At 44.8% G+C, this 60,948-nt stretch overlaps 1 protein-coding gene across 1 annotated transcript; it reads right to left on the bottom strand.

The window, feature by feature from the left end:
* Positions 1 to 276: 276 nt before the first annotated feature.
* On the bottom strand, positions 277 to 33,183 carry GCC2 (GRIP and coiled-coil domain containing 2). The gene is made up of 21 exons (XM_079721446.1): positions 33,154 to 33,183; positions 31,966 to 32,033; positions 27,428 to 27,532; positions 24,199 to 26,655; positions 23,389 to 23,458; positions 20,781 to 20,881; positions 20,589 to 20,687; positions 16,847 to 16,966; positions 16,235 to 16,399; positions 15,834 to 15,938; positions 15,025 to 15,187; positions 11,886 to 11,986; positions 11,712 to 11,789; positions 10,859 to 10,996; positions 9,942 to 10,063; positions 8,171 to 8,347; positions 6,409 to 6,626; positions 4,780 to 4,974; positions 3,646 to 3,785; positions 1,469 to 1,670; positions 277 to 406 (listed from the first exon to the last, which is right to left on the bottom strand). The coding sequence occupies exons 3-21, from the start codon at positions 27,443 to 27,445 to the stop codon at positions 336 to 338; spliced, it is 4,740 nt and encodes a 1,579-aa protein (XP_079577572.1). The 5' UTR covers positions 27,446 to 27,532; positions 31,966 to 32,033; positions 33,154 to 33,183; the 3' UTR covers positions 277 to 335.
* Positions 33,184 to 60,948: the final 27,765 nt, after the last annotated feature.

The following is a 60,948-nucleotide window of genomic DNA, read 5'->3' as shown; positions in this document are numbered from 1 at the left end:
AGGACCGAAATCTAGTTTAACTTCAGAATTCACAGTGCGGCCCCGACACAGGTGGCCTGAGGGTCCGGAGGAGGGAGTGGGGTGGCCTCGTGGCCCCTGGGTCTGGTGGCAGCGGGAGGGGCAGGGTCCCTGGGCCGCGGCACCTCCCACACTCCACCTGCTGGAGTTCACCGTGGGCCGAGCCTTTTAAACCCATCAGACACACGTACGGACACACACATGGAGACGTGACTTATGTACACACGCTTCTGGACAAAAGAACGACAGACATATATGTGAACCTTTTTTGCCGAATGGATTCTATTTGGTTAATAAATAATGCTTTTCCCATCGGTCTATCGAAGTCCAGACCAGCTGTGCAGATAGGACGCCCAGCCGGAGGAACGGGAAGCATTTTCCTCCTCACCTGTGGGGAGCAAAACAAAAGCGTTAATCTTCACACACCACATTTTCATGCTACAAACCTGTCTCTCCTTACACTTGTAGCATTTCCTGTCTGTCTCAGACAATCCCCGAATGCATATTGAGCAACAACATACAGCCCTGGGAGCTGTGGCCAGATGGGAGCACACATGTACAGAAGCAAGGCTCCGTCTTGTCAGGCGGGGGGCTGAGATCCTGATTCTGCACAGAAAGATGCTGTGTGACTCACTTCCTTCGGGAGCAAAGCTGACTTATCACACGTCATACGTCAAGCAGGAAAGACACACGCAGTCTGTGAACCTGCTGGGACCTGACACGCAGGGAGCAGGCGTGTTAACACGTGCACGGCTGGCAGAGCACCAACCTTCCCCGCCCAGCAGTGCCCCCTGCACGCTGCTCATGTAGGGACCAGGGTGGTGCTTTCTGTTGTCTTTCCTCACACAGAGGCTGGAAGTTCTCCCCTGTTTACATAAAAGTGAAACTGCCCCAGAGAAGACTCTTAATAGCAACCAGAGAAAGGAGACACGCTGCCTCATTGCCTTCGAAGGAGTAAACAGTTAGGCCCACGACGGCCTTCTCAGCAACGAATTCGCCCCGCTGGAAATTCTCCGCAATGCACTTCGTGTGTAAGGAGAGCTTTCTAGCGGAAGGTCTGAGATGCAGGTAGGAATGTACTCTCCACGCACGGTCCTGGGCCTCGGCAACCCCACTGGGGAAACTTCTCTCCCACGACCCTGTGGGGAACAGCTCCCGGGGGGTGGGTAGGGTGAGGACATCGACCACATGATAAAAGGTACGACACAAAAGGGAACTGTGTTCGTGGGCAGGATTCAACTTTAGGATCACAAATCCAATTTCAAAGAACTGGAAGATCAAACTGGACACTGCACTGTTGCCTGCTGTGTGAAAATGACGCAAACACACCATAGCTGCCCTAAAACGCTAAAGAGCCAGCTTTTCAACCCTACTCACGGGGACACACATGGCAGAGCGCGTCCAATGGACAAAGTTTCAAAGCTCTGGTCTGCGTCCCAGGCACGCGCACCTTGGGCGGCGGCGGCCAGCCTGGCCTTCTCCTCAGGGCTGAGCTGCAGCATCGTGTCCACGACAGGCAGCAGCCGTGCCCGCTCGCTTCCCGGCTTCAGGAGGATGAACTGCAGCAGCACGTTCTTCAGGTATTCCAGGTTGGCGGCCGACTGCTCTCGTGCCTGGTTCCTCTCCAGCCGCCTTATTTCACTCTTCAGAAGCTGGTGTCAGAGAAAGGAGTGCAGACGGGTTAACACGGCAGACTGGAGGCACGCGGTCTTCTTTCTCTTCCCCGAAATGCCCCCAAAATGGCAACAAAGGAGCGACCAGGCCGGCAGAAAAGAGTAGATGAGAAACATCAAGAGGCTCCTAGAAGTCGGGAAGCAGGCGCCGTGGGAGACGGAGCCAAGGGGCCCGGCCGCAGAGGCAGCACCGCGCACGGTGGGAAGCGGGGCCGAGACCGGGGACCGGGGTTGGGGGATAACGCGGGTCGGCGCCCCCTCCGCACTCGGCAGAAGGGGGCCAGGGCTCAGGGCTCCGGGATGACAGACTGTGGGCCACACCCACCGCCATCCCCACTCCCGCCCCCGCCCGGCAGGCAGGCAGGGTGTCCACAGCCAGAGCTGCTACAAGACGAACAGCACTTGACCAAACAAAAGTTGAGTCCAGGACAGACAGACAATTCACAATGAATATCAATCAGAAACTAACAGAAAAGAGGGCACAAGACGATGTGAAAAAGATGCAGGATGGTGAATATTTGAGGAAGATTTCTGGGTTGAAACAAATAAAAATACATAGTTACAACTTATCATTTCAGGTTAGTCCATGAAAGTTGGCCAACTCTGTCCTCAAACATAGGGTCATTTAAAAAAGTGACACTAAGGTCTAAGAAATCATGGGACAATGTCAGTCTCTGGAAGCATAACATCTGAATAGTCACTCAGGTTCTGCGCTACTTAGTGATTTTTTTAGCTGTGATAAAGCTTTGACAATGTGGGAAAATGTTATTTTATATATTTTATAGAGACGCATACTAAAATAGTTAAGAGGTGGAATGTCATGATATATACAATTTACTGCAAATAACCGGATTAACTCAGCATTAAAAACAAAATTTGAGGGGCTTCCCTGGTGGTGCAGTGGTTGAGAGTCCGCCTGCCGATGCAGGGGACACAGGTTCGTGCCCCGGTCTGGGAGGATCCCACATGCCGCGGAGCGGCTGGGCCCGTGAGCCATGGCCGCTGAGCCTGCGCTTCCGGAGCCTGTGCTCCGCAAGGGGAGAGGCCACAACAGTGAGAGGCCCGCCTACTGCAAAAAAAAAAAAAAAAAAAAAAAACCCAAAAAAACAAAATTTGACAATGACAGCCTCTGGCCCTACATTGAGGTAGGACCATCTATTTGGAGAAGCAGGTCCAGGGCAGAAGCAGGCACTTTTCAGACAGACACAAGTTTGAACTTTCTCCACCCTGATCAACTTGTTCTCATCCAGAGATGATGAGGATTAAATATGATAACATAAAGTACAGGGCCTGGCTTGTGAGAAGTGGTCAACAAACAACATGACTGTATTACAGAGAGTTCAGGTGCAGATAGCTGCATAATCCTCAACGGCCTGGTTCCTACATGCTTACAGAGTCGACTTTAAACAGGAAAACCTGCCATGCCACTTTTTTTTTTTTTTTTTTTTTTTTTGCGGTACGTGGGCCTCTCACTGCTGTGGCCTCTCCCGCTGCAGAGCACAGGCTCCAGACATGCAGGCCCAGCGGCCACGGCTCACGGGCCCAGCCGCTCCGCGGCACGTGGGATCCCCCCGGACCGGGGTACAAACCCACGCTCCCTGCATCGGCAGGCGGACTCTCAACCACTGCGCCACCAGGGAAGCCCCTCTTCCATGCCACTTTGCCACTAATTGGAAGTGCTCTATGGTCCATGTCTGGAATTTAGGGACACACATCCTTTCAGGTTTTACTCAAGCAAACGTGGAACAAGGACTTGTGAACGGCTGTCTAATCTCTAAATCTATTCTGGCGTCTTAGAAAAAGTAGGAATTAAAATAGTCTTTATATAAAAGATATTAAAGCCAAGAATATTTCTCCATTTCAGAAACGTAACATTGTAAGGGATCAAGGTGTGATGGACACATGAGTGTGTGTATGTGTGGAGGGCTTCCTGGAGGTGGCGTCCCGCCCTCACCTTAATCTGCTCCATGAGGATGGCGTTGGTGGCTTCTGTTTCCCGAAGCAGCCCGTTTAAGTGGTCGGCACTTTTTGTGGTGGAACTGAGCTTTTGAACCAATTCTTCTTTGGTGAATTCAGCGTGCCAGGAAGGAGGCTCTGCAAGGAATTGCCCCAACAATTATTTCCAAAATGAGGGGTCACAGGCAAAGATTCTAAATAAGAAAATACCCAAGTATTGACACTTCGCTCTGCTCTCCATCCCCCATGGCCCAGTTAAAAGGCTGCATGTGACACAGGTAAGATGGACTCTGCTGTGGAGTGGGCCGCCTGCCTGGACACAGGCTCGACGAGCTCGTTCTGGAAGCTGTCAGGCCAGTGTGTAGGCACCAACTTACTGATTTCATCCTCCTACATCTGTTAATGACTCGAGAGCTGGTGTCTCTTTACTTATAAAGGAGGAAGTACCAGCAGTTACTGATCACTTAAATCATGGTCTCTCACAAGGATTTTCTACCAGGGAAGGAGCAGTATTATTGCTCATATCTAATACATGAGGGAAGAGGCTCAAAGTCAACAAGTAATTTTGGCAAAAATGGCAAAGCCAAGTCTGATTGTGGACCTGTGGCCACAGCGTATCAGGACTAACTCTTCCTGGGGGACAAGGACCAATCACAGTCTAGGACCGAGGACACAACTGGTCCTCGCTCCAGATCCTGGAGACTCTGAGATGACGAACAGAGTCATCTGAACTAGGAACATTAATGTGCATTATAGGTAAGAAGAAAATAGTCCAAAACTTTACTACAGTTAATAAGGCAAGTTTAGCGTGACCACTTCATCAAGAGGAACAAACGGAAACTGTCAGTTTCTTAGAAGGGTGAGAGAAATTTATCCTATTTCTGACACCACTACAGAACTTCCAACCACCTATTTCTGGCTCAAGCTTTGGGCGGAAATTTTTATTTCGTTTAAAAAAAAATTTTTTTTTTTTTTTGTTTCATTCTGCAGGAAAGTTTTCCATTTGAAAAAGGGTGGAATACTGAAAAAAAATTTTATTAGAGTAGCTCAAAAAAGCATTTATAAATCAGAGTAATATTAGCTGAATAGGACAGCAGAATTAACTAAAGGCACAATGAAGCAGGAAGTGTACCGAGTCTGGCTTCGGGAGAACGGAGCAGCTGCTCTAAGGACTGCGGGTGGATGCCGGCGGAAGATACGGATTCGGTGTCCGTGGTCTCCATCCCCTCCCCCTCCTCCCGGGTCGTGGCCGGCACATCCAGAAGCGGGAGGTCTGTGCTTCTCCTTTCTCGAAGGCTCCTCAAAGGTTGCTGGGAAGAAGCTGGGCCTGTTACATGTTTTTTTTTTTTAAAGAGTAAGAGTTTGTCCAAAATTATGGATTCAGCATCAACAGGGATACACAGTAAAGTTAAAATGATTCTAGGGATGGCAAATGATATGGTAGGGAATCTGAAAAACCAGAAGACAGGCAAATGGTGTAGAAAGAAAGAACTTCTGAAACAGCCCTAACAATTTAGTTATTGAACTTTTAACCACTTAAGTCAATTCAGCAAAAGTGGTACTTGCTACCAGAGTTAAGATAAACCATTAGATGACACAATGCAGAGGTCTGGCCAGCTGCTAAACAAGGGCAAAACCCCTTCCACCAGATTCTGAGGATTGGTGTTTACGGCACTGCAAACTCTGGGACACCACACTGCTGCTGAGATCAGCTCTGAGGAGGCTCTTGCTGACCACTGGCCTCACACTCCGGCCCTGCTGGTTCCTGCCACTGCCCGCTCCTTTCGTGGCGTCCAGCAAAGAAGAGCCCCGAACCCAGGGCAGGCTGACTCATCACAGAGTCCAGGCCGGGCTCCCCTGCTTGCTGATAAGCAGCACTGACTAAACTGGGAGATTGATAAGATGCTTCCGAGCACGTTACTTTATTAATCCCAAGAAACCGCGAGGTCAGAGAAATTAAATGGCTTCGCCCAAGATCTCAGAGGTGCGTTAGGGACCAGAATTCTGACCAGATCTTTTCACTTCAAGTTTCCTTTATTCTCCTTTCCATGAAGTTCCCTCTCCCGCCCCTCTTTTCAAACATTAGCCCTTTGGCTGCCTTTGCTGAAGCACCTTCCTGAAAGTCTGCTAACTGCTTATGCTACTGCTAATTCTTGATTCCAGTGTCTCCCTGGCTGGTTACTTTCCTCTGATGACTCCTGGCATAGGTTTCAATCCTGAGGAGTGACCACAGCTGCCAACGCCCTGGTGACAAGGAATCAGTATCAAGTATAAAGCTGACGGGTTCCCATCTCTTCCAGGAAGCAGAACAGAAGTCGTGTGTGTGGTTAAACTCCAACTCCACTAATTAGAAACTTGAAAGGGAAGAAGCTGTGTTTGGCCAAATGATCCTACAAGTTCAGCTCTTTCTAGAATTTCTGATTAAAGGACAGACGTATTTGAAGACTAGCAGTGAAGAACACTAAACGAATGCAGTGGACACTGGAATTTGGACACAGGTCTTGAGACCAACAGAGCGTCCTGAGTCGGAGGAAAACCCAATTACGTGAAGGTCGGTATCCTGAGGGGTGCAGAGGCTGCTGTAAGTACTACAGGAGGGTTCAATGTCCAAGTCTCCTCTCAGTAAGCGGATCCAATATTCACTGACCACAGCACTGACGCTGGTGGTCACCCCGTAAGTCACCTACTTCCTCAGGACTATGGGAAGCGCAGACACACAGGGCAGGACAGGGAAGGCAGTGTCCCGAGCATACATACATACTTCTTGTGGACGGCTCGCTCCGGAGCTGGAAGTGCTGGGCCTGCAGCCTGCTCAGCTGCTGCTGCAGCGTCTCCACCGTCCGCCGGTGCTCCTCCTGCAGCTGCAGCACCTGGTCTCGGAAGCTGCCACGCAGGGCCTCGTGCTGGGCCGAGAGCTGACTCACGGTCTGTGCATGCTCAGACTTCATCGCGGAGTTCTCCGACTGCATGGCGCACAGCCTGCGGAGAGGGCCGCGCCGTGTGAGCTTCCACCCCAGACACTGCCTTGCCCTGAGACGTGGACCCCACGTGCACCTGGGGAACTGAGGCAGGACACAGACGGGCCCCTGGTCCGAGCAAACTGGAGCTTGTGTCCCTCTGACACTTCAACGAAAAGGTTAATGGCAGAGCAGAGAGAAACTAAGCTGCTGGGGTAAAAAGATACGACAACCGCATCTACCATTCTTAAGGTGAAGGAGACCTCCCCGACTGCACGTGCAGAAGAGTTTCTCGGGAGGGTCAAAAAGGCAGGGGGCACTATCCCATAATACGTGCTGTCCATCTCCCAGAGACCCTCACACTGAAATCCATCTTGGCTAAAAGATGCACACGCATATTGGGCAGGGCCCTGGGTCAGATCAGGTGTGGGAAATGAAGCAAGATGCTTGGCCAGAGGACAAGACAGACCTGGAAGATGGCCCCTAAATGAGCAATTTAAATCTCCCCTTTAGCGCACTCCTCATCAGCAAGGACACCCACACGCTTCTCGGGGTGTGTAGCTCTGCTTTGCTTCTGTTGTAAATAAACTGCTTCTCCGTGTGCTCCCCCCACACGTGCTGTGCTTCTAATACTCTGTGCCTGGATTACAGCCTTGATCTTGAGCTCAGAACCACCCCGGCCATCACCCAGTTCTGACGAGGGGCCTGGGCTGAGGAAGTACACCGGGTGTTCAGATGAGGAGCCTCCTTCAGTTTATCAGAGCACAGGGCTACATGTGGAGCATGAAATAACTGCACTTCAGTCGTGTTTGCACCATAGTCGCAACCAGCCTTCTAGAGTAAAGAATAAGTGCTGGAAACTTCTGATGTGAATAGCAAGTGACCATCCCTGTGTAAGCTAATCTTATGGAAAACCTGGTGCCAGGTAGTCAGAAGACTGGTGGGTCTTCCTGGAACTGTGAGTTACATGATTAACACAGATAAGTCACACTGTGGAAAGGTCAAAAGCCAAGCAAACCAAGTGCTTTCAACTCGTAAGACGAGCACACCTGAGCTCTGCAGAGCATCCCCACACCCCGGACAGAAGATGCTCTGTGAACCCAAGTGCTGTATCCCAGGAGCTCAAAGCTTCTTGTTCACAATAATCCGTCTATTCTGCCGACACCCCAGCGACTCCTGGGAGCACTGATTAACACAAGTGTGGCAATGTGACAGGCCAAGGATGCAGCTGCACAGGGAGCTCAGTCAGCAGCTTTCGGAATGTTTTCCTCTAGAGAGAAAGAAAAGTGCTTGTCCTCTGACACCTGGCTGGAAAGAAGCATCTGGCCATGAAGGCCACGGGAGACAGAACACTGGGTGAGCAGATAAAATTACTCTTAGAAAAGCTAAGTAGAGAAACAATCAAAAGGGGGAGCTCTAAGGTAGAAGCAGCAAGTCACCAAGCCTGTGGAAACACCTATTTCCAGCTATCAGCCTGCATCCTCCCCAGGAGCACCACACCGGGAGCTCCAGCAAACACATGCTGTTGCCCGGCACCCACAGGCCTGCTGGCGCCACCAGCCTTACTTCTCTCGGAGCCCGGTCTCCTTGGACACGGTCTCCTGCAGCATCCTGTTGTGTCTTTCTAGTAGGGCGTCGTGTTCAGACTGCAAGGTCTGCAGTTCAGAGACGTTGATCTGTAAGTTATTTTGGGTGTCTTGTAATTTGATCTTTAGTTGGTCAATCAGCATTTCCAGATGATCTCTGAAACAGAAATAGTTAAAAAAATTTTTTGAAAGATGTAAAACTGATTTTGTGATTTCAAATAAATTTTACTTTAATCATATAACCTTTCAATGTCATACTCTGCAATTATGGATGATTCTAAAGGAAATATAATAATCACAAATATTCAGAGAATAGGATTAAATGTGAAATAAAAGACGCTATAATCAGACTTCAGATCGCAGACACTACATGTTTACAAAAGTCTCTGAATTTACAAATTTCATGTTCAAATGGAGTAGACCATTAAATGGCATCAAAATAGCCTATTTTATATTACAGGACTATGTCATTAGTTGAAAAAAAAAAGAAGTGCAGTTCTAAGGTAACCATTCTGGGAACAGCATGTTACACCAAGTTACAGTGAAAGAAAGTCTTTGGAGAAAAACAGCTAAAACCTATAACTCTGTCACAAGTGGTATAATACACTATTAATTTCTTTTTAAAAAAACGAATATATAAGAAAGAAGAAGGAACTTAAAACATTTACATTAAAATAATTTTAACACAAAATTCTGGCATGATCAAAATCGACTCCTGTAAGTGGTGATATTTTTATAGTAAGTGTGTCAATATTCAACTTTGGCTTTAAGATGAGCTATCGAAAGAAAAAAATATCCCATCATTTTTTAGCCTACAGTTCCCTTTGTTTATTAAATACTTAAAAAGTAACACAAGCATAAACATAAAAATACTGCAGGATATTTAGTCCCACTGAGAACAGTAAGAGCCAGATATAAAATTGCTCTGAACAGCAGGTCTCTACGTACAAAAACAAAACATACATGCTGTAGAATGCCCTACCTATCTCTCATTCCTAGTGTATTTTTGAATAACTCACATAAGTGACCTGTATGCTAGTTTTTTTTTTTTTTTTTTTTTTTTTTTTTTTTTTTTTTGTGGTATGCGGGCCTCTCACCGCTGTGGCCTCTCCCGTTGCAGAGCACAGGCTCCGGACGCGCAGGCCCAGCGGCCATGGCTCACGGGCCCAGCCGCTCCGCGGCATGTGGGATCCTCCCAGACCGGGGCACGAACCCGTGTCCCCTGCATCGGCAGGCGGACTCTCAACCACTGCGCCACCAGGGAAGCCCCTGTATGCTAGTTTTTAAGGAGCATTAATATACTATTGAAACAGTATGTAATTGAGATTGTCATAAATTTAAGAAGAAAAATTTAATTCTAGATGAAAATTTAGTTCTTAACTTAAAACTTTTTGAAATAAGTAAAATGTTTTTAATCAACTTATGTTTAGCCTAACTAATGGTGAATAAGTACATCAAGGAAGCATTTTTATTCTCCTATTATATTTTCAAAAGTGGAAAAACTGGTCCTGACGTAACGGTGACGTCTGTCCTTACACTGTGACCGGAACTGACGGACAGGGTTGGACTGTGTGGCCCGGGTGTCCGGACGCCGCCTGTCTCCACGGCTCCTACACACGTCTCTCCGCGTGAACAGTGTGGTGAAGCCGGCTCTGTCCTCACTGGTGACTACATGTAAACCTCCACGGTCAAAAGCGATCAGAGCAGGATCTCCCACACCCGTGGGGGGTTCCCTGTAGCTCAGACTTTACCTTTCTTGTTTGGCTCCGTTGGTCTCAGTCTGAGACACAGACTTATTTTTCTGTTGTTTTAGAACGTTGTGAACTCGGACTTTGTAGCTCTCAAATTCAGAGGTGACAGCAGCTTGTTCTGCCTGTAACAGTTCAGAGAGAGAGAAATTTACTGCATTTTCTAGGTTGTGTGATCCTCCTATTTTCTCTCAGAGACTAATGAATTAAGATGAAAACCTTTCTTTAAAAATAAGCAAAATGGCTGATACTTTTTAGCCCCCAGTTATCTTTCCCTAAAAAGTGTACTTCTGTTGGCCTTACACTTTTTTAAAGCCTTTGAATGACATAATTTTGTCTGACAAGAGGTACATTTCTACCTGTTTTCGTCCCATGTAGATTAATTTACTGCCCATAAATTTTATAATAGCACTATTTGCCTTTGGAACTTCAGAACAATTTTCACTTATGATAAATATAAGAAAAATTAATTCAAAGAAATTAAGCTACTTGAACTTCACTTTTCAAAAGAGAGTGGGAAAAGTTAAATTCTAGGTCTTGGACTTTCTTGAAGTGACCTGTGACCTTCCAAGGCCCCTTTGCCAAGGTGGCTTAGAGCTGCACCTGTAACAAAACCACTGCAGGGGTCTGTTCTGTACGTTGAAGAAAGAAAGTGGCTGTTCTAACAGAATATGATTTTATAATCACTTAGCCCTCAGAGAGAACTGTATGTAACCTTCCTAATGAAAAAACTAAAAAAAAGAAAAAAATACCTTTCTTCCACACAGAAACTGTAAAACAAGGTTAAAATGGAAAGAGTATGTACCCATGTCTTTCCTTTCAGCAAAAAGAAGTTATGCAAGTGAGAGTCAGGGATGGGCTGGGGTTGGGGCTGATGGGGCCAAGCCGGGTGGGAGCTGCCCGCCCTGGGGAGGACGCACCCTGGCTGCGCGGCACTCCTCCTGCAGGGCCGCCACCCTCTGCTGGTAGGCGCCCAGCGTGCGCTGCTGCTGGTCCGCGGACGCCTTCAGGTGCTGGTGAGCTTTGTGCTTCTCCGACGTCATTTCCGCCAGCTGAATCTGGGGGCAGAGGCTTTCGGTCAGGCTCTGGTGAATCAGATCTTCGCTGGTTAAACCAACTTTCGTTAAACACCAACTTGGGTTTTGAGAGAGGACTATATTTAAGGGACGTAATTAAATAGTAAGATTTTTAACTTATGATTATTGAAAGACTGGAGCCAATATGAGTAGAACATTTTCACAATAAATTAACTTGGTTTTCCTTGAATCAAAATCAATCAAATAATCAATCATGAAAAAAATTCCAGACCACACGTTACAGTTCAATGTTTAAATACCTAAAGATATTATATATAAACATAATGGATATAAAAAAATATAAACAAAAAATAAACGTAATAGATGTAACATGAATATATAAAACCTTTTTATAAACAGATTCCTGTGACTGTACTATCATTTAGAAAGTTCAGATGTAGGTTTGGGGCCCTGTTTATTTTCTGCTGCCATATTCTAAATGTATTATGGGTTTTCGAATACATGAAAAGAACCAAGCTTATGCTCAATGGTAAACCCAGTTATAAGCCAAACTTGGCTCACTGCTTCTCCTTCCTCAAAATGTTGATGAAGAATATTTAGGGGGAAAAATGTGTGTGTGTGTGTGTGTGTGCACACATGTGTTTAATATATACATATATATTTAGAAAAACCCCCAAGTGGTACCTTACTTCCACATGCAAATTTTTAAAATCTTAAAGAGTAAAAAGAATCTTACTTTATACACTTCTACTTGCTGCTGGCTTGCCTCCAGCTCGCCCTTTAAAGACGCTTGAAGTATTAAGTGATCAGTTTCCTACAGAACAAGAAACTCGGTTAAATTAAATAGTGAAGTTATTCATAAATACTCTGTGAACAAGGACTGAAATATGAAACTGAGAAATCCACATACCGCTTGCTTTGAATCTGCCAGTTCTTTTTTGGTTTTCACAAGCAACTGCTTGATTTGGGTGTTTTTTTCCTCATACTGTTGTACTGAAGCCTGCAGCGAAGCTAGTGGGAGAGATCGTTTCAGGAGCAACAGTTTTATGAGTGAATTTAAGTGAACAAATGACAAGTCTTTTCTTTGTATTAGCCTATCTCTGAAAGGAACTTGCCTTAGATTTTTATTACGGACCATTGCAAACATATATGACACTAGTGATAATAACACACTAAACCCCACTGGACCCATCACCGCCTTTAACGATCACCAACACATGGCCAATCTCATTCCACCCAGATCAGGCGTCAGGCCCACAGGCCACTGCTGCTGCCTGTTTCTGTGAACAGTTTGTTTACATACTGTTTATGGCTGCTTTAGTGCAGCAAGAGACCACAGGGCCCGCAAAGCTGAAAATGCCTGTTTTCTGGCCCTTTACAGCAAACGTCTGCAACCCCAGACCCACACTCTCACTTACTCCTGTGCCCCCTGGGCCCCCAACGCTTGAAATCCATTTGTCTGTATGTATTTTAGCACGTATCTCTAAAATAAAGGCATATACTTACTATGTATCTAAAACATAAAGACTTTACTCGTAAGAAATACCTCAAAAGAGGTGCTGTGTGTTTCCAATCACCTTAGAGGCACAAACCTGATCTGTGTTTGTGATACTAATTGTTTTGTAGGACAAAGATAGTTCATTAAGGAACAGACTGAAACATGATTAAAACAAAAAACGTTTATGCTAACAGAGGTAAAGAAGAAACAAGCATCAAATGGGAATAAGTGGATTCACTGTCCAGATCACAGTACCAACCACACCAGCAGGCCAACCTGGCCACAGCCATTGTGAAGCAAATAAAGAACGTCCGACAGAGACCTTGGGGCCGAGATTTACGACCTGGTCCTTTACAGAACAAGTGTGCCTGATGTTGAGTCTAGGCCCCGAACGTGGCCATGTGACCGCTGCTAGAAGACCCCACCAGCAATGACTAACTCCATGAAGTTAAATCCACATGCAATGACTGTATCACTCAGTAAACAAGAGCAGGTGTCCTGTAAGAAAATACCTTAACTTGCCTTTGTGATATGTTATCATCAGTTATTTCCTGGCAACTATTTACCCAGTCCTGAAAAGATTGTACAAGGCACAAATTACATACAAAGCCTTTAAGTGCTCCAGGAATTATGAGCTCCGAGAACACAGAAGGAAATTAGGGGATACCGCCTGGGATAGTGTGATAATGTAACGCAAAATATAACTATTAAAACAGAAATGCAAAAGGCCATGCGGACCCACGTTGGCTCAAGGTTATATCCAGGTTATATCTGCTTGGGACAAGGAAGACTTCCTGGAACAGCAAACATTTAAGATTAGTAAGGATTCCAGAAGGTGAGCACAAGGGGTGGGAGGGTGAGGGCACAGCAGCAGACACAGTCGTGGAAAAACATGAGTCATGCTTCAGGATGAAGGAAGGGCCTCTGCATCGAGGGAGTAACGAAGGTTAGGCTGCGAAGGTACACGGGGACCCGATGCTGGAGGGCCTGGGATTAAGGAGATGTGTGTTCCTCACGCCCCAGGCAGAGTAAGCTGGCTGAGGGTTTTGCATGGACACTGTCCTGATGTGTCCTCACCCTCCTCCCCGAGGGGTCCCCGGCTCCCCAGCTCAGCCTTCCGGAGACTGTGCTACCCGAGGCTTTGGCAGCATTTCCAAGACTCCACACTGTGCTCACTCATCTGTCCCGCTGTCCTTCAAAAGGGCCCAAGTACATTCTGGTATTCAGGGCTTTTCCGAACTGGATAAAGAAGAGCTTCCTAATTACATTTCACTTCTCCCTAACAGGGCAAGCCTTTTCCTCCAACTAGTTAAGACTTCCAAAATTATGTTATTTCTTTTCACTTCTGCTCATAACTATGCTGCAGAAAGGACCACTCTTTCCCAACCTGCTTCTTCTCTTCAAATCTCAAGGCCCAGCACAAGCCCCAACTTTCAATCGCTTGTCTGAAGAAGTTCCTCCCTCTGAGCTCTTGGCACCTGCTGCCTGAACCTCTCATTCCTGTACTTATTCACCAGTGACAGTGGGTGGCTTCTTGAATAAGCAGCTCTTTTTAGTTTTTCCCAGGTTCAAGACTCTTTTTCAGCTAGTTGACTAACTCGCAAAACCAAATGTTTGCAACGTGTGTGACCTGGAGCCCTGCTACCCAGTTTGCACAAGAACGCAGCTGGAAGACATGGTTATGTGCATAGTGAGGATTTACAGAAACCATTCACAGAAAGATATCTGAAAATTCCTTTAACTACTTAGGAATTAAAAAACCCATGGGCCAGGACTTCCCTGGTGGCGCAGTGGTTAAGAATCCGCCTGCTGATGCAGGAGACACGTGTTCGAGCCCTGGTGCGGGAAGATCCCACATGCCGTGGAGCAACTAAGCCTGCGAGCCACAACTACTGAGCCTGCGTGCCACAACTACTGAGCCCACGCACCTAGAGCCCATGCTCAACAAAAGAAGCCACCGCAATGAGAAGCCCACGCATCACGACGAAGAGTAGCCCCCGCTCGCAGCAACTAGAGGAAGCCTGCATGCAGCAACAAAGACCCAATGCAGCCAAAAACAAAACAAAAAACCCATGGGCCAAGAAAAAGATTCAAAGGAAATTAAAAAGTATTTTCAGCTGAATTAAAATAAAAATACAACGTACCAATTTGTTAGCTGTAGCTGAAGGAGTGCCTAAAGGGATACTTAGAGCTCTAGATGCTTACATTAGAAATTATTTAACAGATAAAATGGAATATAATCACCTGAAAAAGAAAGATTTCGCCGCTACTGCATTATCCCACTCTGCTGACAATCAGCAAATGGTGGCCCAGGACCACCTGAGAAACGTTTACGGGAATGAATACATTAAGCACCCACCTGGACTGCACACAAGGGTACAGGAAGTGGTTTCACAGCCCCCTCTCTGGTCCTCAGGCAGGGTCCTTGCTGTGTGGATGACCTGGCCGCCAAGGGCTAGTGAAACCAACAACTAGCATCCCCCACCACCACCGACCCCTACTTCTGCTGGGGGCAGTGACCATGAGCTAAAGTGGGTTCTATTTTACTCACTCATTTCTTCCTGCAGGGTTTCTTGTTTCTGTTTTTGGATTTTTATTTCTTGTTCCAAATCTTCTATCTTGCTGTTCTTATTAGCTAACTTTTGATTTAATTCTTTCATCAAACGTTCGTAATCAGCAATTTCCATGTTCATCAATGTGGTTTGTTGGGCATCCTGCACATATTATAATAAAAGATCCACATAACAGTAGATGAGTTAATTTTGTTCCAGAATTTCTAAAAGGATGCCACAGGAACACACTGGTTCTATAGAGAAAGTTTATACATTAATGCAGAAACTTCAAGTTGGATACATTCTAGTTTGTAATTTCATAAAGTATTTTTGTAATAATTTGACTTTTCAGTGTCATTGTATTTCATTATAGTTTTCATTAACTACAATCGGTCTATCTGCTCTTGTGGGGCTCTTATTTATATATATTCATACTTAAGCAACTCTTATAGTACCTTTATTTTTGCCCTCATCTTTGAAAAAGTAGAGAAAAATTAGCCAAAGCTCTAAGCATAATACAAACTTCAGCTTTTGACATTAATTAAATCTTCATTTGTCATACAACAATCAGGTATGAAAAATAAAATAGCAAACTGAAGTCTAATAATTTGTGAGCCTGGATTCTTCTGGAGAGACAGGCGCTCAGAGAACTAAGTTAAATTTTCAGTATTTGGAGGCAAATAATCTATAAAGCAGTATTTCAGCACCACAAGTAACCTTGTTTTTCAAATATTTCTTTTCTATGTTTACAGAATAGTTTAAGAATGTGAATACTGGTATCGGTTTTGAGTCTGGTGTTTCATTTTACCTTTCTAACCAGCTCTAATTCTTGCATGGTTTTCTGAAGCTGTTTCTTTTCCTTTTGCAGTTGTAGCTGAAGCTCTTCAAGTTCTTTTACAGAACTGGCATGCTCCTAAAATTAAAAATAAAAACATCGCCACCTCTAAGCCAACCAGCATTAAAAAAAAGTATTTGTAAGGAGCTATAAAATAAATCTGACATATAAAGTACAGAAAGTTCCATACTTAAAAAAAAATACACCCAAAAATTGTAACTTGGATTCTCAAATTTATAGTTGGCATACATTAAGGATTTAATAAACTTTGCTATATTAACAAATGCTACTCATTAGCAAGTCTTTCATTCACTTAAATACTTTGATAAAAATATCACTGTATAAATGAATTAATCCCACAGAACTGTTTTTACCTTTATTTTCTGCTCTTTCTGAAGTTTTTCAGCTTCCAACTCTTTGTCTGCCATGGCCTTGGCTTTGTGGACTTCCAAAATCTGCACTTCTAATAACCGGGTGTTAGACTGCAGTGTCTCAATACGGGCCAGGAGGTCTTCATTATCTGAGTTTAATTTTTCACACTAGAATGACAAATGATTCATTACTGTAAACATGCAGAAAATACACACAGGAGAGGAAGAATAAAATGCAACATTAATGAGAATATCGGCATAGCATAAAAAAGATTTCAAAATCGATTCCACAGAATGAAAACGTAAAATCAAGAGTAAGTTTAAAACACTATCACTGTTGATATTAATTTGGCAAACATTACAAGAGACCAGGAGCACTAACAGAGGAAAAGGCGAAAATGAAAACAAAAACAAAAAACCCAGAAGAACTGAGATTACAGCAATAAGTAAGATGGGATGGTGGCTAGTTTTCTGTCATATTCTTCTCCCAAAAGTGGGAAGAAGAAAATAAAGTTTCTGACTATGTATTAATTTTAATTCTTTGTGCAAAAAAGATTAGAATTGAAATATACTCATTACAATTTCCATGTATGCATTTGCTCAATTTAAAGTTACCTGAAAAGCCAGATTCCTTAATTGTCTTGTAAGGTCTTCTACTTGGTGCTCAAAATTATTAGCCCGTTCTTTCTCCAGGTCCAACTGCTCTGACTGCTTATCATATTCCAATACAAGATTCTTCAACAAAAGACAAAAGGATTTAACTTTAGGGTATTATCATACATTCAACCAGCCAGACTGTATTACTGAGCCATCTTAATACAAGATTTATGAGTTCATTCCGGAAGCCTGAAATATTTACCTAGGTTCAACATTTGATAGAATACCCAATGGCGTTATATAATACAATTAGCATAATCCAGACGACTTTTAGTATGGGTGGGGAAATCTATTAAAGGGAAGAGGATTTAAAATGTATACAATATAGCATCTCCCAGTTATGTATCCTAGTCATCCAAAATAAACTTCTGAAATGTACACATTTAAGGAGGGAGGAGAAAAAGTTTAACCTGATCCCGTTAACTCCACCTAAAGAATTCTGCTGAGGGAATTGTTTCAGGCCTGGCCTGAGGTGAGGCAGAGGTGCTAATCGAAGAACACAAGAAGACATTTTATACAGTCTCACCCTTTGATGCAAAACGTTCATCAATTTCTGAAGACTCTAAAACCAACTGAATATTTTTCTTTGATATTCCTAGTTGGCCCCTACTCAAGGACAGAATCCTGGGACTGACCTTTGTGCTACACACCAGCCTGTGGGGTTATCCTCCAAAATATACGAGAGTCACTGCTTCCAGATTGCCTGTAGTTTGTGTTTCCTCTCCCCGCTTCTTATAAATCCTGTTTTTGCCTTGTTCCTGGACTACTGACTGCTCTCCAGCATAAAATGAATCCCTGTACAAAATAACTAACAAAATGGTTCTGAATTTTCCTTGAAAGTGGCCTTCAAAGAAGTACCGCTTATCAGTTCCTTCATGGATTGTGCCTTTGGAGTCTTCCCCAAGGTCATCGAGGGTGTCGATGACCTATGTTTTTCCTATGTTATCTTCTAGGAGTTTTATAGTTTGGTGTTTTACACTTATGTCTGTGATCCACTTTGAGTTAATTTTTGTGAAGGTGTAATGTCTGTGGACAGATTCATTTTTTTTGCATGTGGATGTCCAGTTGTTCCAGCACCATTTGTTGAAGATTATCTTTGCTCCATTGTCAAAAATGAGTTGCCTATATTTGTGGTCTGCTTCTAGGCTTTATTCTGTTCCACTGTTCTGTTTCTTTATTCTTTTACCAATATCATCCTACACGGTCTTGACTGCCGTAGCTTTATAGAAGTCTTGAAGTCAGGTAGGTTAATCCTCCTGCTTTGTTCTTCTGTTCTTCTTCAATATTGTGTTGGGGACTTCCTTAGCGGTCCAGTGGTTAAGACTCCACGTTTCCACCGCAGGGTGCCTGGGTTTGATCCCTGGTCGGGAACTAAGATGCCACATGCGAGGCATGGCCAAAAACAAAAAACAAAAAATATTGTGTTGTCTCTTCTGGGTCTGACCTATATTATTTTCCTTCTCTCTGAAGAACCTTTAACATTTCTTGAAAGGCATGTTTACTAGCAACAAAGTCCCTCAATTTTTATCTGAGAAACTCTATTGCTCCTTCACTTTTGAAGGATAATTTTACAGGGCACAGAATTCTAGGTTGGTGGGTTTTTTCTCTCAACACTTTAACTCATTCCACATGCTTCTTTTTTGTATGGTTTCTGAGAAGTTGGATGTAATTTGTATATTTGCTCTTCTATAAATCAGATATTTTTTCCCCTATGGCTTCTTTCAGGACTTTATCTTTGATTTTCTGTAGTTTAAAATGACTTGCCTTGGTGTAACTGTTTTGGTATGTACCATGTGGTGTCCTCTGAGCTTACTGCATCTGTAACTTGGTGTCTGACCTTAGTTTGGGTAAATTCTCAGTCATTATTGTGTCAAATACTTCTGTTGCTCTTTCTCTTCTCCTATGGCATTCATTATGCATATGCTATATTTTGTGCAGCTGTTCCACAGTTCTTGGATGTTCTATTCCTTTTTTCCCAGTCCTTTGAAATACATATTTTAAACAAATAAATTGGTATACCTGGTCTACCTTTGCAGGAGATAATAAATCATATGGGTTCTGAAAACGTAAAGAAGCGAGCTCCTAATGGCTCATAAAAGACAACCCCATATCTGAATTTCAAAGAAGTGTTTTTTAAAAAATGGACTTATATCTTTATATATTAAGGATACTAACCCCTTGTCATATTTTCATGTCAATTTTGTATTTTATCTAGTTCAATTTTCTTTTCCCTTGTAACTTCTTTAACTGCTTTTAAGTTGAGAAAAGTATTTTGTATCCAGAGCTCGAATGATCAAGTATTTTATTCTAGGTTTTAAAAAAATCACTTTCATTTTTGACAAAACTGCAGAATTTATTTTGGTGTGTGGCATGAAGTAAAAATCTCACCAAATTTTCCTGAAGTAGTTTTCTGATTCCTTCTGCATTGGCTTCTCTGTTTTCAAATCTTACTGGGGTTGCATAGTTTAGTTGGTAAAAGAACAGATCTGGAACGACTGCTTGAATCCAACCCCAGCTCTACTAGTTACTTGCTCCGTGACCTCCGTGCCTCTGATTCCTTACTGGTGAATCAGCAACGTTAATAACATACTTATCACATACATATCAGGTGTGATAAGACATGTAAAGCACTTAGAAGAGTGCCTGGGGCCTGTAAGTGCTTATTTTTATAAAGAAGTCTCTCTCTTTTTTTTTTTTTTTAAAGATATTTTGATGTGAACCATTTTTAAAGTCTTTACTGAATCTGTTACAATATTGCTTCTGTTTTGGTTTTTTGGCCCCAAGGCATGTGGGATCTTCGCTCCCCGACCAGGGATCGAACCCACACCCCCTGCACTGGAAGGCGAAGTCTTAACCACTGGACTGCCAGGGAAGTCCCCAGAAGTCTCTGTCTTCTGTTCAATTAATCTGCCTTATTTTTGCATCAGAACTGTATCATATTATGCAGTTTTATAATAAATTTTAGTGTCTGGTAGAGCAAGATGTCAATTTTCTCTTTTCACTTAGTCTCATTAAAGTTCTTCCTGAAATTTCATTTTTTTGGACTACTTTGGTATTTTCTTCTTTCCATCAAATCCCACTTGACTACTGGCCACTCTCCTCCCCCACCCGCCTTTACTTTTCCACACAGTATTTTCTTGGATTTTTGTCTGCCACTGGAATTTAAGTCCCAAGCAGACAGGAACTCCATCTACTTGGTTGACCACTGTCTCCCCAGTAATCAGTACTTAGCCTGGCTGTATAAATATTTGAATGCATAAAGAAATATAATGGTACTCTCTTACTTTTAATTATTATATTTTTTTATAATAGATTCTCATGTTATTTAGGTAGACAAGCAATACTGCCTTCAAATAATGTTTTCACTTTCGTGTTAGACATGTCTAACTTTCACATTTATTCACCTGGCCAGAAGACTATTAAATAATAACAGTAAAAATAGCCATCTTTTTTGTTACTGATTTTATTAGGAAATCCCAAAACAGAAATTTAGTTTTAAAAAACAATAGCTTAAAGGCATATTTAAAGCTTAGCCACTTAAAATCTGATACTAGGATGATACATTATATAAAAAAATAGAAAAAAAGATTTACTAAAAAATACAAGGTGATTATGTTATGGACAAGAGTTTTACATTTCTAGTGCATTCCTTAACTTAGAAGTTACAAATATAACTTGTTATTAAAATAACTATTTTTACCTTATAGCCTTCTGCTCCTTGAATGAGATCTCTCATGGAAGTAGACACCTGATCCCTTTCTGAACGAACAGATTCAAGTTCTTCCCGTAGTGTCTGGGCCTATTTTAAATATACAATAGTTTTTTATGTAGAGATAAACTTGATTTTCTAACATGTAAGTTCCTTAAACGTCGCCTTCTTAAGTCACCTTACCTCTTTTCTGCTAGAACCTAGTTCTTTCTTTGCCTTCAAAGCAACTAGCTTTAACTTCTCTATTTTCTCCTCTTTGTCTTTGCATTCTTCTTCCAGATATGCTAAAAACATACAATGAAACAATTATCTATAGACTCAAAGGAAAAGAGCAAAAATACACCCATTATTTACTTACTTTAGCCCTAGAAATGGATCTTTAATCTGGAACACAAAATCGACAATTCGAGATTAAAAGTAATAAAGTAAAAGCAAAATATTAATATCTATTTTTTAAAGTAAAAGCTTAATTACTTATTTCCTAAATGAGGCAAACAATGTAAAGAATTTTCATTTTCTTCAATCTTCCAAAACAGCCTGTTTTTTTTTTGGCCATGCCACGTGGCATATGGGATCTTAGCTCCCTGGCCAGGGACAGACCTGTGCCACCTGCAGTGGAAGTGCAGAGTCTTAACCACTGGACCGCCAGGGAAGTCCCAGCCTACTGTTTTTAGCCATTTCATAAGTGTCTATAAACTGGAGAGGCTGTCAGGACTCCTTTAACAGTAGAAAATTTCCTGGAAACACCAAGTATGCTAGGCTTTTAGGTGGTGATGTGCAGATCAGGATCAAGTAGAGGAGATATCAGACGCACTTAAACATTTATGATCCATAGGCACATGCCTCTTGGCTGGTGGGTCTGATTTTCACAACTGAACTTGCAATCTGCTTACATGTCCAACCTGGATCTCTCCCGTAGCCTCTCTAGCCATCTCCCTGACTTAAACGCCAGTGTTCCAGATCTTACTTCTTGGTATCTCTGCTTAACTTCAGCTATGATCTGAATTTCTGTCCCTGCTTCTTCATCCAGTGTTCACAGCACCTGTGTTCACTTATGCTGCCCTCCTCTGGCTGCGACAGGTGCACTGTGTGTTCACGCAGCACAGGCCAAGTGTTCCACTTCTGCATGTCATCCCGCACATTCTCACCTACTCAGGCATCAGTGTAGCAATTCTCCCCTCTTGTGCAGCAAATCCCCCTCTCTAACAGATTTTTTCCGAACAGTTTACAAACATGCAATAAGAAAAATATCACCAAGAGATTAAGGTCAGGAACAAAGAGTGGAAGCGGCTAGAGGGGAGGGTCATGGGGTCATGACAGGACAGGTGAAACTTCACACAAAGAAAGGAAAAGGAGCACACCTCCCCTCTGGACACAGTCCCATGTCTTCTTTTATAGCAAAACTCCTTCTAGGCGTGGTCTATACATGCCCTCACATTTCTCTTCCCCCATTTTCCCCTTGAACCTACTTCAACCAGGCTCTGGCTTCAGTACATCAAGGCAAGTGTTATCAAGTCGCCAGTGAGCTGGATGCTGCTTAGCTCAGGTTAGCTCTGAGTGCTAGTGTGACCCTTCTTCCCTCCTCAAGCACTTCCGCCACCTGTACTTCACCTGTCTTAGCTTCAAAGACATCTTATGCTCTGGGCTCTACCTCACCGGCTATTCCTTCTCATTCTCCTCGGTTGTTTCTATCTTTCTGACTTTTGACAGAGAACTGTCTCTGGTGCTCGTCTTTTTTCCTACGCTCACTTCCTTGGGATCTCAACCTCATGGCTTTTAATGCCCAGTGTGTTAAGCATGGAGTTTTATCTGGTCTAACCCTCTGCCCATAACTCCGGATTCGCTCAGTTAGTAGTCTACTCGACATCTCCAGTTGGGGTGGTGATTAAGTTTCATTTGTCTAAAACTGAACTCATGCTCTCCCCTAATCCGACCTTCCCCAGTCATCCATTACAGAAAACTGTGGGTCATTCCAAATTCTTTCAACCACCCGTCCCCTCTCCCCAACCAATCCCACTGGGCATTAAACTGAGGAGTTATGGGTACATCACACAACACTTTTTTGTTTCTCCATCTTAAAATGGGAGTAAAAGAGCTACCTCCTAATGCTACTCTGAGGAATAAATGGGTATGGGGAAGTCCCAGCCCTTCTGCACAACACACCAGCCCTTTCAAGCTCAGACTCCTGCCTCTCCAGAATTTCCTAGGAGGCTCCTGAACGTCATGGATGTTAATGTACAAGCACCTGCTGCTCCCTCCTGCTGCAGTACCTTTCTTCTCGTGTCAAATTTCTCATTCTTCAACACACAAGTACAGCCGATTCTGTGATGTTTTTCCTAACTCAAAACGAGCAGTTCATCATGTCTTCCTGTACTGTCACCAGTGTACCTCGTCCACACCCCGAAGTACTGCAGTAACAGCCCCTTCTTGCAGTGAGTTCTTTGAAGACACGATCTGCGTGGTGTGTATCTTAACCCCCTTCCTATTACCAGTGCCTAGGTAATTGGGCATTCAAATAAGGTTGCTAAATGCATGAAAAATCCAAAACCAATCATGGAACCATTTATAAATGGAATCACATCACTCCTTTGGATTAAACAATAGAAAGTGAGAGTTTTGAAAGGGAAGGCAAACAGATGGCAGCGGGGCAAGAGTGGCGGCATCAGCAAGAGAGAGCTACTCATCGTGTTTTCAACAACTCATTAATTGGTGACAATACTTCCCAATCTATTCTAACACTAAGAAGAATCTGTGTAATTAACTGTGACAACATATGCAAAACCATAGTTACCTATTTTTTCTTCAAACTCTTTTACTGAAGGTTGATCACTTTCTACAGAAGGTGATTTCTCTAAGGAATCCTAGATTTTATAGGAAAAACAAAGACAATCACTGCATTCCCCATGATGTACTGGCCGTCATGTTAAGCATGAAAAAAATCATTATCAAAGAGAATTCATACAAAAAGCAATTTGGTGAACAGTCTTTTTCTTCCCTTGATAGACCAGGTAATTCTGACCTTATCATGCATGTAGACTGATGCTTTTTACTATAAACATAGTATAGGTCATGTTTTTTACTATAAAAAACAGCAATATCCAAGGCCAAGACAAACCACCCAACAGATGTCAAATATATAATGCAATAAGGAAAAGATTAAATGAGGATTATAGTTTATCCTGTCATGACTTGGGGAAAAACCCTAAATTTTTGGCTAAAATTAAATACCACTTTAGCCTACATTTTTGCTCAACAGTACTCTTTAAGTTAATATGCATATCACACAAGGATGAAATTCAAATTTTTCCATGTTTACTTGTAGCTTTGCTGGTAACTAATTATACAATTTTAACATTTAACCCCCTAATCATCTAATCTTATATAAAAACAAAATTCTAAAATGATCTAAAACCAAAAAGTGATCAATGTGATAAAGTGTGATGTGAAAATGTTTAATGTACTTTCAGAAATATGCATGTGATCTTAAATGCTAAAAATTTACTTCTGACTTCAAAGTGCAATAATATATATATTTTCTAGAGTCTATGACTAGAACTAAGTATTTTAAAATCAAGTATTTTAAAATGCAAATTAATAGTACCTTTAATGATATCAACTCTGCTCTCACATCTTGCAATTCTGATTCTTTTTGTTCTAGTAATGGCCTTAGGTTTTCAAGTTCCTTTATAAAATATTTTTCTTTTTCATTATGGTTTTCGTTTTTGCTACATAATTTTTGAGATAATTCTTCAACTTGAATTAGGAGATTCTGATTTTCAAGCCTTGTTTGTTCATTAACATTCTTCATTTCTAGAAGATCAGACTGCAGGGCCTCTTTTTCCAAGAGGGTTTCTTCTAACTCTTTCCTTAAGAGAGCTTTCTCTACCTCATGGTCTCTTAGTAAAGACCTAAGTTTCTCACATTCAATCACATTCTCTTCTTGGAGGAACTTAATCTCTTTTTCTAACTCTGCTACCCTTTTACCATACTGGAAGACCAAGTTGTGCTTTTCTTCATTTATTTTAGCTAAGGATTCACCTACAGCTTGTAGGACACTTACAACATCTTGTTCTTCACTTTCTTCTGAAACTTTTGACTCCATTTGTTCAAGAAAACCACACAACTGAGCTCTGACAAATAATTTCTGAACTTGCTCATTTCCCAACAGTTTATTTAAATTATCTTTTTCTTCAACTGTTAACTGAAGTTTCTTTTCTAATTCAGAAATCTGCTCCTTCAGCATAAAATCTCCTTCTTTTTGAGACAGGAGAGCTTCCAAATCCCTGCTCAACTGGTTCTTTTCTGAACTCAGTCTACTATTTTCCTCATGAAGAGACTTCACTTCAGATGACACTGCTTCCTGGTCTTCAGAGAGAGTTTTCAACTGAGCCATAAGCTTTTCCAGTTTTTTGTCATTTTGATCCTTTTCTTTTAAGGTTTCTTCTAGTTGTGCTGTTAATTCATTTACCTTTTGTTCTAGCTCACTGTTGTACTGGGTAGTCTGCTCCACTTTCTCCCTGGGTCCTACAATAATCCCTTCTCCCCGTTCACGTCTGTGATAGACAGTCTCCACCTCTTCATGAGAACTTTTAATTTTACTTATGAGATCATCTTTTTCCTCAGTAAGAGAACTTATCTTTGCTTCAAATTCTTGTAACATGGTATCTCTCTGACTGAGACTAACTAAATATACTTCATTCTTTTCTTGAAGGTTCTTTATGGTATTTTCAAGTTCTGGTACAATTTGTTGCTGTGTTAATAACTTTTCATTTTCTCTCTGGAGACGATTCACAGTTTCAAGAAGAGCATCTTTTTCATTAAATGCAGTTCTGAGCTTCTGCTGAAGTTCATTAACATCAGATGCTTGCTGTTGCTTCATTGATTCAAACTCTTGACTTATTTTTCCAGCAGATTCCCCCAACTCTGTTTGTAAAATTTCCATAATCTCTCGTAAACTCTCATAATTTAAAATTGCTTCTTGCTTTTCTTGTTGTAGGTTTTCACATTGTTCCTTAAGACCCTGTATTTCAAACATCAATGTTAATTTTTCTTTTTCTGAACCTGACAATAATGCCTCATTTAGTTCTGATATTTCTTTTTGATGTTGTTCCTTAAGACTCTGTACTTCTTTGTTATGTTGTTCTATGGTACAGCAAAATTGTTTATTTGAATCTTCTAGCTCAGATTTTAGTTTTTCAATTACACACCCCTGTTCTTCTTTAGCTAGTAATAATTCATTAATTTTAAACTCTAAATCTTCCCGTTCGTGAAAAAACTCATCCTTTGTATGCTGGGCATCAATTTCAAGTTTTAATTTAAGATTATTCATGTAAGTTAACTCGTCTTTTAAGATGCTATGTTGAGACTTCAGTTCTTTTAGGGTATCTTCTAAGTGTTTGACTTTTTCATTTACTGCTTGTTCTACAAGAGTATCTTCCTGTAAGAGCAAAGAACACATTTGATTTTCCTGGTTTGCGTTTTCTAATTCACATTCATATTTCTCCTGAAGGTTCTTCTCACTTGGCTCACACTGGCTGACTAAGTTCTCCTTTAGCTGGTTTAAATGATTTACTTCTGCTTCGTGTTCTTTAGCAGATGCTTCAATTTGGCACTTCAATTCTTTCACCTCTTCTTGGTGTGTAGATTTCAACTGTAAAAGTTCTTCTCGCAAACTATTAATTTCTTTTTGGTACTGCTGAGAATTAGCCTCAATGACTCCTTGGAGATGAGTAATTTCTCGCTCCTTTTCATTTGTGGCAACTTCTAACTGCTTTTGCAGACATAAAATCTGCTCCTCAAAGGCTGGCTTAATTTTTTGAATCTCTTCCTGTAGTTTTTTAACATCATCTTCAGAATCACTCTGAAATTTGATTTGTTCTGAAAGCTCTAATTGTTTTTTTGCTGCTTCTTCCAGTTCCTTTTGCCAACCAGCTTTATCATTACTGTATTTGGAATGTACTGCCATTAATTCATTTTTCAAATTTTCCATTTCTTTCACATAGTTTCTTTGTGATTGTTCAAACTCCTCGTGCACATCTTCCAACTTAGTTGCAGAATCCTATAAAAGTAAGCACACAAAAATTATTTAAGACAAAACAAACCCCTGCCCTCAGGAAAAATATTAGACATAGGCTCATAAAAGAAGAAATGAGCAGAAATGTACATAAAGAAATATGATACTGAGATTCCAAGAATTCTGCTTAGAAGCTCTGACTACCTTAAGCAGTACTAAATAGGTTACTCAAAGCAATAACTAAAAGCTAGGAAATCTCTGAATTTAATTTTCCTTTAAATGGTAATAAATTATGTAAGTTGTATTAAGTCATAGGCTTTAATGAATATCTCCTGAATAGAGTAATACAGCTTTTGGGAGAAAATTAGCACAGACCCAAAAGACAGTTGAATATCTCAGAACTGAACACACAACTTTCTTTTCTTTCTTTTTTCTTTTCCTTCCTTCCTTCCTTTCTTTCTTTTTCTTTCTCTCTCTCTCTCTCCCTCCCTCTCTCTTTCTTTTAGATAACATTGAGTATGTGTGACAATCAACTTATTTAAATAGGTAATTTTTCATAAAATAGGTATTTTTCCCATTTTTATTAAAGAATGATATTACAACTAAAATGAAGATTAAACAATGGAACAAGTAAATGTTAGCTCTATCTCTATGTAGTTGGGTGATTTCAGTTATTTTTCTTTTTAAATATCAATCTGTTTCCTTGTCTGTAAATATTACAGTTAAAATCAGATCAGATGCTTTTTAAGGTCGTGGCTCTAAAATGCATAACTATACTATATAATAAAAAGCAAAAAAAATTAAAATGTTGCTTTACCTCAACCTCTTGCTTCATTTTAATATTTTCCTTCTTCAAAGAAACACACCGTTCCTCAGTCTCTGCTTTTTCCAAAAGAATAGCATCCAGACGTATAGTCAATGCCTGTTTTGGAACAGGATGATTTGTTTGCCTGAGGTTAAAAATGGTGGATTGACTTCATGCATAATTACCTCCTCACCTTTTCCAAACCATGCTAAAGTAAGAATATTTAAAAAGCTATATACATAAGAGCAAAGTAAAAAGGAGAAAAGACGTAAGGGTATGAGAAATTTCAATATATCTTTGGAAAACTGAAAGTGGAGGACATGGAAGACGTGAATTAGAAAGAAGAAAGCTATAACCTAAGGGCTTGTGCAGGGAAACACATGACAAGCTGGCAAACACTAATTAGAAAACTAAATGCTCAGGAACTGGAGAGGCAGGTTCAAAAATTGGACTGACTGACAATCTCAATCAGGAGTGCTTAGAATAATGGGCAAGAAATCACCAGTGTCCCCCCTCCCCCAGAGAAAGTTTACCTCCTGCAAAAATGAAGCCAGAAAGGAAGTTAATGAAGTGGAAAATAGAACAGCCAAGAGTCAGTTCTTTGAAAAAAAAAAACAGCTAACAAAATAGACTGATCAAGAGAAGACAGAAGTCACAAACAATATTATGAATAAAAGGGGAACCTATCTATATATAAATTACAGATTATACAGTTAAGAAGAATATTATGATTAATTATTAATCTGCCAATCATACTGAAAAGTAAAATGGTATGGATAAAAATTCCTAGAAAAATGTAACTCAAGAAAAAAAATTTAAAAGCATCATCAATACTATTACTACTTAAAAATCAAACTAGTGGTTTAAAATTGTCCACCAAAGAAAACAGGAGGAATAGATAGTTTTATAGGTGAGTTCTATTAGGCTTTCAAAGAACAGATTATCCCAATTACATATGAATTTTTTCAGAGAAAACAAAAAAGCAAGAAGAATTCTCAAGTTATTCTACACAACTGGCATAACTTGATAACATTATGCAAGGACCCTACAGACAGGAAAATCACAGACCCATTTCACTGTGAATTTAGATAAAGTTAATCTTTTTTTTTTTTTTTTTTCTTTTTTTTTGCGGTACGTGGGCCTCTCACTGCCGTGGCCTCTCCCGTTGCGGAGCACAGGCTCCGGACACACAGGCCCAGCGGCCATGGCTCACGGGCCCAGCCGCTCCGCAGCACGTGGGATCTTCCCAGACTGGGGCACGAACCCGTGTCCCCTGCATCAGCAGGCGGACTCTCAACCACTGCGCCACCAGGGAAGCCCCAGATAAAGTTAATCTTAAACATTAAAACTGAGATAAAATCCTAAACAAACCTTAGTCAACTATCACTCCAGAACTGCCTCTGAACTTCTTTTGTGAAATAATAAAGAAAAACTCTTTTGTTCAAAAATACAAAAACAAAGCAGATGTAGAAAATATTTAGAGTTCTATACCAAGTTATAGCTATTATTCAAACATGAGAGTAGAATAAAGCCACTTTTAAATACAAGATGACACAAAAATTTTCCTCCTATGCATCTGTTCTTAGGAAGCTGGAGAAGGACATGCTCTACCAAAATGAGGTTAACCAAGAAAGTGAATGACCTGTGACCCAGCAAACGGGGTGGGGGCCAACATATGAAAGCAGTATAATTCACTGAATCATGGCAAAAGACCAACTCCAGGAAAACCACAGCAAACCTGGAGAACAACCAGACCAAATTAGCACAGGACAGAAGGCTTTAGGAGGCAGGTGTCCAGAAAAAAATGTAAACGATTGTTTGATCTGTTTGACCAGTTGGAAAGTAGGAGTCATTGTGAAAGACAGCTAAATTTTCATCTGTTGTAACAGGAAGTTAATAGCTAAGTGTCTCACCAAGCGATAAATCAAGGAAAAGCAGTATAAGCATATTATTCAGAAATACAGAGATAATTTCCATAAGCTATTTAGAATTATAAGTTATTTAGTTGTTAGTACTATTTCTAAATCATGAGCATATATTACTTTTGTTAAAACAATTTTAGCTTTAAAATTAGTTTTTTCACATTACATAATATTGCAATGTAAACTTCTGTTTGGTAAATTATCAGGGGAAGCCTGAAAACATTAATAATTTTAGGAGATATACAGAGGACATTATCTGAAAACAGCTATAAATATCCTTAAAGACTAGAGGCACAAATGGACAGTTATTTCCTAGGAAATACAAATTTGATTCCAGCAAAGGGAAAACAATAAGTGATACGTACTAGAAATTCCATATCTTGACATGCAATTTTTACCTTCCTCTTGCATTTGGAAGCAGCATATAAGTTCACTGTAATACCATACACCTCAAATTTTGACATGGAAAATATGGGTTTTTATTCCTCTTTTTTAAAGGTCAAATATACCAGGTTTGCAATAAAACTTTAGATGTATTTCAATGCACTAGAAGATGACTATCAGAAATTTTAACAACTACAACTTGTAAAAAGCCATACATTTTTATGAAGGACAGAAAATTCTGTATTCAAAGCCATGTTTTTCCAGTGTACTTTTCCCAGTGAAGAGATAAAACATAGCAAGAAAGTCTTTTCCCTTTTCCAGAGGTGCAGAGGACATATCACATTGCAGTATATGATTTTCCTAAAACAGAAAACTTACTTCCAGCAACTGAATAACTGATACACAGCTCCGCCAATCACTCCCCAATGTAATTTTCTCATTAACACTAGAAACCAAAGATTTCATTCTCATTTAATTTTACCAACCTTTACTTTCTGAGACTTGAGTGGTCAGGATAACATGCTTTAATATTAAATTAATAACCTGAAAGGTAAAGTTAGCTGAGAGAAATTTTCTACCCTTCAATTTTTTTTTTTTTTTTTTTCCTGTACGCGGGCCTCTCACTGTTGTGGCCTCTCCCGTTGCGGCGCACAGGCTCCAGACGCGCAGGCTCAGTGGCCATGGCTCACGGGCCTAGCAGCTCCACGGAATGTGGGATCTTCCCGGACCGGGGCATGAACCCGTGTCCCCTGCATCGGCAGGTGGACTCTCAACCACTGCGCCACCAGGGAAGCCCATCTACCCTTAAATTTTTACGAGTAGTTTTGACAGAAGGGGAGAATACATTGATAAGGAGGAAATAAGGGACAGATATTTGAATATTTTGAAATGCAACAGCATGAAAAGTATTTTAAGGGCTAAGAGTTAACTGATGCAAAATTAGAACAGAATCTCTGCCGTGCTCTTTTCAAATACAAAAACCTCCTTTTTAGTGTGGGTGTGCATGGATGTATGTATGTAGACATGTGTGTAGAAAATATCCCCCAAATAATATATGGTAATAATAAAACCACTGAGTACTTATGTGAGAGATCCAGCTCTACGTACTGTATGTACTAACTCATAATACAACTCTATAAAAGTAGGCCTTATTATTATCCCTAGTCTAGAGATGAAGGAAGAGAAGTAAGTTAAGAAACTTAGCCGTGGTCACCCAGCTGGTGTGTGGCACAGCAGGGGTCTGAAGATCTGAATCAGGTGGTCTGGCTCCACAGTCAGTGCTCTTTAACTACATGGAGTTGTACTTTTGCTATCACTAATTAGGGAAATACATAGTGACCAAATAAACAAAACCATTACGAATTCAGTAATGCTTAAACCAATCAGCACATTACGAATCCAAATGGTATTTGTGCACACCACTCAGGATTCATATACTGTTCCAGCTAAATGAAGAACAAAACGGTAGTGCAAGGTATGCACAGTGATTTAAAGACTGCTGGTAGTAGCTCCCTGAGAGTCCCTCAATTGTGCATGGCTCACAAGTTGGGAGACTAAGATAACATATAATCAAAGAATAGATAGATACTATGACTCAAATTACAAATATGCAAAAGCAAGGAAAAAAATTTCTGCAGAGCTTTGAGAAGCAAAGAAACTTTAAAGAAGGTAGGCCAAGTGGGGGAAGGAAAAGCAGTTAATTACATTAAGGGCACATAAGTAAGAATGAGCAACTCAGGGTCTTAAACAGGGAATAACAATATAAAAACAACATTCCATCATCTGATGAGAATATGTAGAAGTAAAAGAGAAAGAGAGCCCAGTTACGGGTTATCAAGGTAAGTATGGTTAGCAAGTAAGACATGACGTGTTTAACAAAGAACCATGGGAATGGAGAGAATCATCAAAGTCCTGACCGTGGCTGGGTTTTCTGATGGGGAGAGGGAACAGCAGGCCTGAGACTGAAGCAATAACCATAATTACAGAGCGTGTAAAGGATGAAAGGACAGAAAGTAATACCACTTCAGAACAGAAAGCGACGCAGAGGTCATTCACCTCTCTTTTTACAGTCAATCAGAAAGGTGAAGAGTGTAACCAAGGGCAGAGAGGAAGTGGAACAAAAGGCAGGAAGCCAGAGAGTGCTCAAGCAGGCTGACAGCCCTGAAGGAAATCCGATTTATCACCAGGCATCTCCTCTAAGTAAAGAAATGAATATTAAAGCAATACTCACAACTGTTTCATTACCTTAATAATATCATCAGTTCCTCCAGCAACAGGTTTCGATCTCAATTCTTCAATTTCTTTCTCCAATTCTAAACAATTAAAAAAATAAAAAGATACTAGTTCAGAAATGAAGAAGATAATTACTGGCTCAAGTGATAAGTACATTCCTAAAAAAAATCACTATAAATTAGAATACATTTAAGAAGCAGCAGATATGTTGAGAAAGCACTAAGTTCACCCAGCATTACCTTTTATTTTCCTTTTTATTATGGAAAACTCCAAAAGAATTAAAAGAACCCAGAGAGAATAGTGCGATTAATCTCTATGCTCCATCATCTTGGTTTAATAATTACTACATGACCAACCTTGTTTCATCCCAATCTGTATTCACTTCCTCCTTCCCCTCTTGTCTTATGCATTCTGATATTTTTGAAGCAAATCCCAGACGTTATTTCAACTGTAAATAACTTCTTACTGTATAATCTTAAAGCAACAACTAACCTCGTATTAAACATACATGTTAATCTATTTCATCAACTCATGTCTAGGTCTGGAGCCTAGAACATCTTTCCAAATAAATTACTCTCTTATCATAAGCTGATCCAACCTCCGGAAACACAGTTTGACCTTTTCTAGTAGTAAATAAGTCTTGGCTTTTAGGCTGGGCAGTTAAGTTACTGAAAATTCAAGAGCTCACCTACACATATTAAAAAAGAATACTAATATCTTTGTCTTTTTGGAATATAAAGAAAGGGAAACTGAATAGGCAATCAACCAACTTCAGTAAATAAATATACTTCAAAATTCCAGGAACAGAAATCTTTTACTACTTTACTTGGGGCCTCTTACTTCCTTGGGCTCAGAACTTCATGTCTCTAACATTTCAACTGGCAACTCTAGAAGAAAATGCTTTACTCAGAAGAATATAAGCTCCACATGAGGAAAAAAAAAAGTGCTGAACTTTAACAAACTTTTTAAAAATCCTCCTCCCTGACTTTATTAATTCAAAGGTAACTGCAGTTTAGGGATATGAGATAATAAAAAATATCAGAAGCAAAATTTAGAATGTTAAGTAATAACAGATTCCACTATGCTAATATTATTGGATTCACTGATAAACGAAACAAGCCAATGTACTATTACAAAGCTAAGAGTTGTAACCATGATTAAACAAGATTGCGGTCAAGACGAATATTTTCAGCCCAATACCTGTACATCTTGATTTAGCTTTCTGTATTAGCATCATCTGCTTCTTGGCAAACTTGATAAGATCTTCCTTGGGCAATGTTTCCAGCTGGAAGAGGCAGTGATGTTACCAATTTGCGAGAATTCATGTTTCTACTATACTACAATAAAGAAACATAAAGTCTGCCTAAAAATAAAAAAACATCCTACTGAATAGATCTTTATGTCAACCAAACACCACATTTTTTAAGATTAGCAAATGCAAGTTTCACTCAATAATTATTAGCTCGGCAACTATTATGAAATGTAGAGAAAATCGCACATAGCCTCTTACATTACAGATATCCTTGTTACAGGTTAAGACACTTTCTAGATTTTGATTTCTTTAATTGCAAAATTAGGGAACTGGGACTAATTCTACGTAAAGTTCCTTAGATCTGTAAAATTGCTTCGTCCTATTCAAGGCTGAAAGGAGTCTCTGGCCACATGAAAACACGTAAGCCTAATTACAGCGGTAAGATGAATCAGGGTGCGTTTAGGCTTTACCTAAAAATCAGGGAAAGTTCCTTAACCCCTGCGGGCTCAGTTTTCTTAGGCGTAAAGCTGGCATAACCACATTATTTATCTCACGGTTACCGTGAAGCTTCAATGCAGACGAGTGTTTGGGCGAGTGTCTCAAAGTCAGCTTGAAACAATAAACCTCGGCGGCAAGTCCCCATCTCCTGGGCGCCCGTTCAGGGCCCCAGCGGTGACCTGTGCTCACATAGCTCACATCAGCGGAAGCGCAGGCAGAGCCGAGCCCGCGACGCCCGCCCACCGCTCGGACCTCACAAACCAGACGGTTTCATCTAACGTTGGGAAACTGCGGGATCTCTCAGCAGCGCTGAGCCGGGCGGCAAGGAGACGAACTCAGGCTTCACATCAGAGAGCTCCGAGAGGAGGAACTAAACGCGCGACTGTGACAGCTCAGGCCGAGAGCCCGGAGGAAAGCTGTCCCCCAGGGAGCCCCCTCCCCTCCCGGCAGGACCCCGCCGCTCCAGCGTCTCTTCACCTTGGATTTCCCGGTCCCAGGAGCGGCCGGCGAGGCCACCCCGTCGTGAACACGCTCCTGCAAAACACAACGAAAGCCAGCCGGTCACATGCAGCTGTGCAGACCCCGGCGGGCGGGGAGGGCAGGAGGGGAGGGGCGGTGGTCCCTCGGCCCCCGTGGCCCCGCGTTACCTCCATGGCCACCCGCAGCCCGCACTTCCGCCCGCCGACTCCCACGGAGCCCCGCCGCGGGTCAAAGGTCGCGCTTCTCCGCCGGCCCCGCCCCCGCGTCTCCAAGGCCGCGGCCCGGCGGCGCTTCCGCTTCCGCCTCGGGAGGTGGCTCCCCGAGCGCTCCGCCTCGCCCCCGGGCCGGCCCGCGAGGGGGCGGGGCGGGCCCGTGGGCGGGGCCCGCCGCGCAACTGGGGCAGTGGGGGTAGTGGGGGTAGTGGGGGCAGTGGGGGCAGTGCCCCGGCCCCTCCCGGGAGGGTCGGGCACTGTCGGGCCGCGCGCGCTCAGGTGGCCGCCCTAGTCTCCTGTACCGTCACCTGTCCCCTTAGCTGTCCCATCTCCTGTTCCCTCTCCTGTCCCCCACCTGTGCTTCAGCTGTCCCTCACCTGCCCTATCTCCTGTCCTTCTCCTGTGCCCTCAGCTGTCCCCTCAGCCCCCCTCAGTTCCCCCAGACGCCCTTAGCCTCGGAACGGGCGCGTGGCTGTGCCCTGCGGCTGCAGGTGGCCGAGGGGACGAGGTGTAGCTGTTCCTGAGGCCAGTGGGTGACCGCAGAGCAGGAGCGCTGTTCCGCCTGACAGCCTGGACACCGGCCCTCCTCCTGGACGGTGAGTAGTCCCGGCGCCCAGCCCGGCTCCGGGGGACGGGCGGGTTGGGGACCTGTGCTGACACCTGCCTTTCGTGGCCGGTAGCTCTTTCTTTGAGCGGGACTGAGGAAACAGGCCCGAGTGTGGGGACGCTGGCCGGGGGAGGGAGGCGGCCTGGGGACGGTGGGGACGGGCGGCACCAGGATGGTCGGGGCAAAGACGAGCTGCCGCAGCCGGTGCCTCCCCTCCGCTCCGTGAGCCACCAGCCTGGGCACTGGCTGTCACTTGTCACTTGTAACGCCCTGACGCAGGTCGTGGCATGAAGTTCGCCAGCTTGGTTTGGAAAGGATCCCCCTGCAGTGAGCTGGCTTCGGAAAATGCCCGTAAATCTGGACACTGGGCGGGGTTGTAAAATGAGTGACTTTCCTCGGGACTAGAAAAAGAGCCTCAGACAGCTTTTTAGAAAAATCACGAGTAATTCCTAAAAGCCACCAAAGTTCTCAATGTTTACGTGGCAGTGAATACCGTTAAGGAAGAGTGACTAAATGCGTTGGCAGGTAGTGTTGGTGAAACTCGAGACTTTGAGCACCTTTTGGAGAAAAAGAGAACTTTCTGTTGCCCCCTCCATCTAGTCCATTGCCTTGTATATATATTCATGCATTGCACTGCATGCAGACTTAATTGAATCTAGGAATTAATTGATACAGAAACCAATCAGCAGGACAGAACCTAAAATCACTGGTCATTTTCTTCTGGGTTTTGAGGAAACTTAGAACTAAGACTACATTTTTCCCTTCCAGTATGGGATCCAGGCTAGAATCAGGTTTTGCATTTATTTATTTATTTTATTATTATTATTATTATTATTATTAGCGGTACGCGGGCCTCTCATCGCTGTGGCCCCTCCCGCCGCGGAGCACAGGCTCCGGACGCGCAGGCCCAGCGGCCATGGCTCACGGGCCCATCCGCTCCGCGGCATGTGGGATCTTCCCGGACCGGGGCACGAACCTGCATCCCCCGCATCGGCAGGCGGACTCTCAACCACTGCGCCACCAGGGAAGCCCCAGGTTTTGCATTTAATTGTCACATCTCTTTAGGCTTCTTTAATCTGGAACATTTCCACAGCCTTTCTTTGTCTTTTATAAAACGGACATTTTGGTCAAACTTTGGACATTTTTGACATTTCATAAAACAAAACCAAAATAAACCCCAAACAACCGAACTCACAGATACAGAGAAGAGATTGGTGTGGCAGAGGCAGGGTGTGGGAGTGGGTAAGATGGGTGAAGGGGGTCGAAAAGTACAAACTCTGATTTATGAAGCAAATAAGTCCGGGGGATGTTGTGCGCAGCATGGTGATTGCAGTTAATAATACTCTACTGTATACTTGAAAGTTGCTAAGAGAGTCAATCTTAAAAGTTCTCATCACAAGAAAAAAATGATGGATATTTACTAGACTTATTGTGATGATCATTTCGCAATACATACAAATATCAAATCATTATATTGTACACCTGAAACTAATGTTATATGTCAATTATATCTCAATAAAAAAAGGAATAAGAAATTTGGCATTTTTGAAGTCCTCCCACCTTTTATTTTATTTTTTCAATTAACGTACAGTAATATTATCTTTTCTTTTAGCATACAGTTCTTTGAATTTTAATACATGTACAGACTCTTGTAATCACTGGCATAATCAGTCCACAGAATAGTTTCATTACCCTCATCCTACCCCATCGTGGCCGCCACGCCTCCCACCCCTAATCTCTGACAACCATCATCTATTCTTCATCACTATCACTTTGTCATTCATGAATGTCATATAAATGGAAACAAACCTTTTGAGACAGGTTTCTTTTCCTCAGCAAAATGCCTTTGAGATTCGTTCAGGTTGTCTCATTTGTCAATAATTTGTTCCCTTTCATCGCTAACTGGTATTCATTGTACGGATGTGCCGTTATTTATCCATTCACCAACTGCAGGACATTTGGGTTCGTTTCGAGTTTTGGGGTAATTATGAATAGAGCCACTATAAACATTCACGTCCAGAGTTTTGTGTGGACATAAGTTTTTATTTCTCTAGGGTACAGACCTAGGAGGGGAAATTGCTGGGTTCTGTGGTAAGTATATGTTTAACTTTTTAACGAACTGCCAACTGTTCATCCTGATCATTACCCAGCAAGTGGCAGAGGGCATCCTTCTGGGGATAGCCACATATAGTGACCACCTGCCTTGGTAAGGTGTGCAGACCAGGATGTGAGGGAAGCAGTCAAACCCTTTTTGAGTTGATTTTTACAGAGGCCATTTCAATGCTTAACAGTATCAAATGCCTGCGGAAGGCAGGGAGCACGGGAACTCCATTGAATACCCCCCAGTCAGCCATTGTCGAGCTGCTTTTTTGGTAAAAGGCATGCTATGTTCAGGTTGCAAACTCCACAAAACCAAACACACGACAAATTCTAGTTTCAGGGGCTGCAACGGTGTGACTGCAGTGGGCTGACTGCACTGAAACAGCAGCACCAAAACCTGAAAAAGTGTCATCGGTGATGAGGCTCCCTCAATAAAACGCCTGGGAGGGGTCGGAGGTCAGTCTGCCAGGAGAGACCAGAGCAGCTCTGGGCAGGAGTCACCAGTGCAGAACCCAGTGGCAGCCTCTGCAGAGACGGAGCCCTTCACTTTGTGCCTTTTCTGTGACGGTGGCTGTGTTGTCACATCTGATGTGATGGTGGATCCAGGCAGCAGGATAGTAGCAACCAGGGCAGCGCATGCTCAACTAGCAGTTTAGTTCCAGCGTGTCCCATCAGAGAAGGGTCCTTTCTGTGGACATCCACATGAGGGCCCCGGAAAGTGCAGTCAGCAGTCATCATTTGTTTTCACAGTTCACGGCCCCAAGGGGGGCGTCTTTAACGCTACTCTAGTTTTCATAATGGTAGACCTGGTAGCTAGGCCACTGGCAAAGCCCAGGGGTCAGTAAGCACAGAGCACGGTTCATCAAGGCAGGCATTGGCCAGAGCCCTGAGAGGGGCCTGGGTTCTGGCCTCTGGGTGGAGGGACCGTGTCCGCTTTTGGTGTTGCAGGGCTGGCACTGCAGTCCAGTGGAAATCAGTGAGCTTTCCCTTAGTCAAAGCAGGCATTCAGCATTTAGGGGCATCTGTAAATTGAGGGCTCCAATGAGCGGTGCAGTGACTCACCTGGCTCAGCGGGGGGCGAAGCTTTCCCTGGAGAGATAGCTGCTGCTTTCTCAGGTAGGGCCACGATGCCTGCGTGGCCAGGCCGCTGCTCTTGAATCCACCATTTGCACTTGACAGGCAAGGTTTTGTGAGTCGAGCCACCCCAAAATGGGAGTATCAGGCTGGAGGTTCACGAGGCCTCCCTCGGTCAGTCACCCCGTTTTGACAGGGACTCCTGAGAAGCTGATGGCTGCTCTTCAGGGGGGACGCGGCGGGCAACCATCCCGGGAGGCACCGAGTGCAAACCCCCAGGGTCACTTGCAGGTGGGGCTCCTCCCTTCCCCAGAGACTCTGTCAGCGGTCATCAGTCACAGAGACTTCTGGCTCACACTGCTTAATGGGGTGCAGAGCCGCCAGAGTAGCTAGCGTGCCACAGCTTGCCGGACCCCTTCAGGTGAAGCCTGTCGTTCTGCACAACGCTCAAATGGTGCCAGTTTATGGGCTAGCCAACGTAAAGGACCAAGAAGAATGTCCCCAGTACCCCTAGTAAGGCTTTTGGCCTCTATGGTGGTGATGGTGGGGGTAGGGCAGAGAGCAAGCAGTCTGGAGCCATAGTTCCAGGAACTTTACTTGTTGTCAGGCCCCTGACTTTCACTGGGGAGGCTACCTGTTAGGAGGGTGTGGTGAGTCCCCTTCAGGGCCATTGAAATGGGGGCTTCTAACCTGCCAGCTGAGAGCCGTCATCTCTGTCGGGGTGCTCTGGATGTAAGACGCATCGCCACAAAATCCCCCGCCCCCCCACACGCACACACACATGCACACACACACACATGCACACACACACACACACACTGGTAGCAAATGGCAAAGGGGTTTGTCCCACTCCCCCTTTTTACAAGAGGCTCTTTCTTACAGGGATGATCCCCTCTGGCTCTCAGGAGACGGAGAAGCACAGACGTATGACGTGTCAGTTCCCACATAACATTCAGATGTAGGGACAGTAGGACATTTAATCCACCGAAAGCGCCCCTCCCATAGGGTCCCTTTGGCTTTCTTTCTACTGGTGAACCATGTCCAGACCCCGCCAGGAGAATGTGGGCGCTCCTGCCTTACCAGGGTCCAGGGAGGATGGTGACTTGGGTGTCTTCACCTAACAGAGTCGTAGAAACTTGAGCCCCTCGCTCCTGGTGTTCCTGAGCGTGTTCGCATGGATGCGTACAGACTCATATCCATCTTGGAGGGGGCGAGACGGTTGCCCATACCCTAATCATCTTTCTTTTTCAAGGATCTGGGTAGAGGGGATAGATGTGGAGGGAGGGATCTGGGAAGCAGAGGGCCCGAGCAGCTCCATGTCAGTAAACAAGGCTTTATATTAATTACACTTTATTTAAGCAGGCAGGTGGCTGCTCAGGCCTTAACCAAGTGAACTTCTGATTTTTCGATCCATGGAAAGCTCTATATCCTCGTTGCTGACACCATTTGTTTCAGCTCCCCTGTGTCTTTGAAAAGATAGTCCAGATCAAAGACCGTAATTGCCGCTGCCTGAAAGATGCTCAGAAATGTGAGAAATCCATGGAGAGCTGCCTCTCAACACCTTGTATCTTGTGAACTCACTTTTTTGTTTTATGAGGCTTTTTGTACGTTTTTCCTCTGGATTTTTCACATAGTCAATCATGTCATCTAAGAAGAGGGACAGTTTTATTTCTTCCTTTCCAAAAGTATGCATTGTATGTATTATTTCTTTCCCTGCCGCATAGGCTGAGGCCCCCAGTGCTACGTTGAAAGGGGTGTGAGCGCACATTCTTGTCATGGTCTGATCTAAGAGCAGCGGTGTTCAGTCTTTGACCGTTAGGTATCATGGTAAATGTAGGTTTTGTGTGGATGCCCTCTATCAACCCTCTGCACCTGCAGTTAAAAAACAACAAATCTCTGTTTTCACAATACCACTGCGTCTTTATTATGAAAATTAAATGTAGGTCTGGTGAAATTAGAAGGATTTGCCTCAGTCCACTACCCTTATTCTTGTCGTGTTCCCTTCATCCCACTTCTCCCACTATCTGCTGATTTAATTTGGTACACCTTTTAGTAAACTCAACAAGGCAACAACAGGCAAACCCCTTCTCCCAAAGATTTGGTCGTTGTGTGCTGGATCTCCAGATGCAATTACTTTTCCCAAACAAATGACCTTGGCTTAGTATCCAAATTTTACTCTTGGTGGGACTTCCCTGGAGGTCCAGTGGTTAAGGATCTGTGCTCCCACTGCAGGGGGCACGGGTTCGATCCCTGGTCGGGGAAGTAAAATCGCATGCACATGGTGTGGCCAAAACAAACAAAACCAAATTTTACTCTTTGTAAGCTTTACATCCCTTTATGAAAACTGAAAAAATCATGTTAAAATCTCAGAAGAAGTATAGTCCTATCCCTTAGATAATAATCTTTAATCCACTGAATTCTGCAGATATCTCAGTGCACCTTGTTTACAGCCCTTAAGGCCTTCTTGTTTCTATTTGCATGAAATAAAACCAGACACAGAGACCTTCCTCAAGCTGAAGGAATTTATAAGAAATCACACCTATAGTCTCATTTCTTTAACAACTGCATGTTGAGTTTTAGGTCTGATCATTTCAGATTACCTATTATTATAGGATTGAATTTGAGTAGAGTTCAAAATAAGGGGACTGGTGTGTTTAGATGGATTCACCTCTAATGTGTCAGAAGGACAGTGGCCTCATGAAGCTCTCCTGCTACTTTTTTTTTTTTTTTTTTTTTTTTTTTTTTTTTCGGTATGCGGGTCTCTCACTGTTGTGGCCTCTCCCGTTGCGGAGCACAGGCTCCAGACGCGCAGGCTCAGCGGCCATGGCTCACGGGCCTAGCCGCTCCGCAGCATGTGGGATCTTCCCGGACCGGGGCACGAACCCGTGACCCCTGCATCAGCAGGCGGACTCTCAACCACTGCGCCACCAGGGAAGCCCATCTCCTGCTACTTTTGAATGTGGTGTTTTTTAGCATCATCTGAAGACCCAGACACAGAGGAGGCACATGATCCAGGCAAGGGGCTGTTAGGTAAAGTTTCGTCCCTTTCTGCCTATTTCCAGATAACTGGCAAAGAAACTAAGCATGGGTAATTCAAGCACAAGAGACGGGTTCCAGGCACCGTGGTCGTTAGGCAGGGTGGCTCTTCTGGGCTAAGACTGCAGGTCCAAAGCAGTGGTGCACTAGGTTGTCTCCGAACTCCACTGGCCAATAGAGGTGGCAAGGAGGTCAGCCTGGCACTTCCCGTTGGCTCAGAGACTGAGGAGGACATCCTGCAGCTGGTGGTTAACTGGGTTGGGCTAGAACAGGAAAACATGGGAGCTACTGCTGTGTAGTGGTTCATTCAGTCCACACACATTAACAGAGCATCTTCTGTGCACCAAGCATTCTGCTAGGCACTGGGTGGGGGAAGTACAACTGTAATTAAGACAGAAAAAGACTCCCTGCTGAACTAGTGGTAGAGACACACCATAAGCAGGGAAACCATTAATTTAATAGATATACGAGTTATGTAGAAAATAAAGCAATGTCATATAACAGGATCTGTTTTATTTTCATTTTAATTAAAAAAATTTATTTTATTTTCTAACAATAATTGTATATATTTAAGGTGTACATGATTTGGTATGCATAAACATAGCAGAGTGATTACTACAGCCAGGTAATTAACACATCTCCACATACACTTACAATTTTTGTGTGTGTGATGAGTATCTGAAATCTACTCTCTTAGCAATCTCCAGTATTCAGTCATATTAACTGTAGTCATCATGCTGTGCACCAGATCTCTAGACTTATCCTACACAACCGCAACTTTGTACCCTTTGACCAGTATCTCCGAGTTTCCCCCTCCTCCAGCCCCTGGTAGCCACAGCTCTGCTTGCTGCCTCTACATATTTGACTTTTAAACTTATTTTTAAGTTTTAAAAAATTTGTAAATGACAGTTTATTATTTTCATTTAGACAGTATTTCAGTGTAATAGTCTAAACACTTAACAATGTAATTATTTATTTTAAAAGCAATATAGACAAATTATTTATGTACACGCATGGCTGTAGACTTGAAAATACCCAGATTTTTTTCTTTTTCTTTTTTTAAAATTTCATTATTTTTTAAAAATAAATTTATTTATTTATTATTTATTTTTGGCTGTGTTGGGTCTTTGTTGCTGCGCACGGGCTTTCTTTAGTTGTGGTGAGCGGGGGCTACTCTTCCTTGCAGTGCGCGGGCTTCTCATTGCGGTGGCTTCTCTTGCTGCGGAGCATGGGCTCTAGGCACGCGGGCTTCAGTAGTTCTGGCACACGGGCTTAGTTGCTTCACGGCATGTGGGATCTTCCTGGACCAGGGCTCGAACCCGTGTCACCTGCATTGGCAGGCGGATTCTTAACCACTGTGCCACCAGGGAAGCCCTATTTTTATTTTTTTAAATTGCAGTTGACATATAATATTATATTAGTATTCAAGTGTTCAACATAGTGATTTCACATTTATATTCATTAAGGATTGATCACCACAATAAGTCTAGTAACCATCTGTTACCATATAAAATTATTGCAGTGCTATTGACTATTCCCTGTGCTGTACATTACATTCTGTACCTGTGAGTCAGTTTCTGTTTTGTTTTGTTTGTTTGTTTGTTTTGTTTTTTAGATTCCACATGTAAGTGTAATGATATGGTATTTGTCTTTGATTATTTCACTTAGTGTAAAATCCTCTAGGTCCATCCATGTTGTCACAAATGACAAGGTTGCATTTTTTATGCCTGAGTAATATTCCATTGTGTATATGTACCACCTCTCATTTATCCATTCATCTATCAATGGACATTTAGGTTGTTTTCATGTCTTGGCTATTGTAAATGTGCTGCTGTGAACATTGGGGTGCATGGATCTTTCCAAATTTTAAATAATTTAAATAGCTACATGGAGCTAGTAGCTAACACAGCACAGCTATAGATGATAGCTGTTCCAGGGACTACTTAGAATATAAACAGTTGGCTTTTTAGATTTCCTTAATTGATATAGTATTTCAGTTACTTATTTTTGAGCATATTGTTTGCCATTTGGTTTGCAATGAAGTATCTAGCAATGTCCCTATCTTGGAGAAAAAATAAACAAATGAAAATTTAAATATGCACAAAAGAGACAATATAGACAACCAAGAGATAGCATGATATCCTTTAATCTTAATCACAGAAGAATTATGCTAAGTGTAAAGGACTCCAGAAGAGCATCTGGTCCCTTCAGGTTGCAGTATCTGTAGGAAGATGGGAGACCTGTGCTGGTTATTGGACTTGTTGTCTATGTTTTGGATGGGTAGGAAGGAAGGAAAGGAAATGTCAGGAGGAGGTGGGGTGAAAGTGAAACTCATCGTCTGGGAACCTGTGAGATGCGCTCGGGCCCAGCGCAGGGGACTCGTCGCTGAGGCAAGGAGGGTGGTTGGCAGAATGAAATCCAGCTGGAAGGTGGTTTGGAAGGTCAGTCAACCAGGTCATATGGTTGTAGCTGCCTTTGAACTGATGGCTAAGAAGCTTGGGATTTATCTTCTAGGCAGCAAACATTCAGAATCGTTGAAGGATTCTGAGCTAAAGAGAAATATAATGAGTCTTGTTGTGGGGAAACAAGCTTGGCAGATGTATGATGAACAGAGAAATGAGTTAGGTAGCTTATAGGCAAGAGGGAGAGGCTTCTGAACCAGGGGGATGGCTGTAGAGATGAGACTTCCTGGAAGTAAAACCGACGGATGTTGCTGATGGACTAGAGCAGGATTGCAGAGGCGCTGGAGGGAGGGAGGTTAAGATGGGAGGCCGGGATTGATTGCAGCGCGGCTGGGCTGTGGGGGCGGGTCCCGTTAAATGTAGAGGCTGCGGTGAGAGGCTGGGGTGGATGCACTGGAGTGACTTAGAAACAGAGTCACCTGGGCTTCCCTGGTGGCGCAGTGGTTGGGAGTCCGCCTGCCGATGCAGGGGACACGGGTTCGTGCCCCGGTCCGGGAAGATCCCACATGCCGCGGGGCGGCTGGGCCCGTGAGCCATGGCCACTGGGCCTGCGCGTCCGGAGCCTGTGCTCCGCAACGGGAGAGGCCACAACAGTGAGAGGCCCAAGTACCGCAAAAAAAAAAACAACAAAAAAACAAGAAACAGAGTCACCTGATGGTTACTTGGCTACCAAGAAATTGCTAGAAGTAACTGTTTATACATTTTAGTGCTGCATTTAAAAATTGGCTTGAACTTAATCTGTAAATTTTAGTGTGTTTTTGTGTGATGACTGAAGCATTTTTAATACGTTAACAAGCGCACGATCTGTGGAAAATTGACGTGATGATAATTAGCAATGAGGCCATGGTTTTCACGCTGCCACCCTGCCCACCCTCCACCTTGCCCTGACCTCTGATAGCCCTGTCACTTTTTTTAGGGTGAACAAAAGCAAACACAAGGAACACTAGTCTGACCACCTGAATCCAGTGTCACGGGGTCGGGCTAATCAGCTTTCACACTGACGGACTCTGGTTCTTTTTCTTCCTTACAAGAATCGGAAGTGGGAAGTTAGAGTGGTGTCAGCCATCTTCTTCTTGTGATCTTCATCAAATCTCTCGTTCTGGGCCACAGTGAAGTGATTCTTCCAGTCTCCCACGGCCCCTGAAACAGACGTGGGGTGGTGGGTGTCAGTACCGTGGGGGGATTTGGATTTCTCTGTTCTCCCGTTTCTGTGTGAGGATTTCTACTCCCCGTCAGGGAGGGACAGAGTCGGGCAAACATTTCTCTGGCTGGCCTGGCAGTGCCTCCTCCTGGAAGGGGGAGGAATCGCCTGTCTGGCTTGTGGGTCGGGAGGTGACACGGCCGCGTGAACAGCAGGTCTGAGGAGCTCTCTTGTCTGTCCCTCCTGCCCGTCACAGCACGCTCGGTGCTTGTGCCTGTGGCTGGCATCCTGCAGGCAGACCAGGCAGGGCCTGCTTCTGGAAGGACTCAATGTGCGGTTTTGAAAAAGGAGGGGAGAAAAAGAAGATTCCCTTCCAGTTCTCCAAGTGCAATCCCTGTTACCTTTCCCTGACTGCTTTTTCTACATAGTACTTACTAGCAACTATTATCCTGAATTTTCGTGTGTTTTGTTCACTGCTCTGAACATTGCCCAGAACAGTGCCTGGCACATAGTAGCCACTCCAGTCAGTAAGTATTTTGGAGTGAATGGACCTCTCTGATAGCTTAGAGCTCTCTGTAAAGTGGATTCTTTGCTCCATTTGACTTAATACTGTATATTTTCACCTTATCAGCCAGAACTCCAGAAGGAAGGTGAGGATAAAGGGTTGGACTTAGACACCAAACCTCACTCTCCAGTTGTGGCTGAACGTTGATTTCATTTCATCTGTGGTTTCTTAAATAATTTTTTTCCCAGAACCATTTATTATTGATCTTATTTTTCTTATCTATAGAAAAGAAACTCCCCAAAGACTCTGAAATATTGGACAGTTCCTTTAAGATTATGGTGAGAAGGAAACATAAAAACCTTTTCTCATGAATGGAGAAATAGAGTGGTTCATGAAATCAGCTGGAACCGACGTGTAGTTTGCCATTGGGTTCTGCTTCATGACGTCAAATGAACTGTAATGGACAATTTTATCCAGAACTTTATCGTCTAGGCTCTTTCCAATAAATTCTGCCAGCTTCTGAATTTCATGCTTTGGGTTCTATGATCAGAGTCAAAAGAAAAGACTTGATATAAGATAATTTATATCAATAAATAATAGTTTCAAAAGACTGTTGGAATGAATTAATGCTAGTAATCAGTAACATGTCATGAATTAAAATTTTAAAAAATCGTGTCTCACAAATGCTCAGCTTTTCAGATGTGACTCATTTTGATGTGGTGACTGTATCAACTGGAGTCATTACGCTCTTCTTGTTCTAACATGGAAGTGTCAACTGAGCGTGTCGGTGAGACACTCACCACACAGTGACATGCAGTGCATGGGGCGCGTGCCACGGAGGGATGTGTCCAGAATTAGGCCCAAATGTCCTGCTCTAGCCCGTCCAGCTAAATGCCCCACGGGGACAGCCACTGGACTGATGCTGAGAGCAGGTGTTGCGGCAGCATTGGGGACCTGGCCACAGCGCCCGTCTCCTGCTTCTCATGTGGACAGAAGTGGCCCCAGACTTTCCCAGTGGTGCTGGTGAGGGGGCAAGAGGGTGGGAGGGACTTCTTTGCACCCAAGAGGCCCCGTGGCAGTAGCTGCAGTGCCCAGCTGGTCCGAGTGCTTCAGTGTCTCTGAGAAGGTTTCAGCCCTATTGTCGCCACTGTTTCCTCCTCAGAGGGACGCAGCCCAGGGGCGCTGTGGTGTGGGAAGGCCCCTGTGTCCTGAAGGAGTGGTGTGTTGCCGGTGGGAGCGTTTATCCCTGCCACTGTGTCTCCTGCTTTAAAATGGGCTCCTGCTTTGAAGCTTGGATGTCAAAAGTGCTTAATTTAGTTGGCCGCACACAGACTAGGAATCAGCAAGAGTGCTGAGAACTGTGCGCTCTGAGTGACCACAGGCAGGTGACAGTCCAGAGCGTGATCGCAGAAACGGGTAAGAGGGCGCTGGGGACCCTGAGGTTAGACTGCCTATTTTGGTAAAGTCTCTTCCTGGCATTCATAATGCATTAGGATCTACCCCAGGGATCTATCCACTGTTCCCAGGGACACATCCTCCTTTGACACTGCTATGACGATATGTGGGCAAGCGTCACCTACGGGGACTTTCCCTGATCTTAGCTTAGTAGCATCTGATATCATGGCCCCTGTTTGTCACATCCAGTCATAGAAGAGCAAACCCTTCCTTATAACCCCTGCCATAATATTCCTTAGTTGAGTGTCTATATCTGGAATCCTGTGATGAGACAACTCTCTGAACTGCAGCAGTGCATATATGTACATGTGGCCAGAGTCTCCTTTTGTATGCCCTCCTGTTGTTTAGTTTTTCGGTGCTCTCTTGTGGTGTCTCCACACTTCTGTACCAAGTAAACACAAGGGAGAGAATTTTATACTGATACCTGTATGGGTTGTCCTGCTAGCCCTTGAATCATGGTTCTGAGAATCCTAGAAATGTAAACCTAAAAACTTATCTATTTGAAACAAACCATACGGAACAGATCAGTGGTTGCCAGAGGTGGGAGGTGAAGTGGGTGAAGGGGGTCAAAGTGTTCAAAATTCCAGTTGTAAGATAAATAAGTCCTAGGATGTAGAGTACATCATGGTGACTATAGCTAATCACGCTGCACTGTATAATTAATAACACTGTATCGTACAGTATAATAACACTGTACCGAGAATAGATCTTAAAAGTTCTCACCACAAGAAAGAAAAGTTTTGTCACTATGTGTGCTGACAGATGTTGACTGATTATGGAGATAATTTCTCAGTACATACAAATATCAAATCATTATCCTGTACACCTGAAACGAATATAATGTTACATGTCGGTTGTATCTCAATAAAAAACATAGAAAAATGATGCTGTGTTTTTCACTCTTCAGATATTTTGTAGACACAACTGGATGAAGCCCAGTAGTGATGGAACCTAAGAGAAATGCAGCTAAACTAATGTGCACAGGAATCCCCGAGGAATCTTTTAAAACTGCACGTCTGACTTAGCAGGCCTGGCATGGGCTCTGAGAGGCCATGCAGCTGTCTGTGACGTACCTTTTGAGAACCAGGCTTTCAGTTATAAATTCAAGAACAGAGACTGTAATTCTGTATAGATCCCTGTATTCAGTGGAGTCACAGAAAGGACTGGGTAGATGACCATTTACAATATGCTCTCATGACACCACCTCATTTAGTCGTTATAACAGCTCTTGGAGTGCATATTACTATCTCCTTTCTGCATGTAAGGAAACTAAATTCCTAGATGCTAAGCATCTTCACAAAGAATAATTGCCAGCAGGCAGTAAAGCCAGAACTGGGATTCAGGAATTTTGACTCTAAACCATTAGTGTTTCTCACTGCACCATAACTTCTTAAACCATTTCTTGAAACTATGACGTTCCTCAAGTACTAATTTAAAAAACCCAGAATATGCTAGGTTTTTTTTCCCTTCTAAACAGAATTTAAAAATCTACATACAAGGAGAAAAAAAGGCATCCCTCATCTTGCCATCCTCTGCCTATAAGGAAAAGGTGTCCCAGAGCCCAGAGCTCCAGGAAGCTCAGGTGAGACTGTGTGATACAGAAACTCATAACGTCCCAGGTGTGCTTTGATGCGTGGACAGCTGCAGCCGGTGAAATGTAGCATCTTCTGTGCCCTGTTTCAATCTGTGAGTCCCTGATGGGGTCCGCACATTATGACTGAAATATTTTACGGTCAGAGGGGAACGCGTGAGGCAGCCCTGCTTCTTACCCTCCTCATGTCCTCGTAGAAGAGGTAGAGGATGCGGTGCTGGTCCTTGGCGTCCCACCATCCCTTCACGTGGTCGTACCAGGAGCCCCAGCACACTGCAGGACGCGATCAGAAATAGGGCAGTGAGTCGCAGAAACCCAGCTGACAAGCACCCACCTGGGAGGAGAATCCTGAAGAGAGGGAGAAGGTCACACTGGTGATTCCCTCACCATAAAGCAGGCAGAGCCCCTGCTGTTCTAAGGAAATGATGACTTCTCTGTAGAGTATTTGAGGATTTTGAGAAAGGATGGGAACAAAACTGAGTTCTCTCACCGTTCCCAGCCAGAAAACTCTCAAAGTACTCTTCCCAGGTTCCTGGAGCAGGAAGCCCTTTATTCATCCTTTGGAAGTGGTAATAAGACACCATGCTGTCCTTGGGGTTTCTTGCTACGTAGATTATCTGGGAGTAGAGGGAGGGAGGGAAGAAGCAAAACCAGGATTAGACCAACAGTTATGTTAGGGTGGGTATATTCCATACAGATGAATTTTTCCGATGCTGCATTTCTGTGATTTGGCTTTTGTGGGAGGTGGAAAGCATTCATATCAATTTGCATATTGACGATGTGACAAGGTGACTCGTTTTTTTTTTTAACAAGTGAAGTGTTTTAAGAGGAAATGGATTGAAGACCACTCTGAGGTCCTTCTAAGGGGTCAACTCTGAATTCCTTTGGCTCTTTACCTTACAGTTTTTCTCCAGGAAGGATGGTGGCAGCAAGTGGACGGGAAGGTGCGTCTTCAGGAACCGTGGTGAGGGCATTGCATTAGCTTGTTCCAAGCCTGTAAAATGAATTTTCAATGATTTCCCATTATTTTTCTCTATTTGCTTCAGAATCTTGCTGCTTTGTTATTACTACATTAGGAACAGTTCCAGGCCGCCTGTAACTCTCTGTGGATCTCATCTGAGAGAATACTTGTAGCTCACGAACGGGTTTTTTGGGCTAGAACAGTTTTTTGTTTTTGTTTTTGTTTTTTTTGCAGTACGTGGGCCTCTCACTGTTGTAGCCTTTCCCGTTGCGGAGCACAGGCTCCGGACGCGCAGGCTCAGCGGCCATGGCTCACGGGCCCAGCCGCTCCGCGCCATGTGGGATCTTCCCGGACCGGGGCACGAACCCGTGTCCCCTGCAAAGGCAGGTGGACTCCCAACCACTGCGCCACCAGGGAAGCCCGGCTAGAGCAGTTTTTAACCATAACAATAAGCCAAATAAAGAAGAACCTAAAAAATTCAAACCCTTCCACCATAAAATTATCTTACCTAGGCTCAGCCTTGTGGAGTGAAGTTAATTTCTAATTGGAGAATCAAAACTTAACTTACTTTTGCATAAACAGTAACTTGATTAGAAAATGTCTGGAGTGAGAATGATGGCCAGATGGTGAGAAAGATAGTCACGGAGTCCATCGATGGTTGTTTGAATGCCTAGAATTCTGAGAGGGCTACTGGATAGTAAAAATCCCTGGTGGGTGTCTAGGCCCGGGGTCAGGTGCAGCTGTGCCATGTACTCACCAGATTTCATGCCCGGGATTTTCCACTCGATGAAGGGGAATCGCTTGTGAGTAGGTGCCCGCTGGCTTCTGTCAATATCACCCCCGTTTTGTATCAAGTCCACGATCTCCTGTGTCCAGGTTGTTCCTTATTCCCCAGGAAGATGAGGAAGCACAGGCTTTATCTACTGCAGTTCTTAGAATGTGACCAAACACTTGTTAGAGCAGCTGTATGAACTTTAAAGCCAGCTTTATAATGGAATTCAGAAACCATCCTTCTTTGTTTATATCTTGTGTTATCATAATATGGTATGATATGGATTTTTATACAAAGACTCCAATTTGGAGTGGACATTAGATTCATAAATATATAGTTCTTTTTTATTCTGTACAACCATTAATTAGGATTGTTATGCTATTGAGTTAGCTGTATAGTTCCTTATAAAGGCAGAACGAGAGTCTTTCTCACCAGCCTGTGATGTGGAGAGTCATCACGGTGTGGTCTTCAGACTCTGTTTCCCAAGTGCGTAGCATGGGCTTGCTACGCAGGAGGAGGCTCTTGTTATATGTTGGCTGAATGAATGAATGATTAGGGCTTAGTCTCCATTTTCACACTTTCCTTTATTTTACCTGAAAGGCTAAAAAGTTCATTCCCTAGGCTCATTTGCCGCTGAGATTCTAAATGTCCTGAGATCTGACTTACGTTCTGGGATTTGAGGGAAGGAGGTAGAGGTCTGATTGATAGAAGATGTGCAGAGGCCACTCCGCATTTTGCCGCCTGGAACCTCGACCCAGAGGCTGTGCCCTCACTGCCCCTGCTGTCCCTGAAAAGGGCCTCTGTCTCCCAGCTCTGGTCAGCTCCTGCGGGCTGCCCCATCCTGACCAGCATGGGGCTGCCACCTGACCTTCGGCCTTGGCTGAAGACTACTGACCAGACACCTGACTGAGTCTGTGGCGGGAGGAGGCTGGGAGACTGAGCTCTGAGTCCTGGGTCTGGGCTGATCAACTCTGGTTACGAGACCCTTTCTCATGCTCCCAATTCAGCACTTCTAGGTCTACCAGGGGGCACAGCTTAGAAAACAAGAGAGCAGCTGCAGTTTATATCCTCGATGAGTTGGCTTCTAATATTTTCTGGCACAGCTCTTTCATTACAGGATCCAGGACCAATATTTCTTTAGCTATTGACTCAAAGGAAGTTCAAGCGTACTCGTTTTGTGTGTTTATTCTGAATTGACAGCCACGGGCTAACGCTGGGGCAGACTCCAGTGCGACTGTAGGTTCAGGGTCAGATCGTCCCCTAGCAGTCAGCGGTTCTACAGTGTGTTTATCTCACCGCAGTCACAGACATTTATTATTCTGCTAAAAATTTAAGTGTAAACCATTCCATGATCTGAGCTTGTATCTTCTTCCCTCTGATCAATATAGCCTTTATTAGTGTACAAGTTTTGAGTGATTGACTAAATATTACCTTAGCTGGCAAGTGCTTCACTTTTTGAGTGCGTTATTTGGATTGTACAGTCCTGCTTGCCCCTAACCCATGAAAACCCTAAATGAACCAAATCTTAATGCTCACATTTGGCAGGTGGAGAAAAGATGAATGATTAAGCATTGTACTGAACTTATGGTAATAAATTAAGAGTTGTGGGTGAAATTAAGACAGTGAGATGTGATCCCCACCAGTGGGTACTTTCAGAAATTGACATTTAGAAAATTTTAATTCTGAACAGACTCATGATGAGTAAGATCAGAAAATCAGGGCCGATATGAAACCGATGGACGGGTGAGTCTAAGGCCCCGTCTGCCTGTAGAGCCTTTTGTCAGATTATTACAGATAAAGGCAAAGGGGGTGGAGCATGTGTGCGTGTGTGTGTGTATGTGTGTGTGTGCGTGCACATGTGTGTGAGCATGTAGCAGAAGTTATTGACATGGAGCTTGAGTTTGCAAAGAGCAGATGTCAATGCAATCAGAGTATGAGTTGAATACTGTATTTTTGGTCTAACTGTAGATATACACAAATAACTGCAGAGAACTCTTTCTCTCTGCTCACCCCCGCATTTTTATGACGCAGTGGCTGAGCTCAAGTTTGTCTTGTTTCTTCAGTGACTTTGTAAAACTGACTATTGAAATAAGAAAGTAGGTTCACAACCTACCACCAGGGAGGGTGGAAATTAAGAGAGTATTTCTGGGACCCTGAGTTGGGAGACTTACAAGCTCAGCACTGCAGAGCCCAAGCCCCTCCTCTTCCCTAGATCAGGCAGGGGTGCCCTGTCTGGCTCTGCTATATGGACCTGTGCTGGGAACAAGTAAGGCAGCAAGTCTGGCCCCTTTGTTTTGGGCTGTTTGATTCACTCTCTTTCAGGGAAGTAAAAAAACAGGTACATCACAGAAAGAATTAAATTCTTAAGATGTGTAGGTCATTTTAATTTTTTTTTTTTTTTTTTACAGTACGCGTGCCTCTCACTGCTGTGGCCTCTCCCGTTGCAGAGCACAGGCTCAGGACGCGCAGGCCCAGCGGCCATGGCCCACGGACCCAGCCGCTCCACGGCACGCGGAACCCTCCCAGACCAGGGCACGAACCCGCATCCTCTGCATCGGCAGGCGGACTCTCAACCACTGCGCCACCAGGGAAGCCCTCATTTTAATATTTTTTGTGTGGTTTCAGTTACTACCTGATTTGTCTTGGCAGTATCACTCTGCCCAGTAAACAGCTTTCCACTCAAATCCAGGTCGGTTTCTTTATTTCATTATTGATGCATCTTTCCTGCTTCTCTTCCTAACCCTCCTCTGAGTCTCCCCCCATCCCTCCCACCTACCTGCTTTTGGGTAGGTGGAAATGAGCAGATCATCAGGCCTGGCTTGGAAGTTCCAGATCTGATCCCAGGTGTCACAGGTGGGCGTGGGCTGCAGAATCCCCTCCACGTAGTCCACAGCCAGGCGCTCCGTGCCGTCAAATTTTAAATCCTCCATTTTGTTCAAGGCCAAGAGTGTTGGATATCAGATTTCTGCTCCAGGAAAGTGTTACTCGCAGTCAGCTCAGAGCTGCGTTCTTGGCATCGTACAGACAGGGCAGAGCTCAGACCTCAGGTCCTGCCTTGGGCTGGCAGTCGAGGGGGGAGCCAGCCATCCGGGGAGCTGGGACTCTTGTTTAGGACTTTGCACACAGCGCAAAGTCCTAAACAGCCCCAGCAGGGCTCTGTTGTAGGCTCTGAGCCCTTGGCTCCTGGCTGCCATTCAGGGTCCTGTGTGCGTTCAGCCCTGCTCTTCTGTACTGTTAGCAAGAGTCAGTGCCACCTCACTTGTAGTTCTCCTCTGTGTCCACAAAATAATTCACAGATCTCCATTCATTGTTTCTTCTGGGAATTTTAAGCTAATTAAGAAGTTGCAGGGAATCTGCCCGCGGGATTACAGGTTGCAATGCAGAATGCCTACACTGAAAGGCTGGAGGGAAGTTTCTGTGCTGCTAACAGTGACAGCCTAGATTGAACCTTCCAGCACAGATGGCCGAAGGGGTCAGCGTTGTGTGTGTGTTTTTTTTTTTTTTTTTTTTTTTGGCGGTACGTGGGCCTCTCACTGCCATGGCCTCTCCCGTTGCAGAGCACAGGCTACGGACACGCAGGCTCAGCGGCCATGGCTCGCGGGCCCAGCCGCTCCGTGGCATGTGGGATCTTTCCGGACTGGGGCACGAACCCACGTCCCCTGCATTGGCATGCGGACTCTCAACCACTGTGCCACCAGGGAAGCCCCTGCAAGTATTTTTTAAAAGGACAGAGCAGAGCTTTGTTAAGAGAGAAATCCGTATTTTCTGTGCCTGAGATTTATTGAGAATATGAGTGGAATTTACTTTTACAGTGAAATCAAGAAGAATTTTACAATTTATAAAAGAAGAAAGACAAGCTTTGCCTGTGCCCAGGCCATACTGTGCACAGGACGGGAGCCGTTATGTGCTCGCTGTCTGGATTTTTAAGAGCTCCCAGAAGGTGAACTGCAGACACTAGGTGTGGGTGTTCAGCGATGGAAATGTATTTGCTGTTTAATCTCGCGGGCTCAGCGTCCCCTCCCTTTCCTCAGTGCAGCTCAGCGATCGGCACAAACACCACATGGGATTATGTGTCCTGTGCTAATGATCTGCACGCTTGCCTTAGAAGGTAAATGACCAAGGACTGCAAACAGGGCGTACGTAGATCCTGGGAGAAGGAGGTGATTTTCACTACCAGACGATCTGGTGGCACAGGAAAGTGCCACTCCCACAGAAGGAACCTTCCTGACTTTCTTTTAAAATAAAGCACTGACCTTTGCGTGAATTGTGTGAGTGAGGGTTGGCACTTTCTCAGGCAGGTTTTAACAACAACAAAGAATCAGAACATTACATGTGCAGCTAAACAAATTGGCCGTCCTGACAATCCTGCTAAGAGCGTCTGTTTACAAAGCATAATGCGGGATTGATTCCTCCCAGAGACCCGACGGTCACCTTGTCCTTTACGTGCACATGGTGCTGGGTGTTTTCCTCTAATTCATTTCTCTTGGGCTAATGTGAGGCTTTTTTCCTCTCTCTCTAAGAAGTCTACCTGGAATATGAAATCTCCCAGGCTTTCAGGCCTGCTTTTACCCCACGCTCCTCATGCTTTGGTCTCTGGGCTTCAGACCATCCCCATCTTCATCAGACCCCATCCCCTGTTCCACCCTCTGAGCCTCGCGGCCCCGAGTCTCCCTCATTCTGGACGCTGGGGGATAAGACCTGGTGCCTTTCACTTTCTCCCCGAGGCCCCCTCCTCATCTCTTTGTGTCTTACGTGCCTCTTGTGTCAAGGGTCTGATCTGACTCTTTTCTCTCTTTTCATGAGCATTGACCCTGGGAGGCCAGGCGCTGTGCACTAGTTAGGGGGTTAAGTCGTGTGCTTATTTTGCTCCAGCATCGCATGTGGCCGGGCCTCTGTGAACGACTGTGTGATTTAATTTTTTTTTTTTTTTTTGCGGTACATGGGCCTCTCCCTGTTGCAGTCTCTCCCGTTGCGGAGCACAGGCTCCGGACGTGCAGGCTCAGCGGCCATGGCTCACAGGCCCAGCCGCTCCGCGGCATGTGGGATCTTCCCGGACCGGGGCATGAACCCGCGTCCCCCACATCGGCAGGCAGACTCTCAACCACTGCGCCACCAGGGAAGCCCGTGTGATTTAATTTTAAACTTCTTTCTACCCAGGGTGTGATCGCATTTTGTGTATCACGTGGCATGGGATCTACAGACAGTGTGCAAAGCTCAGGAGGGGGGAAGGGAGTCATTGTTTTCAGTGTCCTGATCATGAAGCTCAAGCGTCTAAAGTCTAGTGAGGGGCTCTGCCAGGCTCCCCACCGCTCAGACGGCTGTGTGGAAGGTCAGTGTGCCACCGTGTCACCCCACAATAGCCCAATGGCACCAGCGCTGAACCTGGCTGCTGACAAGTGGAGATGCACAGTCTACTCTCAGTACTTAAATGCAGAGGTTCCTGCCCTGAAGGCTCCCAGTCCCCATACTATGGAGCAGGCAGATGACGCCCAGAAGCTCGAGCTCTGGCTTTGACGCCCCAGATCCGGCCACCTAACATTTTACACACTCGGTCCCAATCACAGAAGCCGTGCAACCCCTATTTGCTCTCACTCTTGAGGGCACCCAGTTCCCTTCACTGGGCTGCCGTGGGTTACCTGAAGGTCTCCACCACCTCACACAACCTGTACAGGTGAGATCTGAACTCACCCAACCAGGCCACTGCCGCCCCTGGCGTCATGTAGATGGCCTTCTGCTCCGTTCTGCTCCAGGGGCCTCTAAGGATGCCCTTAGGAAGACTTACACCCAGTAATACAAGCTCTGCAGCAGAGAGGATGGGCCGCTCCCCGCTGAGATTCAAGGACCAGCACTTCTCTGGAGTTTCTGGGCTGGGTGTGGTCCGCTGGGGGCCGTGAGATTCCTCCACCCCGCCAGCAGGCCTCCTGCCACCGTGGCGCAGCACACGCTAGGTCTCTTCACCTTTGGGAGACAACACACAACACACTTGTCCATCCTACTAAAGCCTGTTTGTGCAGTTGCATGCAAATCAGCTTCTTTCCACTGGGGAGAATCCAACTAAGGGCCCGGCCCTTAGCCTCTCTGGACTCAGAAGCACTGGGACGCCTGACTGTGCCTTAGTCCAGGGGTCTCTGGACTAAGTACAGCTCCACCTGGCTGACCATGGACTCTGGACCAAAAGCGCCTCCCCAGAACGCCAAATTTTGGCAGCTTACTGGGCCCTTTTAGAGACAGAGTTATTCATAGCCCATACGGTTCCGTACACAAGCCCCCATCCCGCTGGGGTCAGGGATTCAACCCGCAGAGGCACGGCACGGCCACCGAGGCCTCACTGTTAAATCAGAAACGGCACCTTCCAGGTTGTCAGGGACTTTGCGGATTACAGGAGGATGAGGTTTCCCCAAGCTCAGGCCCTTGCCCACCGACATCGAGGTGCAGCTGGTGGCTCCCCCCAATGCCGCCCCCTCGAGCAGTTTGGGGAGCCCCTTGTGTTCTTCACCAATGACAGCCCGCTGGACAGCTGGGCCGAGTCACCCTGCTGGTGCACCCCTGGTCGAGCAGGCTCTCCCAGACTGGCCCGATGGGTAGAATTGGGGGCAGTGCCCTTGGCTATACAACAGGCCATACAGATGAGACCCCCAAGGGCGTGCATTTTTCCTGACCCTGGGCAGTAGCCGATGGGTTGGCAGTCTGGTCTGGACAGTGGCAAAAGGATAACTTCATGGTTCAGGGAGAGCCTCCCTGGGGGGCCTCCACCTGGAGACCTCAGACATGTCCATTGTGGCCGCCCGTGTCTCGGCACACGCCAGCAAACACCAGGGACACGTTGTGAGGACGCTGTGGACTCCTATCCAAACCACAAGCCTGTTCCGAGGCCGCCCATGTCTCGGCCAACAGACACCAGAGACACGTCGTGACGACGCTGCAGACTCCTTATCCAAACCACAAGCCTGTTCTGAGGCCCCCATGAGCCCCTTCCCAGGGTACCAGACAGCCCTGGACCACTCTTCCTCCAGCGATGCCGTGCCCCTGGCAGGGTGGGGCAGACAGCACCCACTGACGGGGCACACAGCCAAGGTGATGGCAGATCACTGTCCCCATTGTTCCCCCCAAAACTCTGGACACTATTCCCTATGGCAAATTGATTTACGGGAGCGCTGCCAGCCTCTGCTGGTGCCACAGTTCGCAGCCACCAGTACGGGCACCTCTACGATCACCTGCAGAGACTCTGCTTCCCGTCACGTCACCTCCTTCTTAACCAGGTCGATGCTCCTCCCTTTTGGCCCACCAGACCCCACAAAGTCAGATCAAGGTACTCATTTCACCTCTAAGGTGTGCAGTCGTGGGTCCAGAGCACGGAGTCATGTGGGGTTTCCACGCAACCTCCCAGCCCCAGGCGGTGGGCTCATAAAGGGGACCCAAATGACAGGCCACTCAAAGAAATGCTCCTCAAGCCTTTTAAACAACAGATGGTTCCACATGGACAGAAATTTAACCCCTGGCCCCAGTACTGTGGAACTCCCAGCCCTCAGCTTTCCAGCCCTCACACCAACCGCCAGGCTTCTCCAAGCCTCCCTGTTAGCACTTGAAGAGACCCCGCCCCTCTGACATCCTCGCCAGGCGAATGTCACGCCACCAGTCAGGGTTTCCGACCGCCTGGCTGTCCTCCGTGTGCTGGCGCCTCGAGCAAGGGAAGGCTGTGCAGAGTGACCCTCGTGCAGCAGAGAGCCCAGGGGGACCCCCCCAAGCTCTTGCACTCGTGATTACACAGGTTTCTCGGCCCACACAGTGGCACAGCACCAGCCGAAACGCCGAGGCCCCTGGCTCTGCCTCACGATTCAGGTTATAAAACCTCATTAATTCAATCCAATGCATCAAACACGTTGCAGGAGATTGAAATTACAGCTCCAGGATCCCCTGGCGGGACTGTGGACCCCAGGGAGAGGAAACGAGGCCTCTACCTGGTGGACGTCAGTCACAAAGGAGCCCCGGAATCAAGGGGTCACTGTCGGTGACTCAGGTCAGGTGTCCGCCCCACCTTAGACAAGAGGTGATGACCCCCTGCTCCAGAGCGAGGACACTCGACCTCGGTCAGAATCAGGCTGCTCTCCCCAGAGGAGGCCCCCAGCCTGCCCGGCGCACGCGCTCTCCTTTGGCTCTTCCGGTTGACAGCCCGGGTCACAGGCTTGCCAGCAGACCCCCCAGGGCTGCCCCGTCCCAGGAGCAGTGCTGGGACAGAGCCAGCCGGGTGGGCCCCTGCTCCACGGGTGGCTGGGTGTCAGGTGCCGCCGGCCCCGGTAGGAGGGCCTTGGCCACGGCCCCACGGGCGTGGGTTCTGACCCGGAGCTCAGCTGCTTCTACCTTAAGTGGTGCTGAGTGATGCTGAAGCCCATCGCTGCCTCCTGACGTCACGTCTCCATGAAGTACATCCCGGGCTGGGGCCGGCCCAGTGTCACCAGTCAGACCACATAAAGCTACGGTCGTCAACGAGTGTGGTGTTGGCCCAAAGAGGGACACACAGTGGAAAAGAACAGAAAAGAAAACCCAGAATGCACCCATACGTGTATGGTTATTCAATTTTGGTGAAGGGGCCGTGGGAATTCGATGGGAGAAAAGACAAGTTTTTCAGCCAGTGGTGCTAGAAGAATTGGCCCCGTCAGTCGTGGGTTTTCAACAGGTAGTATTTTACAAGTGAAGCAAGATTAGGTTTTGAGAGGTTTAGTAAGTTGCTCAAGGTCACCCAGATAAGAATCCAAACCAGAACTGCAGCTGGACTGTTTGATTCCAAAGTCTGTGCCTTTTCAACACTGGCTTGCGTCCTATTGCAAAGCTACACTTTGCTACTATTTACTCTGTAAAAAATGCCCTTTATTCCTAATTGGTTGCAAACTCTTCAAGGGTGCTGCCTACCTGCCTGCCGTTGTTTCTTAGTATCTCTGATGTGAAGCACCTCCTCTGTTGATAATAATGGTACCATATATACTTTAGCTTGATTCTCTGGCAGACCGGTTGTAGATAAAATACAGCAGAAGACATTCCTCCAGGAGATGGTAGCACGGTGACACAGGAATGAGGTTCGCACTCGCTGGAGGCCAGCAGGCCTCACCCCACCTCCACTGCGCTGGACGTTCGTGCCTGCTCTGGAGGAATGTGCTGTCTGAAGCCACCCAATCATGTATTTTAGGAGATGGGTTGAGGGGTCTTTTTTCCCAGCTGAAGGGAGTGTGTTGACCCGAACCGTCCTCAAACTCCTTCCCAGCTCCCTTTGGAAGTATTTTCTAGAAGGCTGACTGTGGAGATAACTCTCCTTCACATGCACACTAGTCCGGCTCAGGTTACAGCCCACGGGTCCCCATGGGCGCGTGCCTGAGTTGAGCGGCGGGGGCAGGGCCCCCTCCATGAAAGGATGCCGGTCGAAGGTCCTGCCCGCTGGCTCTTCTGTACATTCCTGTCCTTCTGGATCATGTCCACGATCTCCTGGGTCCAGGTCGTGCTTGGAAGTGTTAGTTATCCTCAATTCCACCCACTCGCTGGACAGCTTCATTCTATTTCCTTGATTATTCGCATATTCAGTAAAATTCACATTCGCTTGTGTTGAGCGGAATCAGCTCGCTTATCACCTCCTCTGAGTGACACCCAGGGAGGACGGGCCTCCGCTCTGAGCACCTGTCCCCTCTCCTCACTGTCCGGGTCTTCACACACACCTGTCTTCTTGTGAGACTGTGAGCGCTACTGAAACAGGGGCTGTCCTTTTGCTCCTTTGTCCCTCATACCTCATACCTCACATAGGGTTTTGTACCTAATAAATGTAGCTTGAGTGAAAGAATATTGACTCAGAGGAAGGTACGGAAATACAAAGATGAAGTAGGCACTGTCCCTGCCCCAACAAGCTTCCAGTCGTTTTGGAGGAGATAAGATATGACAGAGACTGCTTCTTGCCTGGTTAATACCCATTCTTCTCTTCTTTCTCAAGGTAACAGAGCCTCAGTTTTTAGCTGGACATATGGCTCAAGCCTCACAGGTTGCAGTTTTTAGTCTTTCTTGCTGCTAAAGGTGGCCATGTCATTACATTTTGGGAAGCTGTCTTTGAAGGGAAGGAACATGACCTTATTCCTCCCTTCCTACCTCCTTGCTGCTGTTTGGAATGTGCATGTGATGGCTGGAGCTCCAGCAGTCACACTGGACTATAAAACCAAAAGCTAAGCCTGAAGACGGTGGAGCAGAAAGTTTGAAGGACCCAGGGTTTCTGAGGATCAGTGCAGCCACCATTTCATTTCACCTGGACTTTTAACCTCCAGACTACTTTTTCTTTTGAGTTTTCTGACACATATAGCCAAACTGAATCCTAACTAATACAGAAGAGGGGTGTAAATAGACACATGGGTGGGCAAAGAGCTAGACTGTGCTCCCTGCCCACCACATGTCCATTTTCCTCTTCACACCAAAGGCATTTGGTGCCTCTGAGTCTTAGCCAAGACTGGTGCTCACTGATAGGTACGACAATACACAGGTAACTGAAAGGTGAACGGTCTCCAGTAAGAGCCATAAGGGGTGTGCAAAGGGCCACGGGAGTTCACAGGAGGAGGGGCAGCTCCCTGTGGAAGGGGTAGGTGGGCTCAGCCGAGCTGGTCTCTTGGCAGGGAAGGGTCAGAGAAGGACGAGAGCGTCCACCTGCATTAAGAAACCAGAGCATCCCAGGGAGGAAAACCTTGGGAGCCAGGATGAGGGTGACGTATCTCCCACGTTGGGAAGCGTGAGCAGGACTCACGGCGGGTTTGAGAGGTATTGGGGGAAGGGGGCAACGAGGCTGCAGAGAGAGGGCTGGGAGGGTCTGGGGGTTGACTGCATAATT

This window comes from Hyperoodon ampullatus, assembly GCF_949752795.1.
Source record: "Hyperoodon ampullatus genome assembly, chromosome: 15".
NCBI classification, from domain to species: Eukaryota; Metazoa; Chordata; class Mammalia; order Artiodactyla; family Ziphiidae; genus Hyperoodon; species Hyperoodon ampullatus.
The sequence above is the reverse complement of the archived record's forward strand: the minus strand, read 5'-3'. Positions and strand labels throughout refer to the sequence as shown.

Bases quoted from the DNA above. Each gene is read 5' to 3' on its own strand.
- GCC2 (XM_079721446.1), bottom strand. The intron at 20,882-23,388 runs GTAACTATGGTT...GTATGTTTTTAG, and splicing joins AGAGTTTGAAGAAAAAATAG to CATATCTGGAAGAAGAATGC. The intron at 6,627-8,170 runs GTAAGGCTGGTG...CCCTCTCCGCAG, and splicing joins GAGACCGGGCTCCGAGAGAA to GCTGTGCGCCATGCAGTCGG.